Source organism: Salvia splendens, chromosome 4 (assembly GCF_004379255.2).
Source record: "Salvia splendens isolate huo1 chromosome 4, SspV2, whole genome shotgun sequence".
NCBI lineage: Eukaryota > Viridiplantae > Streptophyta > Magnoliopsida > Lamiales > Lamiaceae > Salvia > Salvia splendens.
In genome coordinates this window covers 33,036,960-33,109,048 of record NC_056035.1, presented here as the reverse complement: position 1 = coordinate 33,109,048, position 72,089 = coordinate 33,036,960, and the positions used below count along the sequence as shown (strand labels likewise).

Here is a 72,089-nt window from a genome sequence, read left to right as displayed (position 1 = left end):
ATCTCTCATACCCGGACATGGTAAGGCCCAGACTTTTATTTTTGTTTTTCATTGTTGCGAGTGTCTGTCTGTCCTGCCCAACTTTAAAAAAATCTGTGATATTGCTCATAGAGGACCATCTTTTGACCACTTAGGCGCTTCTCGGTATGATGGAATGGAATGATGAGGGTGGAATGGAATGAAGATAGGAATGAAATGACAAATTTTTTTTTTTGCATTTTCATTCCATTATCTCCTTCATTCTATTATACCAAGCCAATGAAAAGAATGGAAGTAGGAATCACATTCCATTTCATCATACCAAGAAGGGCCTTAAAAGTTGCAAGAAAATCGCATGATCACCAAAAAATAAAATTTACTACATGTACTCTAGTTTAGGCTGCAATAAATGCCATTAACTCCTATGGATTTTATGTTTTGCTTTCATGATTTTCTTGTACTCTGGATGACTTTAGGTTGTTCTGTATACATGACGACCAGTTATGCCTGAGCTGGTATGATTAATATTATGGTTGTATGAGATGGTTTGATTGCAAGTAGAAGCTGTTCAACATGTTCTAGTCAGTCATCTTCATTACAAATCTACAATCTGATTGAAGCCATTAGTTTAGAGAATTAGATGCTCTGGTTTGGTTTAGTAAAGTTATGAAGGAAATAAGTCTTCAGCAGTTCAGCATCCTCTTCATGCATTTGGTCTTAAATTAATATCGGCATCATTGAACACCATTTCATTTTTTCAGCAGAGCACACCATTCCTGTTGAAATCTCTATCCCGTCAACAGCTGTGTGCGTACATGTTGCTCATCTAACAGTCTGTTTCGTGTAAGCAGGAGGGATACTAGATAGAGTCGACAGCTACATTTTCACAGGAGCACTTGCTCACTCTTTCGTGAAAACATTCCTACCACTTTATGGAATTTGATCGACTGAACAATGGGAAGCCTGGTTAGCTTCAGATGTCAAATGTGCGCAACATCATAGTAACGGTAGCTCTGGAGCTATCAAAGCAGGAAATGGGACAAATTGACCAGTATGCAAGTTTAACTTCCTTCCAAATTATATTTAATTTCATCATAAATTGTAATTATTAGATCCCCCAAATCTAGAGTTTCTTTTGCTTGTTAAGGTAAGGCATTTGGTCAGTAGTTAGATAGTCAAGTGTACTATATTCCATTTGGAGTTTTAAATAAACTAGTCATTGTATACTGAAAATCTTGAGCTGTATTTAATAGATTAAGCTGAATTTGAGTTTTGTGAAAATCATTTTCAGTTCTTGAATTATTATTACTAGTAGTTGCTATTTGCTACAGTTGTTATTAATGTATAGCCAAAAACTTGTCAACTTATGCCTATCTAGAGTGAGAGTGGCCAAATTTGATGTCTGAAAACTTTTCTCAATTATTTGAGTAAATAAAATGCGACATTCATCAACTTGTTATCTATATCTAGTGAACAAATATGTCTCAAAAAAGAGCAGCAGACATGGCAGCTTCCAAACTAAAAACTTAGCCAAAATTGCCTCTTGCTTTGATGTGAATTTGTCTCTTCAACTACTCTAAAACCTTTAAATTTTACCCACAAATTGCTTGCTCTTTGTTTTAATCTGTTGAGCAGCTCATTTTAAAATCAAGTGATTAAGTTCAAGATTGTCGTTTAGACTTTCAAACCACATATTTCATACTCCCTTCTTCCACAAAAAATAATCTCATTTTGCCCCTTTCTTACTTTATCTATATTTTCTCTCATCTCTATTACTTTACCAATTTCTCATTAAAACTCATGTCATCGATGAGACTATTTTTTGTGTACGAATGGAGTATTTAAAAATGTAAGAACCATTGGAAATAAGTGATGATGTTAGGGCTAATTATATTTCCTTTGACGTAGTTACCTCAACTAGTATTATATAATTAGACAAGTTGGATGAAAAATGCCATCATCACAATAGACAATTAAATTATATTATTGGGCTGCAACATTTGCCAATTTTCTGGGCCTACAGATAAATCAAGACCCAACATTACTCAGTTGGGAGATAGAAACTGGTAAAGCAAAAACAGGCCACTATAATATGTTTGTCACATATACTAATATAATGCATGTTTTTGGATTTGACCTTGATGATACACATACTGAAAATGAGGGAGAGAGAAAAAAAAAAGTTATTGGGGTATATATATATAGGAAAACAAAATTAAACAGCATGCAAATGGAAGGAGAAATAAGATGTTGTCCATGCAAAGAAGGTGTAGAAAAATAAAGGTAGAAATGCAAAAGGAGAAAAAGACAGATGATAGAAATGTAGGATAGTTATCAAGGGGCCCACCACAAGTTCAACTTGCTTTTGTACAAACATGAGTGCTTACTTTTGGTTTTGGTATATAACCAAACAAAATATATGTGTGGGAAGGAAGGAATGCGTTGTTTTAAAGCAGACTATGGTGGAAAAGATTGATGAGAGAGAGAGAGAGTAAAAATGATGGAGAAGAGTTAAAGAGGAGATGTGGTGCCCAAAGCATATCATGAAATTGCCTTTAATTTTAGATTGATGAGAGAGATGAGGTTTGCTTGATGACAACCCTAACTTTTTCTTGAAAAAAAAAACACTATCTTTTTCTTGGCACACGCACACATATTATTACACACACATACATACATCCTCCTTTCATTTTCACTTTACCCTTTTCTTACTTTTCTCTCTTTTCCCCCTTTGCCTCGGATTCTCTTCTGCTTGATCTTGTTTTTTTTTTTTACTTTTATTAATCGGGTTTGTTGTTATATTTTTTTTGTATGTCCAAATTTGAAATTCACCAACACTTTATAACTATGGTTGCATTTTACCCTTTATAGGGTTTCAACAATCTTGTTTATACCGTTATTATTTTGTTAAGTCTTTTTCTTAAGTAAATTATATACTGTACCACAAGAAGATATGAACTCAATATTAAATGCATGGTTTGGTTAAGTTTTTGTCTCAATTTGATCTTGTCTTTCAAGAATATACTACTCTTATTTCACTATTATATGAAGTAGTAATAAATTAGATAAAACATTAAGATGGGACGCATTTTGTAGCCAAAATAAAAATCGATGTTGACTCATCAATGACATCCCATCAAAACTTGAATTGAAAAACTATTATCCGGATTTATCATCACTCATCAAATTAAAACATTAAACCATGTAAATAATTATATGGAGCACTAGTTTGTTTTATCTTGTTTGGAATTTTAAAAAGAATTGTTCGCATAAACGTGTGCAAATCAAATTAAAATATATCAAGTGGCGCATGAATTGACTAGTCATTTTTTTTATATTCTGGATTAAATAGATCACGAATATTATCGGCACAAAATATAGTATGACACTATAAAAGAATCACCAAAGAAGATTAACATTATACTACTACCAATTATTGAAAATTTGAAATGACCAAGAAATCAAATGATCTCATAAGCAAGACGTCACAAACGAACTATAATTATATAAAATACTACTATAGTAGTGCTATATGAAATCAAAGGGCTTTCTTTTGTTATCTCGTATACTTTTGCGAACACAAGATTTTGGCTTTTAAGTTTTAACTAATAGAAAAGCTGAATTTTGGATATTAGGGTTTTGATTAGTGACCCCATCAAATATGGCCCTGTGAAAGCATAGTGTAATAATTGATAAATTATATACATATATAGGATCTATTTTATGCATGAAGGACATTAAAAGCTGGCAAAGAAAATGTAATGTAATATGTGATGATGTCTGAATGTTCTTTCATAAAAATCAAAAAGCCCAAATCCCTCACTCCTAGGAGAGGCTTGTGAGTGACAAAAGTGGCCACTTCAAACTCCTAAATGAAAAGTTGCAAATCATTATACTTTTCATTAAAGTGTGTTTTTCTCTTCTCTTTTTCTATTATTATTATTATTATTATTATTATTATTATTATTATTATTATTATATCTTCCACTTTTTTTTCCCTGTAGAAGCTGCATCAAGAGAAAGTGTGAGCGATTTTATACATGTAATTAAGTTATGGTTGGTGAGCTTTCTCAGTTTTTATCGTGTTCCTTTAGAATCATTGCTTTCCTATGGCAACAAAAGGCATCCTGATGTTGTTTTGTGTATGTACCAAAGTCCTTTTTACCGCCCAACTCGGCTGTTTCGAAGACAAAATGGTGGGGGAGTACATCACTAAGAAGAACAAGTTGTTATAGTATCTTGCCAATTAAGAGACTAATGGTTCATGCCTGCGATTGCAATTTGTATTGGTGGTTATGCACAAATTAAAACATCAGTTTTAATTTTTACTTCGCAAATTATGGGGTCTAAAACATAATTAGTCTAGGGATCTAATATAAGTTTATAGTAAGACAAGATGATAAAAAACATCGATGTAATTATAAAATGCATGTTGGGTTGCAAACTCATCAACGTCATAGAATGAGGGAAGTTGGAAGCAATATTTGTACAATCTCAATTAGTTTAAGACCTTTTGGGAGTGACAAAAAAACTCAGATGGACTTGGCTCAGAGGGAACAATATCAAAATAAAATGCAGTCGAAGATCCTAACAAGTGGTATCAGAGCCCGGGTAGGTCGGGCCCTGGATGACCCATGTTCGAGTCAAGGCCAGGAAGAATCAACTTAGAGCAGGGCCCGAAATAACTCGATGTGTCGACTGCATTCCCGTAAAGGTCTCGGTTTGTGGAGAGGTTTGTTGAATTGCAAACTCATCCCTCATCGGGGAATGAGGGAAGATGGAAGTAATATATAAGTGGTGTCTAACCCTAATTAATTTGATGTTTTTTGGTAATAATAAAAAAATAAATTCGTACGAGCTTGATCCAAAATAGACAATATCAAACTAACTGTCACGGTCCTAATAAATGCCTAGACCAAGTATATACACAAGCAAATGTGTGTTATAAATTTCAGCAATTTATAATATGCGAAAATATACTGAAAATTATGGCATACCACATCTACTTCAAGAATGCAACATTCAAAATCAGGTGGGCAATATATATTGAATTTTGTGGATGCAAAGTTTTCTTTATCTCATGCAATAAATATTATTTAGATTTCGTTTCTATAAAGCTATTCTGATAGGGAGTATTAAGTTATAGGCAAATGCAAAATATGAGTAGTATTTAATTTTCGGGCATTTGTCCGCATAGTTTTCGGTGTACAAATAATTAGCTCAATTAATTTAATTATTACTCCATGAGGGGCCAAGTTTGAAAAGGTTTACAATCGCCATAATGTATCATTCTAAATGTCGATATCATCTTTATTTTTATTGTTGTCGAGATAAGTACATTGACCGTAACTCTTATTTAATTTTTATTTATTTTTCTTTAAATTCAATTTAAATCATATTCCTTTTTACTAAGACTCGTGGGATAATGAATTATGTTGAGAATCTATAACAATGACTTGCTGATTCTCGCAGTATTTTTCCGGCTATTATAGTTCTGGACATTATTCACTTGTCCAAGAGTCCTAATCAGCAACCTCATTAGGGTTTTTCAATAATATAATTTTATTTTAATTCATTATGTCATTTAATGTAGTTTAATTTTAATAGTTAAGTACGTTTAGGAGTTGTATTATGTTATTTTTTGTTTTAATTAAGATTTTAATTATATAATTTTTATTTTAATAAATACTAGTATTATTTTTAATTAAGTCGTTTATCAATTTAAATACAATTTAGATCAAATATGAATGAATTAAAAAATTAAAAAATGAACTGTAATTGTTCAGTGTTTCACTATTGTAAGTGTATTTACACAGACTGCTAGTTTTGATTGTTGAAGTCTTAGTTGGATCCATTCAACAGTTGTGAATATGCTTATAACGCTATAGTGTTGTGGTGCAAAATAAGTCAGGTTTCAAATCTTAAAAATAACCACTAAAATAAAACAGGGCTTCTCTAATGAATGCGTTACATGTCTTTAATGATTGAATGAAATGTCAATTACCATAAGTGGGTTATGTGTTAAATGAATAAATTGACATAAATGACTGCTGCAATCATTAAATATGATACTCACCTTTATATCTAGATAGATTAACCCCAGTCAAATAATTATGTAAGGGCACTCACTATAGGGGCACTGTCCCGCCGCCGTGTGAGCGGCGCCCCGAACGGTGTAATGCCGTGGGACGGCGGTTGACGGGCGTCGAGGACGGGATGACCGCTCGGCACAGGCACGACGCCTATTGCTCTACCGACCGACCTCCGAGCCAGCACCGAGTGCTATTTTCCTTTTTTTCAACTTTATATATACAACTCATTACACTTCATTTTATTCATATTTCTCGTTCTCCCGAGTATAAATTTTAGAGTGAACTACGCAAATGGTCCTTGAACTATACGTTTTGCACGCAAATGGTACCTAAACTTCAAAAATATCATCGGTAGTCCCTGAACTAAGTTGTAATCACATTTTTTATACTTTTTCACTATTCATCACTATTTTGCACCAAAAATGCCCCCAATGCATGAAGGACATTTATGGACTTTCATATTTAGGTAATGGATTTGATATTTTCTTTATCTCTCTCTTTATTACTTATGATATTTTCTTATAGTTTGTGGACCTAAAATGATATTATTCCCTTCACTTTTTCAATCACTTTATGTGGGATCTTCTTTCTCTCTCTTTCTAACACTTTTAGAAAGTGAAAAATTAATATAAAAAATACTACTATGAAATTCTTAAATATGGAATAAAATTTAAAATTATAAATTTAATTATCAAAATAACTTGTAGCTAAATTTAATTTGGATTCTGATTCAATTATTTTTTAATATTAAATATTAAAAATTAGGATTAATTAAAAATTAAAAATTTAGTTTTAATTAAAATAAATAAATTTTAATATTAAAAAAATAATCAAATCACAATCAAAATTAAATTTTGCTACAAATTATTTAATAATTAAATTTATAATTTTAATTTTTATAATTAATATATTTAAGATTTTCATACTATTTTTTATTTTAATTTTTTACTTCCTAAAAGTTTTAGAGAAAGAGAGAGAAAGAAGATTTGATATAGAGTGATTGAAAAAATGAAGTTAATAATATCATTTTAGGTACTAAAACTATAAAAAAATCTCATATTCAGTACTGGAGAGAGATAAAGAAAATATCATATTCAGTACTTAGATATGAAAGTCCAAAAATGTCCTTCATGCTTTGGGGACATTTTGGGTGTAAAATTGTGATGAATAGTGAAAAGGTACCATAAATGTGATTATACCTTAGTTCAGGGACTACCCACGATATTTTTAAAGTTTAGGTACCATTTACGTGCAAAACGCATAGTTTATGACCATTTGCGTAGTTCACTCTAAATTTTATTCACACCTCTAGATCTAATAAATCACGATAGAGATTCCTCGAACACCGGCGAACCACAATATCCCCGGGCGGGACACAGTTCTCCAGTGGCAGTTATGGGGAAACGTCGGCGGCGAGTACGCCATGTTGGGAGGGCTGGAGGAGGAGTGTAAGGTTGGCTGAGATGTGGCACGAGGAATGTTAAGGAATGTTGTTTGAGAGCTAATTCTATTGCGAGTGCTCTAAGAAAACTTTTTCGATGAGTAAAACATACTTTCTCCGTCCCAAAATAGTTGGGGCATTTCTTTTGTGTACGAGATTTAAGAAATTGATTTGTTAAAGGTTAAAGTAGAGAGATGAAAGTAAAAAAGAGAATAAAGTAAGAGAGATGAAGAGAGAGTAAAATAAAAAAGTGAATAAAGTTTTTATTATAAAATAAAATGACTCAACTATCTTGGAACAAATAAAAAAGAACATGACTCAATTATCTTGGGACGGAGAGATATTATTAATAGTACTCTATTTTGTGTTGGGACGGAAGGACTATTATTAATAGTACTCTATTTTGTCTTATTATAATAATGAAGAAAATATCAATGAGTGGAAAACAGTTGAGTGAGATGAGAGACAAAGACTAAAGATGACAGTGTATTGTGTGTCAGCAAAGAGTTGTTTAATCATATGCCTATATTTCTTTAACAAAGCTGTGCTCCTTCTTAATCATTATATTTCTTTAACAAAGCTGTTTTGGACTTTCACCATTAATGGGGATAAGCAAAATTGTTTGCATACCAAGACCTTTCTTGAATATTCAATATAGCTTTGTAAAATCAATACGAAAAGATTGCCTAATTTTCCACAATGTCAAATTTTAAGAACACAAAATCCACCGGTTAGTAGTGTTATCGTGGCATATTTGTGAATTGGTATTTGGTCAAAGTACTGGAAGTGAACAGACCTTTTTTTAGGAAAGTCTACTTGGATTTATTAACCTTGATTAAGTAATCTAGGAAATTAAGATTTGGCAAGATTTTGACTAGGAATTGGCATGTTATAAATAGTACTCACTAATCATTGATAATGACCAAAATTGTAGCCATTACGATTGGACAAGTTATGCAAATCATTTTTAGAACAGACAGCGCGCAAATAAACAAACAATTTTGTAAAGGAGATAAATTCAGATTAAAGAACATTAAGGAGTAGGACAGATAGCAGTTATCAGCAAAATTATTTAATATCGCCTTAAGCAAGATAATAGTGAAAACAAAACAATTAAAACAAAAGACGCATTAACTCCTAATGATCTCCCACAAATAATTAGATTACTCAGAATCACACCATCAAAACTCAACATTAACCACTTCAAAGTAGAGATGCGAACCAACAGTTAACCATGAGACCAGAATCGTCGGTTACGGTTTCGAACTAGAACCACGATATTAAAATGAAACTAAAACCGTGACATTTTATTTGAAACCATGAAAAATAAAAGAGCTCAAAACCATTCTTTAAATGAAAATCTCTCTCTCACACACACACACACACGCACAAGAGAGGGAGGGGAGGCAACATGGCCTTAAATCTTACTACCTCCGTAACTGAAAATTTATCCCATTTTTCCATTTTCATCATCCCCCAAAATTTGCTCATTTCACTTTTTACCATTTTTGGTAGTAGACCTCATATTCCACTACCAAAAGTAGGATCCACAATCCACTAACTTTCTCTACTTACTTTCCATTACCTTTTTTAAAACCCGTGCTGGGTCAAAGTGGGACAAATTTTTGGGGATGGAGGTAGTATAAAAATGAGGGTTAGGTTTAATAAAAGAAATGGGGAGATTAAAGAAAGAAGGATTAAAGTAAAGTAGAGAGGGTCCAATAGTACAAGTCCCATGTGAGTTGATTAGGACAGGGATTAAAAAAAGAGGGATTAGCCTTAACAGCAGCAAGTTCGATGGGGATTAAAATATGAAATGTTAGCATGCAAAGTAACGTGATGGACGACAAAGAGGGCAAAAAACCACAACTGAAACAATTAATTAACACCAAAATCAATACTATAATAACCTCATTATAATTGAAAGGGACATACCAATCATAGAGATGCATGTACTACATAGAATTTTCAGGCCAACATCCTATTTTTTTCAACACCCCAAATGTCCGCCTCCTCTCTTTCTCTCTCTCTAGAGAGATTCTTTCAAAGATTTGCATAAGTTTCTTACAACATCAAGCTTAATTAACAACATCTAGCACAGGAAAATATGTCTGGTTTCTTGCTAGTTTTCAAGTAGTTGTGATCAGTTTCATATCAGTAAAATGCAGCTTTAGATTATCCATCTAAATCACCTACAAAATCAGAAAAACCATGTAGCATGAAGATGCTTCTTCCATCCAAATGTAACCGAGAAATTCGCATTTTCCAGCAATTTAGTACGATCGACTCAACCGTATTCTTCATGCACAATAAAAGGGGAATAAAACACATCAAATTCTACACTACAGATCAACATGAACATCTATATGGCCAGACCTCAAATATCATCCAGCAAGAATTCCTCAAATATTCACAATTATGATTAAAGCTCATAACCACAATCGAAGAATTGAGTCAAAAAGGTTAAATTCTTTTGATTTTTTTCCTTCCCATTCCTGGTTTTGCAATACTGCCAGTGTATGGTTACAAACACAATAAATCAATCTTGGAGCGGAAAAGCAAAGCAGCACCAAGATCCACAATTAACATACGGCATCGAATAAGATTTAACTAGTATATTAGAACATCCAGTACTAAAATGTGCCTGGTTCATTCGAAAGTTGGAAACTCAGGCAAGATGAATATTCATAAAAATTTTAAGGCAGTAGTTGAGTTTGCGAAATTTCATGGCACCTTCGAGAAGAATTCCACGAGCTTCAGCATCTCCACGCCGTGGCAGAGATGAGTTCCTTCCTTTGCCAACATAAGACGAGAGAAGACTGCCTCTTCTCCACTTGAAAACCTCGAACAGGAGTCCTCTTTATCACACACTCCGCTTGTGATTCTGTGAAGTTGCTAAACGTTACAGGGGAGAACCCTGAAGACAAAAAGAGAGCCCTCCAATGCTGCGTCTTTTCAGGTGAGCGAAGACGGCCCATCACAATCTTCTCAATCCCCGGCTGGAGCAAGAACCTCTCAATCTTCTGCAGAGCATCCATATTCACATTGACAGCATCAAGAGACTCGAGCAGGTTTGAGTAAGACTGGAGGGCGTGAACTATGTGGTTGGCAAAGGGAAGATCAGTCCTATCACACCCTCTGTCGACAGAGACGACAATCCTCGGTGAGAGCTGCTTGACAAAGCGCATTATCAATGGCACGGAGAACTGGTGATTGGCAAGAGAGCCAACAGGGAGATTCACTGCAACTGCCTCGTTCTCTTGCACGTGGAAAGGGAGAGACCACGAAGCAGAATTCAAGGAATCAATACTTATAGCCTCAAACTCGAATGCAATGTTAATCTCAGCGGCAAACTGGATGAGATTCTCTCGTGTGAGGCCGAGCTCGAGCTGATCATGGGCGGAAGTAGAGGCGAGGGCAGTGATCTTGAAGGAGGGGGCGCCCCCGCCGCGCAGTGCAAGCTCCTGCATAAGAGAGGCCCACTGGCCGCCATAGCCAATATCGAAATCGACAATATGAATCTTGTCATAGCCCTGGAGAACCTCAAGAATGGCTTGGTTGCAGGTGAAATTGGCAAATTGGACAAGCGGGGAGATCTCAGAGAAAGATTTGTAAGCACCAATCTTGAAAACGAGGCTAAAAGGTGAGGAGTTGGAGTTGCTGAGCTCATTAGCATTAGCATTAGTGTGGAGGAGAAGTTGCAGAGCCTCCTTGCAATAAAAAGCAGCCCTGTTGAAAGCCTTACCAATGGGGGAGAGCTGGTGATTGAGCCGCGCCAATATCCCTTGCGCGAGAACTGGATTTCCCGTCTGGACCAGCTCTGCAGCCTTGAATAGCTGGTCGACTATGGCCTGCTGCTGCTGGTGACCTAATTCCTCCATTTTGGGCTTCTGCTGATGCAGGTAATGAGCAGTGATCTGCTCCTCGCCGGCGTTGTGCCGCTTCGCCTGAGGAGGCCCGAAGAGGTTCTGCTCTTGCTGCTGCGGAAAGAAGAAGGGTGGCTGCTGATTCATGACCAGCTGCGGGTTGAAAATTGGAGGCGGCTTCATTTCTGCGCCGAGATTGTTAGGAATTGGAGATGGATTCATCAAATTTGGGGAAAGTTTGAAATTAGGATTGGGAACCAAACCAGAGCTGGATCTGTAGTTTGAAATTGCCCCAAATTGGTCCCCGCCGAACCCCTGATCTACAACTCCGAAGCCGCTGCTGCCGAAATCGAACTCCGCCGCGCCTCCTCCGATTTGGACGGACTTACTGAGATGAGGATCCTCCACATCACCCATCACCCAACGGAGGAAGGCCTGCTCCTGGCTGGGGGAGACGGCGGCGGAATCGGACAGCACGCTCTCCCAGTCCTCCATGGCGAATTTCTCCGGGTTGGCGGTGGCTGCTGCTGTTCCGATCTCCAGATTCAGCGGCGGAACGGGGAGGAGGTCGGAGTGAGGTGGTCCGGCATTGGAGCTGGTGGCAGTGGTGGAGTCTTGGTGCCAGTTAGTGTCGGAAACAGCCGCCACACCGGCCGTGTCGCCGAGAGAGGAAGACAGGGTTGAAGAGGAAGTAGGCCTGCTCGGAATTCTTGCGGAGTCGAGGACGGATGTAGGCTCGCAGAAATCTGAGAGGAAATCTTTGTTCTTCACTGCAAAATCGAAGTCTAACGCCCCCTTCCCCTCAAAATCAAAGGGTAAGGGCATCCCCTTCATCTAAATCCCCAGATTCCGAGAAATGGAAAAGGAACAAAAATTCAAAGAGTAAACAGAAAAATGCAGGGAGTTAGATAATATTAACATATACATGCATGTGTGTGAATGAAGAATGAGAAAAGGTGAAGAAGGGGAAATGGTGGATTGGTGTGTGGGAGGAATTGGTTAATTTTGTATCGTGAAGTCGACCAAGGAGTAGTACTCTGTCTGCCTTGTGTTTTCTGCCATGGATGCGTGCAACATAAAAAAGTAGAAAAGTGCTTCCCCTTCATTCATCTCTCTCTTTCTTTTTTATTTTCTTCACCCATTTTTTATTTAATTTATGTGGCTTGTCTACTCTTTATTGCTTCGGTTTCTCTCCCTCCCCACTAACCCACGCGCGCAAACCTTGAGTCTTCTACACTTGCGCAATGCATCACTTCTTATTTACACTAGTACATTTCTTTCATGAAAGTGTTTTAACAAATTCCACCCTCCATTCCCAATATTTATCACCAATTTCTTTTTCTGCTGGTCCCAATTAATTAACCCCTTTACTTTTTTATATTTTTGGTAATAAATCTCTATGTTTCACTAAATTTTTTCTAACTTTACAATACATATTTTAAAATCGTGTCAATTAATGGAAGATGGAGGGAATATTACACGTGTGGAATGACATAAAATTTTATGAAGTTTTATTTTGTGTGTTAACTAAAGAGAGAAAATATATTCCCTATGTCCCATAAAAATATATGCACTTTCCATTTCTGTCCATCCCATAAAAATATGGACATTTTCATTTATAGAAAGTTGTCCTCAACTCATTGCTCATATTCATCAATTTATTTACTTACAACTATACTATTGTGGCTCATCATTACAACTCATTAAACACTAATAATAATATAAGTCATACTATCTACTAGACCACAACCACCACCACCACTACTACTACTTTAACTATCATTCTCCTTATGATTTTTACTTTGCAAATTGTATATTAATTCTTATGTCATTTCAAATACACATATTTTTATGGGACAGATGAAGTAATTTTATACTAAGGTATAAGAGAATTTTCTCCATAATAGCATCCACAGTGGGACGGATGTCCCAGCGAACATTCCGACGGACTTCCCAAAAATACCTCCTGCCACGTCATAAGGACATCCCACTGCACTGCCACGTCATAAGGACTTCCCACTGCACAATGGCGGACATCCCCAAGGACATCCCGACGGACTTCTCACAATAATAAAAATTCACAAATTCACCAAATTAAACAATTTACGGAATTAAACAATTTACGGAATTAAAATTTCGACACAAATACGGAGAAAATGCAACCACTTTATTTAAAACAAAAAACATACATAATTATTTAAAAAATACATAGTTAAAAAAAAGCAACCTACAGCTTCGACAAATGCGGCCCCCGTCTCACTCCCCGTCGTCCCCGCCGCCAGTCCCGTCGTAATTCTCGGGCAGGGGTGGCATCCCCAAATCGCGCCGCATACTGTCGATGACATCCTTCAGCATAATCTTGTATAAGGGATCAGTCGCTGAAAGCCACTTCTCCATGGTGATTAAAAGTAAATCATGTTGTTGTATGCGGGCGAGTGCGGGGAGTTCGGGATCGATCTGGAAGGAGCTGCGGAAGGAGCTGCCGATTGGACCTCAGGTCCGGACCCGTTGGCACTTCCCCTAGCCATCCGCATCGCGGACTTTTGCCCAACCGGGCGACGGATTGAAGGGTCAGGAACTCTGCCTCGGCTTCAGGGAGTTCGTGGGAACCGGCACTACTGCTGTACTCCCCGGAGGGGTTGATCTTCGTCCGCTTCGGCCAACCAGCTTCAACACACGAACTATACTTGGTGGAAGTCTGCACCACAAGATAGACCTCCCAATATTTGAAATCCCCGAAACCCAATTCACTGACAGGGTACTGCTGGTGAGACAGAAGCTTCACATCATCGGCGGACATGCCGCTGGTTGCCGTGCAGAGGTTGTTTTGGTAGATGCCGACAAATCGGCTGAGCTGCCTCCTTAGCCGCTCCCACTGTTTCCGGCATTGCTCTCCATCGTGAGGCTTCCCACATGGCGGTTTGAATTGGAGGTAGCTTCGGCTAATGCGCCACCACATTCTGTTGATATGCTGGTTAGCCCCGACGTAGGGATCCTCGACTACACTGATCCAGGCCTTCGCCAGGGCGACGCACTCCTCTATGCTCCAGATGGTTCTCTTTCTCCTGCCGGCTTCCTCCCCCTCCCCCTCGGCCCCTCCCCCACCCTCGTTCCCTGCACGCGCAGACGAGGTAGTGGCCTTGCCATTCCCTCTCCCTTGCCTCCGCGTCCTCCCTGCCGCCGATGGCATCTTAGTGGGAGAATCCCTGACCGGAGATAGCCCCAACTCCTCAAAAGAGAAAGTCTCGATGTCGGTGAACTGAGTCTCCAGAGGAGTACTTTGGGGGAATCACCAGACAATTGATCCATGCATGTAGGGGCAATAGACATTGTCCCCAGGTGATTGGGGGACCCCCTGCCTGCACCCCCCTGCAGCGGCAGGCAGGCCCTGCATCATCCCGGGCATCGCGGCACTCATCCCAGGCATTTGGGGCATGACGGGCATCATCCCCGTCATCGCGGCACTCATCTCGGGCATTTGGGGCATCATCCCACACCAAGGGGGTACATATTGTAGTACCCGGGCATCATCCCCGCCATTTGGGGTTGGGGCATCATCGACGCCATTCCGGGCATCACCCCGGACATCGTTGCACTTCCGCCAGTATTTTCCCCAAATCTAACTGGAAAAGTCGACGTTTGTGACTCGCTCGTGGCGGGGGAATTACTATCGAAGTGCTCCATTTATCTTCAAAACAAATGAAATTAGAAAGAGAGAAACTCGTTAAAACAAGTGGTGTGAATGAAATGAAGTTCAATGAGTCGTATATATAGAGTTTTTTTTAATGAAAAATCGGGACATCCGTCGGGCGTCGTGTCACCGCAATGGCGGACGTCAAGACGGACGTCCCCAGAATGCCGCGGAACTCCGGTGTCCGCATCGCACTTCCGCGTCCGCCTCCCTCCTACCTAATGGCGGACGTCCCGCGCGGACGTCCGACACGCCGGTCGGACGTCCCCCGGGACGGCCGCCGTTGTGGATGCTCTAAATAGAGTATAACATATTTAGTAGGACAAACTAAAAAGAAAAATAAGACATATTTTATAGGACAGAGAGAGTAATGTTTAAAGGTTAAATGGAAAGAGAATAAAGTACTCTCTCCATCTGCAAAAAATAAATTAATCCAAAACTAAAAACTTTCTCTTAAATTAAAACCCTTATATTTTTGTTTATTTACAACTTAGAGCATTCACAAACAGGGGACGTCTGAACCGTCGATCGATTGACGATTTGGCCGTCCCCATTGCAGAGGGAGCGCCGATCCACGAAAGATAATCGACACCTTACATCCCATCCACGCCGAATGAGATCGGTGGTACGATCGGCGGGCAATCGGTGACCATTGCAGGCGTGACCGCCGATCTCAGCGTTTTTTTAGTTTTTATTTATTTATTTATATATTTATTTATTTATTATTATTATTTTTTACTCTTCCCTCTACTATATGTACGGTGTACCCACTTTTTCACCACATTTTTTACCCCTCTCCCTTCCTTATTTCTTCCATTTTCTTTCTCTCTATTAAACAACGATATGCTATAATTTTTGTGTTTTCCTATATTTATGCTGCAATCTCATAGTAAAATTTAGTCTTATACTCCCTTTTTCCATAAAAAATGACACATTTTTCATTTTAATTTATCCCACCCAGATGACTCATTATTAAAAATAGAAATCATTTTATCAGTATTTTATTTCTATTGTCTTACTTTACATTTTCTATCCAACACACAAAATAAAACTGCATAAAATCTCGTATCTTTAAAAAAAAGTCAAAAAAGGGTCATTTTCCTTAATTGGAGTACTAAAAATTGAGCATTTGTGTTTTGGATATGCAGCTCATAAAATTTAGAAAAATACACATAAAACAAAGTAGCTTAGACAAGGTGACCAATGGTGCATTAATGCAGTTTATTCTTCAAACGTACGTACTTGATATGTACCATATATTAGCTTACTTTAAGCATAAGGGGTATAAATTATATCATCATAATCGATACTTTTGGTTAATTTTTCAATCCTCCCTCAATAATTTAAGCAGTATAGACTAACAATAAATGCACTAATTTGTCTTAATGGATTAGATGTTCTAGGTTCGTACTATCAATCATAGAACTTTAGCCAGAACTAGACTATTTACTTCTTGCTGTACATATTACTACTCATTAATTCAATACGTTAGTAGCCATGAATCATACTAGTACTATATGCAAATATTAGTAACAATTTTTAGTCTTTTGCAATTAGAAAATAGTTCGTGGAACATGCACTCGTGGAGAGCAAGGATGAGGTAGGGTTGGCAAATTATACAGATTGAGTTGTTATCAGGTCAACCCAATATCGACTCAAAAGTAGACTATAATCGCACGTCATGTTCTTAATGGGTAACTTCGTGCGTGCTCATGCGGATTATCGTGTCATTCAAAAATTATCATCCACTTACCGTTAATGGTATTAAGTTAATATACAAATTAGCTTGACACAACATGATAGCAATCAAATAAATGATATTACATAATAGAATATGAATTTACACATTTAAAACATGTTATATCATGATTAAAACTTTATTATGATTTAAATATAAAGAATAAAATTAAAATATGTATATTCTTTTAATAAAAATAATAATTTTATTTCTTATCAGATAACCCAAACCCAATCCGATCCAACCCGTAATCTTTGGGTTCTTATTGGGTCGACTAGATAAGGGCTCAAATCCAATAAGGCTTGACCAAAACCCATTAATTTCGTGTGGATTAATATCAAACTATCATGTCGTATAAAAAATTGTCACTCCTAGAAGGAGGGAAATTTGGTGTTTTCCTTGAGACCACCAAATGCGATAATTGTTGGGATTTTAGGATAGACTTTGAAAAGCACGCTTTCAAGATATTTCTCATGTGAGAAGAAGCATGGTTCACATAACATATGTTCTTATCCACGTTAAAAAAGTTTAGGAGAGTTCATTTCTAGTTGAGTTAGGGGGGGGGGGGGGGGGCATGCTTAAATAAAATTGAACTAGTGTTTTACAGTAGTGTGACAAATTTCATTAAATGAAATTGAAGATATCAAAATAGTGGAAGAAAATGAAATGGGACAGAAGTATAGAGCATAAAGCGGTTTGTTCAGTTGTCCAGACAAAATGTGTGAAGGAAGAGAGGACATGCTTTGGTTTCAAAACATTAATAATGTTGAATTAGCACAGCCATGATTTGGATTTTGGTGCAACAAAAACTGATGGTTGGGCGAATTTTTGATAGTAGTAAATGCATGTAATGAATATAGATCACGACACAAGGAATTACGTGGTTCGATTTACTGAGGTAAATCTACGTCCACGGGAAGAAAGGAGGGCAAGATTGTATTGCTTGATCTGGTTTTCCAGCTTACAAATACAGACTTGCTATATGATATTTGATGTCTAGAGAACTTGACCCCTGTCTATCTGATCTAAGTTCTATTTATACATTGAACTAAGATCGTGGCTTGCATCACCACTAATGATGGTTGTGGATGTCGTGGAGGTCATGGAGATCCTGCATGGGTCCACTATCTCTTTGTTTGGTCCACTATCCTGCATGAGATCCTGCATGAGTCCACTATCTCTCTGTTTGGTCCACTATCCTGCATGAGTTGACTATCTCCCAGTTCGGTCGAATACTGAGACCGAACTGCTGAACTATTGCCGAGCAGCTTTTGCCAATCTGAGAGTAGAGCTTGATTGGTCGGCTTTTACCGAGCTGTAGGCTGAGGCCGAACTCTTTGGTAATGCCGAACTGATACTCTTCCTTGGGCTTTGGGCTGATGGGCCGTCACTGCTATTGGGCTTGTTTAGTACGTATCCCATCACTACCCCCCCCGAAAAGCGAAGTGAATCACTTCGGCGAAGCGAGTCACTTCGGCATTCTGATAAATGAAATTTTTATTTCGCTTCTAACACTGCGTATTTACAGCTCGGCGAAAAAATTTCATCGTGCTCGTCCTCGGTCTTCTGAAGTAAACTTCTTTGACCGGACTCGTCCTTGGTCTTATGAAGTAAACTTCTTTGACCGGACTAAGCTTGTGTCCTAATTCGGCGAGTTTTATCGCGTGGATCGGACTTTCCCTTGTCCTAATTCGGCGAGTTTTATCGCGTGGATCGGACTTTCCCTTGTCCTAATTCGGCGAGTTTTATCGCGTGGATCGGACTTTCCCTTGTCCTAATTCGGCGAGTTTTATCGCGTGGATCGGACTTTCCCTTGTCCTAATTCGGCGAGTTTTATCGCGTGGATCGGACTTTCCCTTTGTTGCAGTTCGTTTCAGACGAACTGCTTGTTTCTTAAGCTGAATTGTGGTCTTGTATCCTCCTTAGAAGCTTGGACTCACAATCGTTGGCTTATATATGTTCTAAGAAGGGGATCAGCCTTTAAAGAACAAGATACCTCAGTAACATTTGTAAGAGACGACACGCACATAGACAGACAAAACGCACATAGACAAACCAAACGCACATAGACAAAAAAGGACGAACAAGCACAAAGAAAGCACATACCTCTAGGACCGAACTAGACACAAGACTGACTGACCGGACTGTCTCTTACAAATGGAACTTCTTGAGGTTGGAAATGTGCCATGTTCGGGGTACTTGTTCTCCTGACATGTGAGTCAATTTGTAAGACCCTTTGCCGAGGACTTCTGACACCCGATATGGACCTTCCCATGTGGGTTCGAGTTTGCCCAGCTTTTCTGCTCGGCTTACTTCGTTGTTTCTCAAGACGAGATCTCCCACTTGAAATTGCAGCTTTTTCACCCTTTGGTTATAATACCGGGCTACTTGCTCCTTGTACTTGGCTGCTTTTATGCAGGCCAATTCTCTTCTTTCTTCGGCCAGATCTAGTTCGGCTCTCAGTCCGTCATCATTCATTTCTGAGGAGAAATTTAGAGTTCGGGGACTGGGTACGCCGATCTCAACCGGAATCACGGCTTCAGTGCCGTACACCAGACTGTACGGAGTTTCACCGTTGGAGGCTTTGGGTGTAGTTCGGTAGGACCATAGGACTTGAGGGAGATTTTCTACCCATTGTCCTTTGGCTTGTTCTAACCGAGCTTTTAACCCTTTCACTAAGATACGGTTTGTTACCTCCGTTTGTCCGTTTGCTTGTGGGTGGGAGACCGAAGTGAACCGCTGTTGAATATTCAGCTCTTGGCACCAATTCTTGAATGTCTTGTCGGTGAACTGAGTCCCATTATCCGAAATGAGGATGTGGGGTATGCCAAATCGGCACACTATGTTCTTCCAGACGAAATCCAATGCCTTCGAGCTCGTTATCGTAGCTAATGGTTCAGCCTCTACCCACTTTGTAAAGTAATCCACGGCAACGATAAGGAATTTCATTTGCCGAGGAGCTTGTGGTAGTGGCCCTACTATGTCTATGCCCCATTGCATAAAAGGCCAAGGGCTTTGCATAGCGTATAGATCGGTCTGCGGCATCCTTGGGATATTTGCATGAATTTGGCACTTCGTACATGTTTTGACGAGCTGCACTGCTTCTTGTACCAAAGTTGGCCAATAATACCCCCATCTCAGAACTTTTGTAGCTAAAGCTCTAGCTCCGATGTGGCTACCGCAAGATCCTTCATGAACTTCTCTAAGGATGTAGTCCGTCTCTTCTGGCCCTACACATCGCAATAACGGCTGAAGGTAGGACTTTCTGTATAGGACTCCTCCATGAAGTTCGTACCGAAGTGCTCGGCATGTGATTTTCCGAGCTTCTCTCTTATCCTCGGGCAGTTGTCCTTGATCTAGATACTGTAAGATCGGCGTCATCCAGTTCGGCGAGCTGGCTACTGAATGTACCTCAGCTTCATCAATGCTTCGGTGCATCAATTCCTCCACCTTTGAACTTGGATATGAGGCTAACTTACTTAAAGTATCTGCTCGGCTGTTTTCCGCTCTGGGAATGCGGATTATCCGAAAATAAGAAAAACTTCGGCTAATGCTTTGCGCTTTGTCCAAGTATTTCCTCATCCTTTCATCACGGGCTTCACTTGTACCCAACATGTGATTCACTATGACTTGTGAATCACAATGGATTTTGAGAGACTTGATAAATAGACTTTGCGCTAGCTGGAGTCCGGCAAGGAGAGCTTCGTATTCGGCTTCGTTATTAGTGGTTGGGAATAAGAACCGAAGTGAATAAGTTACCTCGTGTCCGTCGGGAGCGATAAGTAGAATACCAGCTCCACTTCCCGTTTTATTCGAAGCTCCATCTACGAATCCGCTCCAGCAATCCGGTGGCTCTACTTCGGATTCCAGGGGCTGTGCTAGTTCGGCATTGGCAGAATTTTTCTGTTCGGCAATGACAGGGATTGCTTGATCGAACTTTGCCTCTGCAAGAAAATCTGCCAAGGCTTGTCCCTTGATGGCTTTCCGAGGTAGGTATTCGATTGAGTGTTCTCCCAACTCTATGGCCCATTTGGCGATTTTGCCTGATGCTTCTGGCTTGGTCAAAACTTGCCGAAGTGGAAGATCGGTTAAGACGCATACCTTGTGAGCATAGAAATATGGCCGCAGTCTCCTTGCTGCATTTACTAATGCCAGAGCAATTTTTTCCAGAGGTTGATACCTTGTTTCTGGACCTCTTAATGCTCGGCTTGTAAAGTAGATGGGAAGCTGCTTTAGGCCTTCTTCTCGTACAAGCACCGCGCTAATGGTCTGATCCGAAGCCGCTAAGTATAAGAATATCACTTCGGCATCTGTTGGAGCAGAGAGAATAGGAAGCTCGGCTAAATAACTTTTGAGCTCGTCAAAAGCCTTTTTCTGCTCGACTCCCCACTCAAACTTTGGTGCATTTTTCAACACATTGAAGAACGGCATTTGCTTTTCGGCTGCTTGGGAAAGGAATCTATTCAGTGCGGCTAGACATCCAGTTAGCCTTTGCACATCATGTATGGACTTCGGCATTGCCATGTTCTGAACAACTTGAACTTTTAGCGGATTTGCCCTGAGTCCTTCCTTTGAAACCCAACAACCTATAAACTTTCCCGAATCTACCAAAAAGGTACATTTTTGGGGGTTGAGTTTGAGGTTGGCTTTTCGGAGCACGTCGAGAGTGGACTTGAGATTGTCTTCGTACTCCGAAGTGCTTCTGCTTTTAACGACTATGTCGTCAACATACACTTCAACCTCTTTTCCGATCAAATGCCGAAAAAGCTTATCTACCATCCTTTGATATGTGGCTCCGGCATTCTTTAAACCGAACGTCATCTTTTTATAAGCAAAGATGCCGAAGTCAGTAATGAAAGCCGTTTTTGGAGCATCATTCTCATCCATTAAGACTTGGTGGTAGCCTTTGTATAAATCAAGAAAACAGAAAATTTCGAAGCCGATCAAAGCTTCTACTTTTTTATCTATGTTCGGAAGGGGATAGCAATCTTTAGGACAGTGCTTGTTTAGATCGGTAAAATCTATGCACATCCGCCATCCTCCTTCTTTTTTCTTGATCATCACAGGATTGGCCACCCAAGAGGGATATTTCACCTCGAATAATACATCCGCTTTCAGTAATTGGCGGACTTCGTCATGGATGACTTGATTTCTTTCTGCCGCAAAGAGTCTTTGTTTCTGTTTTATAGGCCGGACTGAAGGATCAATATTTAACCGATGAGTGATTACCTCAGGGGGCACTCCGGTCATATCCAACGGAGACCATGCAAAGACATCTTTGTACTCCTTGAGGAGCTGGATGGTCTTTTCCCGGAGTAGAGGCGTTCCCGCGAAACCGATCTTGACCGTTCTGGATGGATCATCTTCGTATAACTGAACGGTCATTGAGTTCGGCTCTGGTGTGACTTCGGTCATTTCGCTTGCCTCTGACTCCGGCTGCTGTGATTGCTATGCTTGATGATGCCGATCTGATTGCTCGGCACTTTTAAGCGCAATCTGCAGACACTCTTTTGCTCTCTTTTGATCACCTCGGATGACCGCTATCCCCCCTTTAGTGGGGATCTTGATGGTGAGGTGATAAGTAGAGCAAATGGCCCGAACTGCGTTGAGCCAGTCTCTTCCCAGGATGATGTTGTACGGGGACCGAGCTTTTACCACAAAGAATTCGATCATCGTACTGGAGCTTGTAGGCGCTTTTCCCACCGTGATCGGAAGGCTGATAATACCTTCAGGGCGGGTATCCTCCTGGGCGAAACTTTTCAGAGGAAGTGGAGCCGGACTGAGCCGAGCTGGATCCACTTCTAGTTTATCGAAACATTCTTTAAAAAGAATGCTGACTGACGCTCCTGTATCCACAAACACTCTGTGGATCAGTTTGTTTGCCACTCCGGCTTGGATGACAATAGCGTCTTGATGAGGAGAGATGGCCGGGACGGGATCTGCATCTGAAAATGTAATCACTTCGTCCTGCTTCAGTCTTTTATGCGTTGGCTCCTCTCGATTAAAGCCTCTGCGCTCTGACTTCAGGGACGATTTAGTCTTCCCGGCTGGGAGAGCGTCAATAGTCAGGATTACTCCATCATATTGCGGCTCGTCATCGTCTTCGGGATCCTGTTGCCTTTTCGGATCCTGAGGAGCGCAGTTCGCACCTCTCTGTTTCTTGTTCTTTTTCGGCTGCTTGCTTTGGTATTTTTTTAACGTCCCTGCTTTCACAAGAACATCAATACCTGCAGCCAAATGTCGGCACTCCTCGGTATCGTGACCGTGGTCTTGATGGAAGGAGCAATATTGATCCTGAGGTCGACGCGCGGCCGATTTCGTCATCCGCTTTGGTTTTTCGAACATATCGGAATGCAGTTCGAAAATTTCCGCTCTCGACTTGTTCAATGGTACGAACTGAGCGGGCGGCTTCTCAGGATTGAGACGTGGCCCCAATCGGTCTTGCACCGGAGTCCTTTGAATCCTTTCAAAAGGAGTTCGGCGAGGATGTCCCTGATCGCCAAAAGGAGTTCGGCGAGGATGTCCCTGATCGCTATGATCGGGCTTCCTCCTGTCTCCTCGGGATGAGCTGTCTAAAGACCGTTTGCGACGGTCTGCCTCATCGGCACGGGAGAACTGGTCCGCAATGTCCCACATCTCTTGAGCTGTTTGCGGACTGCATTCCACGAGCTTTCTGTAGAGAGCTCCGGGCAGGATTCCATTTTGGAATGCCGAAATGACAAGTAGATCATTGAGATCATCTACTTGTAGGCATTCCTTGTGGAATCTCGTCATAAAGTCGCTGATCTTTTCGTCGCGACCTTGACGTATAGAAAGCAGCTGAGCCGAAGTGATTCGGGCTTCCGCTTTCTGAAAGAACCTCCTGTGGAAAGCATCCATTAGATCTCGGTAAGATCTAATGCTGTCTTGGGGGAGGCTATCGAACCACCTTCTTGCGTTCCCGATAAGCAGCTCGGGGAACAGCTTGCACATATGGACCTCATTGAGACCCTGGTTCGCCATGTTATACTGATAGCGTCCCAGGAAGTCATGAGGATTCACTAACCCGTCATAAGTCATCGACGGAGTTCGGTAGTTCTGTGGCAAGGGAGTTCGGGTGATATCGTCCGAGAACGGGTGATATCGTCCGAGAACGGAGTCTTCAATGCTCCGTACATGGCGAACCCGACATCTCTTCGGTATGGAGGAGATGGAGTTCTCCTGTGATTCCGGTGCCGAGGAGGAACAGGAACATGTCGGGGTTGAGGATTCTTCTTCCTGGAAGACACGGCACTACTGCGGTAGTGACTTTCATGTCTGGATGAGGAGGGAGAATCCACTGTTTTCGTCTCCGGCTTTTGGCCTGTTTGCAGGAATGTTAAGAATTCATCCTGCTTCTCGGCCAAAAACAACTTGACAGCCTCGTTCAAATCGGGCTGCTGGGAAGACTCGGTGCGACGACTTCTGGAGTGGCTTGTTCCTTCACCGTGAGGACTGGAGACAGATTTCTCACGAGGCTGCTTTCCAGGCCTACGGGCTGCTGGACTAGCTTCCTCACATTCCTCACGGACGGAAGTATGGGTATTACGCGATCTGGTATGCATTTTTTTGGTGGAAGAGGATCAAAAACTCGCTTTTATCACAGTTTTGGTTCTCTGTTTCCCACAGACGGCGCCAGTGATGGTTGGGCGAATTTTTGATAGTAGTAAATGCAGGTAATGAATATAGATCACGACACAAGGAATTACGTGGTTCGATTTACTGAGGTAAATCTACGTCCACGGGAAGAAAGGAGGGCAAGATTGTATTGCTTGATCTGGTTTTCCAGCTTACAAATACAGACTTGCTATATGATATTTGATGTCTAGAGAACTTGACCCCTGTCTATCTGATCTAAGTTCTATTTATACATTGAACTAAGATCGTGGCTTGCATCACCACTAATGATGGTTGTGGATGTCGTGGAGGTCATGGAGATCCTGCATGGGTCCACTATCTCTTTGTTTGGTCCACTATCCTGCATGAGATCCTGCATGAGTCCACTATCTCTCTGTTTGGTCCACTATCCTGCATGAGTTGACTATCTCCCAGTTCGGTCGAATACTGAGACCGAACTGCTGAACTATTGCCGAGCAGCTTTTGCCAATCTGAGAGTAGAGCTTGATTGGTCGGCTTTTACCGAGCTGTAGGCTGAGGCCGAACTCTTTGGTAATGCCGAACTGATACTCTTCCTTGGGCTTTGGGCTGATGGGCCGTCACTGCTATTGGGCTTGTTTAGTACGTATCCCATCAAAAACCTTAATTTATTACATCCCCCATGTGAGGACTTACAACCTTCTTCCTTCAATGAAGTGGAAAGTGCAGCCAACTCTCTCTCTCTCTCTCTCTCTCACACACACACACACACACACACACACTTCTCTAATACTCACTTTTATGATTTTATCTAATGGATTTATAAGGGTGATTTCATGTTCTTACTCTCTTCTCAAGGAACCTACATATCAATCAAACACCAAGGAAGCCATCTTCTTGAACTTGGTAGCCATCTTCATGTCCAATAGTCTAAATCATTGACACACAACACATATATTATGATCTAATAGATATGATATGATGTCAATTTGTAAACTCCATTTTTCTTAGCTATGATTAGGAGACAAAATATTTCCAGCTAAAAGGTTGTTTTATTACAAGACCACCACCACTTCAGTCTTTGATTATAAAATTATAAGTAATACACCTTAACACAATTCATACATGCATGCACATATTTATGGACTACCAATAAATTTAAAGTCTGAAGGTCAATATATATTAGTAGTAAACTTATAGTACTATATCTAAATGAATAGAGTTGAATTAGTGGACAACTAGATATAGACAAAACAAAACAAATCTTGCAAACTGGGTGACCGCCGCATCCATTTAAGATCATAGAATCAATTAATAGTATAGTTACTACGAATTATTAGATAGCAAAATTTAAGGAACAAATTGTGGCAATGAACTTATAGCTAGATTAATTTCCGATATAATATATTCTACCAATATAGGCATTAAAATTTTCACATGCAATGTGTTATCTATACATTAAAATCAATGGGCGGTTCCATTTCTTGTTTTATTATTTGTTGATTCAGTTTGTTCTTTATATTACATGCATTTGATCCGGGATAATAATTGTCTGGAATTATATTATTCAAGTTCGTCTAAATCATGTCCGACTCAGGGAGTTAGTGCAATTATTTTCAAATCATCTACTCCGAGCAATATAAAATCTAGATAAAATAATACTAGTATAAATTAAACTCTCATTTGCTTTTTATGGATTGCTTAATTTTGATATTGTTTGCTCATCTTATTATACAAACAATTATTGTCTCTCTATATGATAGTACTATCTATTTAACATATCACAATAGTTTTACCTTTCCCATTGACTTTTTTCTCATGGAAAATTGTCATGAAGATACTTAGATACCTGAAGTTTAGTATCTTAGTACTCTTTTGGAATAAGGACGATTATTTTATGTATCTTTTTCATTAAAATGTACATAGATGTATACAATATTTAAATGTTTTTTTATTATTATTACACCATGGTATCTTCCGACGAATCCAATGATTATTCTCCATGTTGATTTATAGACAATTTGAAAGATGAGACAACTGACCTAAGAATTTAAGCCTGCTTCATATCAAAAGTTGAGATCGATTATTTGACCATTTGGTTAACAACATTTAAATATTTTTAGTAACAAATAATGTATGCGAAATTACAACCTGGGCCTTGTACCTAATAACAAGAGAGTCTAGGGCATGGGCCCTTAACAGTACAAATTCTCTTAGCCTAAAACATGAATACTATCACTTCTCAAATTTCAGAAAAATATCACTAATATTATAAAAGAGAATATTATTCTCATCCAAATAATTATGCATAATTATGTAAAACTGATTGCTATTGTTATTGTTAATATTCAACCAGGATAGCTAGGTGTATTCAAACAAATGGAATTGGGTTGCTAACATAAGACCCATCATGGCTGGTCAATGCAGGCCTTGTCCACACGCTGGCACGTCAAACCGCGATCTTAGAATAAATATACAAACTCTTTAATTTTATTTAAACTTCAAAGAGATAAAGTATGACAATAAGAATTCATGAACAGACGATTAAAAAGAATTCATACTTAAATTATAACTCATGGATGTAGTGTCATTATCATGAGCCAGAGGCCCAGAACACGATTCGTTAAGCTCAACCAATTTTCACAAATTTATTGTGTTATATAAAGCGACACGATAATAATGGGTATTATGTTAAATTATTAGTATAGATATGGTAATTGTTAAAAAAATTTAATTCTGTCTCATGTCGATTTGGTGAAGATCTCATCTAGTCTACTCACTCTGTCACAGGATAAGCGAGTCATATTATTTTTTTGGATATTCCATTATAAGTGAATTATTTTCTTTTTAGTAACAAATCATCTCTCTTACTTTATTCTCCATCTATTTCTCTATTTTTCTCTCTCTCATACTTTTCTATCTTTACTTAGCTCTTTAAATATCAATTTCTTAAATCCCATGTCTGAAAGAAGTGCTTCGTTATTTTGAGACGAAGGAGTATATAACTATATAAGTATAGATAACAGTAACACTTCCCTTTATGATGCCTTTTAAGGGAGATTTCGCCCACGTGCGAGAGCGTGTTAAAATCTCTTAAATTCTGAGAGATAAAAAGAGAACCATCATCGACGTGGGCCGAAATTAACATCGGACTTCCACTTGGGAAGTAAAGAGATAAAGAGATCTATCATTGACTTGACCCACTCTGATACCTTATTAGAAATTGACCAATTACCCCCTTAAAAGGTCTCATAAGGACTGAGTTATACACTTTTATATAAATAACATGAGATCTTCACAAAGTCGATATGAGACAAAAATTTAAGAGATTTTAGTAGTAAATGATACGAACATGACGAAATTGGCCATTAACTTGTTGATTTTGTATACGAGTAGTTATGTCACGTCAAAAAAATAAGCATCTGCATGAATCATTTAGCATGCGTATTCATGTACTCCCTCCGTCCCAAGGAAGATGACCCCTTCCTTGGCGGCACGAGATTTTATGCAATTTTATTTTGTGTGTTAAGTGGGAAGAGTAAATAAGATAGAGGGAATAAAATAGAGATAAAAGATGTTTCTATTTTTAGTAGTGAGTCATTTTGATTGGAACAAACCAAAAAGAAAAGTGATTCATGATCTTCAATGGGACAGAGTGAGTATTGATATATTCTCTTTGTCTAGAATCAATAGTCCGATTTTTCAAATTTGTAACGTATGATATTAAGTCACTTTCGTTTTTTGGTAAATTTTTCTCTATAATGATATAATATTATATTTTTCAAACCCACGACCATATTTAATTTTAATTATTATATTTTTTCTATATAAATACTCTTATTCTCCACCCCATTTTCATCTTCATATTCTACGATGGAAACAAACTTCCCTTACAAAATCCATCTATACAAAATTAACTTGGATGTATTGAAGTCGAATCTACCATCCTCATCTTTTAGATTTCAAATAGGTAATTAATATTTAAAACTATAGATAACAAACTATTGATAGATTAATAGGATATAATATTAGCTTTTGCTTTTGAATTTTGTGAGGAAGAATGAAAATAATAAATTAATTGAAATCAAAGTTTCCTTTCAGAATTGGAGGAAGAGAGTATGTAAAAGTATTTGAATATAAATTAAATATATTATTTTATTAATAAATATTAAAATAATTTTGTAAGACGCATAGGTTGATGTAATTTGAAATCCATAAAAAAGAAAAATTATAAGAAAAGTAATTAAATTCAAACAAACGTTATGTAAATTTGAATTTAATTTGACATGGAAACGTCCAAAATATAAATTGTTATCGTAATTTTTGATTATGGTAAAATGATGGGGCTATCTTAGATAAATGCGTCTCCCTCCAATTCCACGAATCGAACGAAGGATTTTGGAATTTTTAGGCGAGATCCCGAGTATTATTTAGTTAGTTAAATTATAGATTTGCGTATATTTTCCCGAGCATTATTTAGTTAGTTAAATTATAGATTTGCGTATCTTTTCCACATCTTTGTTTATTTGCGTATCTTTTCCATATCTTTGTTTTCTTATTAAGTAAGTAAGTTATTAGCATTATAAATAGGAGTTATTGTAATCATTTGAAAAATCAATCAAGAATATCAATATTATCGTTCATTCTCTTCTCCAAGTGAGAAAACCGTCGTGCTCGACGGGCACTCGCCCGCGACAAACATTTATCGATCGCCGATCTACGGACGCCGATCAGCCCGATAGGAGGTTTATCCTATCAAATTTGGTGCTTTCATTGAGAGCTGACCCTCCCACCATCTCGAATCAAAGCTCCACTGCTGCCCAACGGAAAACATTCCGCGCACATCACCTGCTTTGGTTGCCGAGTCCAGCCTGTCCGCCGAGCTCTAGCCGCCGGACAATCCTACTTCTGCAAAGCCCGACAGGAAGGATTCCTGCGTGCCGCGTTGAAGTCAGACCATTATCCATAACCCATACCTCACCACCCAAAAGAAAAGAGTGACCCTCTTCGTCCAATTCATCCAAAAAAAGGAAGAAAACCACCAAACAGAAGCTTCCCCCTTTCTTCGTAGAAAACATCCTATCTTCAGTCCGTCAACATGTCATATGACTATGCCGGCTATCACCGTTATCAACGCTTGTCCTATGATCAGCCACCACCCAGGTACAGGCGTGAACCTTACGGTTCGCTGCAACCTCACCGAATGGGGTCTGTCCAGACGCGCCGCCCCACTTGTTGGGATCCGCCCCGACAACGAACCGATAACTGTTATCCACCACCGTATCGTGATCCAGGTATGGTCCCAGATTCATACGTCGAGCCGCAAAACTCCTACGCCCGATATCGCCCATGGCAGCCTCAATATCACCCTCGTCCAGCCACCAAAGCGGAGGACCCGATTAACGCAAAGTTAAACCGCTTATTGGAAGCATTTCACAAGATAGAAACTTGGTTCGATGCCACAAATCGCCGGTTTAGCAAATTCCGAACGTTATCGCAGCCCGAGCCCGATCTTGATCAGCCCCATGTTTCTGCACCACTCCGAAAGATGGCATATCCTCCATCAAGAAATAATGAGGCTTCTTTTAGGCCTTCGCGTTTAGTCCCCAATGAATCAATGGCTCCACCATGCCACTGCACCAAATCCGATCAAACCCCAGCGCGTCAGCCTTCGTGTTGGGAACCCCCTCTAATGGCCATCCCCTGCTGTAGACCAAATCCACCAACCCTACCAGCCGCCACTACCCCTGCCGCGATCAAATCACCCGCCGCAGTCGAGTCCAGCACAGCCCTTGGAGCTGCCGCCCTACTCCACTCCAGGCCCTCTCCAGCCCTTGCAACCGCTTCCGGAGACAGCTCCATTGTTGCCCTCTAATCGTCTTCCGCAAGCTGCTGTCCCGAGCTCGAGGCCACAGGAGTGGCAAATGAATATGCAAAAGGCTGGTGAGTATGGTTTGATAAATAAAGTTGTGCCTTGTTCTCATGATGTTGTGGGAGAAAAGAACATTGTTGAAGATAAATGGAAAGAGAATGGGATGGGACCGAAGGGTTTAGTTGAGAGTAAAAATGATGAAGATAGTGACATACTTAAGATGATCGAAATGATCACCATGCGCGCATTCGATCCTGGTATATGTGTCAGTCTCTGCAATAAAAAAGGAGAAGTTATTGCTCTGCAGAAAGCAAAACCGGATCTACGTGATAGCAAGAAGGAGCTTCCGCATGAAGAAGTAATCAAGTGCTTGTTTGCCACGGGGACCTTTCGCATAGAGCTACCCATGCCTGCAAACCATGTTGTCTTCAATACTGCTCCGGAATTTAATGGGGATTTGAATGTCGCTGATATTACAAGCATGAATCCTCGATTACCATCGCTCAACGCCGATGCAAGGTTGATTCCTCCACGAAATAACAAGCCCTGTTTGATCATTCAGGGACGTGTGGCAGAGCTTTCCATTTTAGTATTGAATTTGGATGACCACATCAGTCTAACTTCGTTGATTTTTTATAGAGGTGATGAAGGGACATGCTCAGCTGCTCGGTGTGTGTTTGATCCAGGAGGCGACGCCTCGCCAACACTTTTGTTGTCAACTCTCGTCGTTGCTTCGTGGTTTCCACCTTGAGGACAAGGCGGATTTTAACCATGGGGGAGTTGATATGATCCTCTATATCTTAGGAAATCACAATTATTTAGTTATCTTTTATTCCCCCAAATCTTTTCCATATCTTTATTGTCTTATTCAATAAGTTAGGTTAGTAGTATTCTAATATTATAAATAGGAGAGCTTGTTATCATTTTATGCAATCAATGAATGAAATATTATTTTGCCGTCAAGATTGTGAAATATTCTCGTAACCCTAGTTTACTCGCTGCCCGACGGAGGAGTTCCACCACAGCAAGACACTAGAACCACCGCCGATCTCCTCTCGAGACGCTGGAAAAATCCCTTAATCGCCGAGCAGACTGCCGCCGATCTCCGTTAAGGAATTAAGTCCTTAACAACTGGTGCTATCGGGCTGATCGGCGTCCGTAGATCGGCGATCGATAAATGTTTGTCGAGGGCGAGTGCCCGTCAAGCGCGACAGTTTTCTCACTTGGAGAAGAGAATGAACGATAATATTGATATTCTTGATTGATTTTTCAAATGATTACAATAACTCCTATTTATAATGCTAATAACTAACTTACTTAACAAGAAAACAAAGATATAGAAAAGATACACAAATAAACAAAGATGTGGAAAAGATACGCAAATCTCTAATTTAACTAACTAAATAATGCTCGTATCAACTCCCCCACGGTTCAAATCCACCTTGTCCTCAATGTGTGAACTACGACACAATGAAGAGAGTCGAAAACATCAGAAACCAAATCTGGTGCTATGCGCGGAACATCTTCCGTCGGGCAGCGGCGCAACTTCGGTTTGAGATGGTGGGAAGGCATAACTAGTTGCTGTGCGCGGGTGGATTCCCGTCGGGCAGCGACGTAGCTATGATTTGATCGGTGTGGCTAGTTGCTGTGCGCGGTGGATTCCCGTCGGGCAGCGACATAGCTGTGATTCGATCGGCGTGTTGGAAGGTGAGATCACGATGAAAGCACCAAATTTGATAGGAGAAACCCCTATCGGGTTGATCGGCGTCCGTAGATCGGCGATCGATAAATGTTTGTCGCGGGTGAGTGCCCGTCGAGCACGACGGTTTTCTCACTTGGAGAAGAGAATGAACGATAATATTGATATTCTTGATTGATTTTTCAAATGATTACAATAACTCCTATTTATAATGCTAATAACTAACTTACTTAACAAGAAAACAAAGATATGAAAAAGATACGCAAATCTCTAATTTAACAAGTGTTACGAATAACACCAAAGGAGTTAGAGGAGAGGAAGGCTAAGGGGCTCTGTTTTTTGTGTCCGGAGAAGTTCGTGCCTGGCCATTCTTGTAATAGGAGACGTACCTTTGTGATGCAGTTGGTTGATGAGAGCTGTGGGGAGGATGGCTGTGAGGCAGAGGAAGGGTTGGAGGGGGGAAATTGAGTCTGGTGTTGATCTTCAATTGTCATTGAATGCAATGTGGGGAACTCAGGGTGCGCGAATCTTGCGTATTAGAGGGCGGTGTCAGGGGCGTAACTTGAGAGTGCTGATTGATACCGGAAGCATACATAATTTTGTGAATTCGCAAGTAGCGCAGAAACTCAAGTTCTCTCTCGTAAATGTTCCTACAACAACGGTCGAGGTGGCTAATTGTCAGATGTTACAGTGTCATCAAGTTTGCAAGGATTTTGAATGGGAGATGCAGGGGTCACGCTTTAGCACCATAGTTCATCTGATTCCCTTGGATACCTATGATTTAATACTAGGAGGGCAGTGGTTGTCAACCTTGGGAGATATCACATGGAATTTTGGTACATTGCGTATGAGTTTTTTACTCGATGGTTTGGTGTATGTGTTACAAGGTGAAGGGTGGGGGCCTAAAGTATCATCTCTCACTTGCTTGAAATTACTGTCCCAATATATTGAGGATGAGGGTGATACTCATTTCACTGATAGCATTCGGATTGGTGAGGTTATGACGGCCGTGGAAGGCCAACTTATGCGTTGTGCGTCGCTCCAGCAAGCTGAGCCTTGGCCAGAATTGCTTCACCTCTTATCGTCTTTTGCGGATATATTTGAGGAGCCTTGACCAGAATTGCTTCACCTCCTAGGCGTAGCCACGATCATCGTATCGTGCTGAAGGCAGGTTCCGAGCCTATTAACATTCGCCCTTATAAGTAAGCGGTGCAACAAAAAGATGCGATTGAGAGTATGATTAAGGAAATACTGGAAGCTGGTGTGATTCAGCATAGTCGGAGTTCTTATGCTAGTCCGATCGTATTGGTGAAGAAGAAGGACGGATCATGGCGGATGTGTGTGGATTATCGGTCCCTAAATGCCAACACGGTTAAGGATAAGTATCCGATTCCGGTGATAGAGGAACTTCTGGACGAGCTTGTTGGTGCAGGGTGGTTTTCGAAGATCGATCTTTGATCGGGCTATTGGCAGGTCCGAATGGATCCCTCGGATGTCTACAAAATTGCTTTTAAATCCCACGAGGGACACTACGAATTTTTAGTCATGCCTTTTGGCTTGACAAACGCCCCCGCGACATTTCAAAGCTTGATGAATACGGTGTTCAAGTCTCATCTTCGTCGGTTTATATTGGTGTTTTTTGATGACATCCTAATCTATAGCAAGACCCGGGACGAGCATGTTGAACATTTAGCTATCGTTTTTGAGCTGATGAGGGAGCACAGCTTGTTGGCCAAGCGTTCAAAATGTGACTTTGGTCAGAATGTTGCTTACTTGGGGTACGTCATATCTCAGCAAGGTGTAGCAACAGATACAACTAAGATTCAGGCAGTCCGAGAGTGGCCTACTCCTAGATCCGCAAAGAAAGTTCGCAACTTCTTAGGCCTCACCGGTTATTATAGAAGGTTTGTGCAAAATTATGGGTTGGTTGCTCGGCCTATGGTGGAGTTACTCAAGGATGACAAATTCAAATGGACGGATCAGGCTCAGGCAGCTTTCGATCAATTGAAGCTTGCTATGACAACCGCCCCTGTTCTTGCTCTTCCCGACTTCTCCAAGGAATTCGTTTTGGAAACTGATGCTTCTGGAGTCGGCATAGGGGCTGTGATGATGCAGGACGGTCACCCCATTGCGTTTATAAGCAAGGTTTTGGCTCCGAGACATCAGACACTGTCGGTATATGAAAATGAACTTTTTGCTATACTTATGGCAGTAAAGAAATGGTACCACTATCTGCAATGTCGGAAGTTTGTTATTCTTACCGATCATCAGAGTCTACGTTATCTCTTGGAGCAGAGGCTGACTACACCAACGCAGCAAGCATGGATGGCGAAATTTATGCACTTTGATTACGAGATTCGATACAAGAAGGGAGTGGAGAATTCTGTCGGTTTTTACACTCCCATCTTACATGTTTCCGTTGGAGCTTATGGCTAAGGTGAAGAGCTCCTGGTCAGCAGATGAAACGGTACAACAGCTGATTGCAGACAAGGAGAGAGATTTTGCTTCTCACCCGAAATACTCCTGGAAGAATGGTGAGCTACGGCGGCGGGGCAGATTGGTGGTTGGGCAGGATCTCGCGCTCAAGGCCCAACTCATGGCTACCTTCCACGAGTCGGCAATGGCAGGGCACTCGGGCGCCTTGGCTACTTACAAAAGGCTAGCAGCAGTGGTGTATTGGCCTAAGATGATGAAGGAGGTTCGGGAATTTGTTCGTGTCTGTGTTGTGTGTCAACGTTTCAAGGCAGACAATTCCCCTTCAGCCGGTCTATTACAACCTCTTCCTATACCACAATTTTTCTTCACTGATTTGACGATGGACTTTATTGAGGCTCTTCCCACTTCAAAAGGGAAGAATGCTATTCTAGTGGTTGTCGATCTCTTGAGCAAATATGCTCATTTTATGGCTTTATCACACCCGTTTTCGGCGAAAGAGGTTGCTACTGCTTTTTTGGATTATGTTTTCAAGTTACATGGAGTACCTGCTACTATTTCTTCAATATGTTGGGTGTGGAGCTCTTGTACTCGACTGCATACCACCCCCAGACGGATGGGCAATCCGAGGTGGTTAACCGATGTCTTCAATGTTATTTGAGATGCACTGTTGGGGAGCAACCTCACTCTTGGGCACAATGGTTGTCTATCACAGAGTATTGGTACAATACCAACTTCCATAACAGTATAAAAATGACGCCGTTTGAGGCTCTCTATGGTTTCCCTCCTCTACTCCATATGCCGTACTTTCCGGGTGATTCAAATGTGGAGGCGGTTGATCTGTTTTTACGAGATAGGAAAGAACAGGTTCAACACCTTAAGGCTAATCTTCAAAGAGCAACTGATCGTATGAAGAAGCAGGTGGATCAGCACCGTTCGGATAGGCTCTTTGCTGTGGGTGATTGGGTGTTAGTCAAGCTGCAAACCTACCAGCAACGTTCAGTGAAGGGTCGACATCACAAGTTTGAGCCAAAATTTTTTGGTCCCTATCAAGTTCTAGACAGGATTGGTCAGGTTGCCTATAAGCTGAACTTGCCTGCGTCGTCTCAGATACACAATGTGTTCCACGTCTCGCAGCTGCGGGCTTCTACACCGCCTACTGGTCCAGTCCCTGACCTCCCTTCGATTTCTCATATAGGCGATGCCTTTCCCTTGGCTATCTTGGAGAGAAGGATGGTGAAGCGTCAGAATCGGGCTGTCGCACAATGGTTGATTCACTGGACAGGAAGGTCCCCAGCTGATGCGTCATGGGAGTTTGCTGATGAAATTACTACATGGTTTCCTTCGTTCCTTGTGGACAAGGAACCTTAGGGGGGAGGTTATGTTGCATGCTCGATGAGCTCAGTCGCATGCAACATGTAGCGTGACTCATGCACCGGGAGCGCGTAGGATCAAGTAGTTAAGTAACAAGAATAAATGCCACGTGGACCACTCTAAGAAGGAAGAATTGGCTCGATGACTAGGAGAGAGAGAAGGAGCTAACAGAGTATAAATACTAGATTGTAGCTGATTGTTCATTGTCATTGTGTGTGTGCTTGGTTGGTTAGGATTTCTGTCACTACGGTGCAGAGTCTTTTCGTTATCATTCCTTTCCTTTTGCATTGTAATTCCGTTGCTGTGTTTATCAATAAGATCCGGTGCTTAAAACCCAAATATTGTGTGAGTTACGTGATCAGAGTGTGTGAGTTGAGTTACCACGTAACACAGTGACAACACCGCGAGAAATTGACGCCGGCGGCAACACCGTTTCCGCCTGAGAGGAAACGCGCTGGAGCTCGGCGTAGAGCGCAACAAGTGGGAGAAAACTCGAGAAAGAGAGAGGGGAAGAGAGGAGAGCCGTCGCGACACTCGCGACGGAGAATCGAAGGCGGTGCATGGCGGCAAACGGGGGTGGCGAATCGGCAAAGTTCACCGAAGAGCGGAGGCTATCGATTTTGGAGAAGAGAGGGATTAGGGATTTTAGAAATTAAATTGAGGAAAAGAGAAGAGGGAAAAAAAGGGAGAGCCAACGGATAGGGAGGATAGATTTGGGCATTTTTCATTTTTTTTTGTTATTGGGCTTAGGATTCCTTCATTTGGGCCAAGGAGTTCATAAAAAAAAGAGAGAAAAGAATTGGGCTCTTTTATTTAAATTATTTGGGCACACGTTTTTGGGCCTCTGCCCTCAATAAAATTTAGACCATAGAATTTAATTCAATTGGACCTCACCTATCCAATTACATTTTATACTTAATCCAAGAAAATTTAATTGAGAATGGACTAATGATCGATGGAATCATAGAATGGGCTGCTAATTAAAACACTACTATGACAAGAACATTGAATTTAATTTATAGACTCTCCTAATGTTTTGCCAAATTAAATGATGGATAGCCGTTAATTAATTCCACGACGATAAAGTTAAAATATTTGAAATTTAACTAATGCTCGAATAATTCGGCAAAGTCCCAAATAAATTAAATCTTTTGATTTAATTTATACTCAAGGTTTTTATGGATTTAGGAAGAAGAAAGTAAAAATAATCGCACACTTAGGAATGCATGCATGAAAAATAAATAGTTGCTCAAGTCTAATTTTAAAAAATATTTATTGTTTAAGGGGACGTCGTCGCACGTCAAGTGAAACCAAGTCGAGGAACGCTCGTTTGAGAGTTTAAGCAAACGAGGTGGGATTTTCTTTCAAAATGTGATTTTATGTGAAAACGTGAACATATTTTGAATGAGTTTAAGCAAACGAGGTGGGACTGGGTACTGGGAAGCAACACTAAGGATTGTTCGATATCTGAAAGGGACAGCGAACCATGTGATTCTATTCGAGAATCATGGACATTTAGAGATTCATGGATTCACGGATGCTGATTGGGCAGGGAACCCAAATGACAGAAAATCAGCTGCTGGATATTTTACCTTTGTGGGAGGAAATCTTGTCACGTGGAGAAGCAAAAAACAGAAAGTGGTAGCCTTGTCAAGTGCAGAAGCTGAATTTCGAGGGATTAAGAGTGGTTTGACTGAGATTCTGTGGCTGAGGAAATTGATGACTGAGTTGAACTTAAACTCACAGAAGTCATGTAAGTTGTTCTGTGATAATAAGGCGGCAATCAGTATATCTGAAAATTCAGTTCAGCATGATCGGACAAAACATGTCGAGGTGGATCGACATTTCATCAAGGACAATATAGAGGCCAAGACGGTAGAACTTCCTTTTGTGAGATCTGAAGATCAGTTGGCGGATATACTCACGAAAGCTGCCGATGCAAGAAGCTTCCATGAGGTATTGGGCAAGTTAAGTATCGGTAATCCCATTACTTAACTTGAGGGGGAGTGTTAGAAAGGAAAATATGTAAGTAAGGAAAATAGGTAAGCAAGGAAAAAAAATTAATTAGGGAATGAGTATTATGGCAAATCTTGCCAATTTTATGTAACCTTTGGCCTATTTAAAGGAGGCGTACCTATTGTAATTCTCTGAACAAGTTGAATGAATAATACTCATATCTTTCAACAGGCACTTCTGTTGATTGAATTATCAACTGCATCAATGAACGCCATTAAGGGATACAAACTCTGGTATTGCAAGAAAAGAGTAGAGGTTTACTCTAAAGAGCCTGTTTTTGTCTTTCCAAGAGATCAAAGGAGGATATGGATATCGAATCTGCAGCCTTGCATGGAATACTCGTTTCGGATCATATCTTATACAGAAGATGGTGATTCTGGACACTCCGAAATGAAGTTCTTTACAAAGAGTGTACAGCTTATTCACGAGAACCATTATTCTAGTGCTGAAAGACCAGGAGTGGATGCATCGCATGGAGGGAGCTCTAGTTCCACGAAAAACCACAGGACTGAAGAAATAGAACTAGACTCAGGATTCAAGGTTCAAGATCTAGGAAGAATATTGAAGCTCGCTTGGCTGCAGCATGAGTCATTTTATGGTTTACATGTGAATAGATGTGTTAATGATCATGCAGTAGTCAAGCTTGATGCTAAGCAAGCCAGGCAGCCTTCTGTTGCTCGTCAACTTGACTTGAATGTTGCTTCCGTACCTGATCAGAATGAGGAGTTCACGCCTGCTGTTGAGTCATATAGAGAAGAAGAAAACGGGTGCACTCTAGGGCAAGCAGTTAAGGCAGATGATGCTATTTCTCAAGGCATACACAGAAAATGTGGAGAAGTACCTGCTGATTTGAAGCTGGTTGGTTGCGATAAAAGACAACATAGCGGCAATTGGGAGAGACATGATTCGGATAGCACTCTGACAAACGGATCCCCGTTCCAAGTTCAGAACGATCTATGCTTGGATGAGAACTTTGAATATTGTATATGAAAGATTAATGGGCTAGATTAGATTAATAGGAAATAATTCTATTGTGCTTGGTCCAATGTTACAATTATTCTATTATATATATATGCTCTATTGTAGAGAACATAAGTGACAGAAAACCTAATTTTCTAGAGAGAAAAGCGGCGCTACGTTCACCAAGAGATTTCCTAGCTTTCTCTATAGAACGATTGTACCGAGGAATTGTTCTTGCATCGGATCAGAATACACGTGGACTACGATAGTAGTGGATTCAACTTGCAGGATACAATCGTAGAAGAAAACAACACAACAAGTAAGATTTAGTTCTGTTGTGTATTACGTGCTCAACTTACAATATAATTATGAATTTAGATCTGTTATTCTTGTCTGCAATTTCCGCTGTGCTCATTAGATGAGTACAAGAATTCCTAACAGTGGTATCAGAGCCCGGGGCTCGATTCATAATTTGTTTTGTAATTTGATTATATGTGGCGATTTCAGAAATCAAACCTTTATACTTGGTTTAACAGTCTCGACATAAACTGAAATTAGATTTCAAAGATTAGAAATTAGATTTCAAACTTCAATGTTTCGAGAATTGTTTGAAACATGGGAATCAGATTTCCACAATTTTGAAATTAAAGAAAGCCGAATTGCGATAAATTTTATTGAAGGAGATTCAAGGGGGTTTTTGATGGATTTATTACGACTGTGCAGTGGATTAATGATTCTGTGTTTGTTGACACCAAAACTAAGTATTATTTGTATAATCGTGTGAAGAAGCGGTGGCGTTGAAATCCATATCTTTGATCGACGCCATTGAGGATGAATTGATTAATTTAATTAACAATCAACCCAAACAAATCTAATATTTTGAGAATATCGCCTTAATCAGATCGTTGTGAATAGAGGGATTGTTGCAGTAATTTTGATTGTATACATTGATTCAGAATCAATTTAAGTATAAAGTATCCCTAATTAGTTTATTAATTGGATTAATAAATTTTATTAGAATAATTTTAAATTAATATAATTTTAAATCCACATTTAATTGGAGAATAAAATTTAACTTTATTTGTTGAGCATTATTTGATATCTTATGTGATAAGCATGTTATTTGATTTATGCTTGTTTATTTAACTATAGTAGTTAGAGACCGTGTTATATTATGTCTGGGTAGGCGGCGCCCAGTATGTGTAGTCCGTGTTATGCTATGTCTGGGTAGGCGGCGCCCAGTAATTGTTTAAGATTTTAATATTAGATATTAAATTGACAATTAGTATCACAAATATAAGTCTTGTTTTGAAACAAACGCGTCGTCCATCACAATTGTTTGATGCTCCTAGCCTTTTTGACCACGAGTTTTGCGCCCTCGTGTTTACTCTAAATCCACAAGGTTAAGGCTCATTCATAGATGCATAGTTGGCATCGTGTGATGTGGTTGACTTGCTTAAATTATTTTGAGTAGCCCTCGCAACCAAATGATTTATGGACGCATATTAATTAGATTAATAAACCAAGAATTGTAAAATTATTGTTACAATTGGCTTGGAGACCTACCTCGTGATATTATTGTAGTCATCAGCCCTCGCAGAGGCTGCAATAATATAGACTTGGATCTTGTACCACTAAAATTTATATTAGATATAAATTCGTATTTTATGTTTGGGGGACATAATATATGTTAAATTAGTGGGAGCTAATCAATACAATAAACCTTTTGTTTGATTAGTGGTACAAATGTGATTTTTATATGCTTTTCTGATTTGCTTTCATTTTATTTTCTGTTCAGATAAAATGTCAAACTTGGCTTACAAATGTTTGATGGAAACAAACAAGTTGACTGGGTCAAATTTCACGGATTGGCTCCGTTGTTTGCGCTTGGTGCTAAGGCATGACAAGGTTGGGTATGTCCTGGACAAACCAATCGGTGTCATCCCCGATAAGGAATCTCTTGAGTTTGCTACGTGATGGATCCGCGAGTTTCTGATGTTAGTAAATGCTGGTAGAGAATGAAGATTACGACACAAAGAATTTACGTGGTTCGATTTACTGAAGTAAATCTACATCCACGGGAAGAAGGGAGGGCAAGATTGTATTGCTTGATCTGGGATTACAGCTTACAACACAGACTTGCTATATGGTATTTTATCTCTAGAGAGCTTAACCCTGTCTATCTGATCTAAGTCCTATTTATACATTGAACTAGGATCGTGGTTTGCAGCCCCACTAACAAGATCGTGGGTGAGCAATAACTGCTCAATAACTGCTTCGTACCACTAAATAGATCGTGGGTATAGTGGAGGTCGTGGAGGCCTTTCATGAGTCCACTAACTCCTAGTTCGGTCGAATGCTGAGACCGAACTGCTGGACTTTACCGATCAGCTCTTGCCGATCTGAGAGGAGAGCTTGACTGGTCGGCTTTTACCGAGCTGTAGGCTGAGTCCGAACTCTTTGGTCATGCCGAACTCTTTGGTGCCGAACAGATACTCTTTCTTGGGCCCTGGGCTGATGGGCCGTCACTGTTATTGGGCTTGCCATTAGGGTTTAGTTCGTACCCCATCACTACCCCCCCCCGAAAAGCGAAGTGAATCACTTCGGCGAGGTGAGTCACTTCGGCATTCTGGATAACGGTAAGGGGGAGGCTGACGTCAGGGGACGTGCCTTGCGCGTGCCTGCATTAAATGCGACAGTAAAATCCGGCCGTTGAATCCTGAAAAGGTGGAATTCGAAGCAGCGCAACGATCTCGAAATCTTTCCCGAATCTGATAAATATGCTCTTTCTTCCTCATTTGAACACTTTTGCTGTTGCGTCTTCTATACTCTCTCTTTCTCGAGAAATTTTCTTCCGCTTTCAAGAGCTTCTTCAGACTTTCTTCACCTTCAAAAAGTAAGGAAAATGGCTTCTATTTCTTCTTCGGAGTCGGGTAGCAGTAGGAGAGGCGGTAAGGGGTCTTCTGGCCGGAAAGAGTCCGGGGAGAAGACCGTAGAGTATTTCCATAGTATTTTGAGTAAGGATACTGTGATATCCCTACCCGAAAAATACTTTTTTCCTGGGGGGAAGGCGGTGGTACCTGACGGTGCTCATAGGGCTGACTCCCCGCCGGAGGGTTACGCCACCGTGTACGAGGCCTGCTTAGAATGCGGGCTTCGTTTCCCCCTCCCTTCTGCCTTTATAGATTTACTAGATTTTTTTCAGCTTCCTTTAGGCCAGGTGACTCCGAACTCTTGGAGGCACTTGTCGGCCTTCGCTGCCGAACTCCGTAGGTTAGGAAGGGATTTGTCTTTGAAGGCGATCCTTAAATTCTTTCAATTTAAGAGGAAGGGGTCTTGGTTTTACTTGATCCCTGTACAGCCCTTTAGGGCCTTTTGTAAAACGAAGTGGCCGAAGTGGCAAAACCGCTTCTTCTACTATGATAGGACCGCGGCTCCTAGTTTTCCCTGGAGAGGGCCGAAGTCCGTTATCCGTCATCCTCGGCCTGAACCGTTGGACGAGCTCGATGGCGAGCTCAACAAGATTCCCATAGTTAGGAAACAATACCCGGAGTCTGAGCTCGTCAAGGGCGACGTCGTGTTCGACATCTCGTCTTCGGACGAAGAGGCCGAGGGTGAGGATTTCTCTTTATCTTTATGCTCTACTGCTTTAACGAAGAAAACTAACCTGGCTTTCTTGCTTTTTGGCAGTGTACATGTTGAATAAGGCTATCCGAAAGTCCTCCGAGCTTGTGGAGCCGGAGAGGCAGAGAGCCCCTCGCTCGGCGTCTGAAGCCGAGAAGAATCCGAAGAGGCAAAAAACCTCTTCTTCGGATCCGAAAGAGCCGGAGCAGTGTTCGGCTAAAGGGAAGGGGAAATTTCATGAGTCCCCAAGAGTGCCGGGGAAAGACCTGGTCATCTCCGAGGTGGTTGCAGACATCCCGGAACACGTCCCTGAGCCTTTTCAATGGCCGACGAATTTTGTGGAGGTAAGCTTTCTGACTTGGCTTCTTTTCCACATTTTTTGATGGCCATTGTGTTGAGTTTTTTCCTTGTTCATCTTCAGAGAGCCAAGCTCGTCTCCGTGGAGCTCTCCAAAGCATCCCACGACTACGAGGAGATGCAGAAGGAGTTGCATCTTGCTCGTAGTCTGGCCGAACAGGCTGAGGCCAAATTTGAGAGGGCCCGAGCTGCTAGGATCTCGGCTCAGGATGAAGCCCGGTCAGCCAAAAACCAGCTCATCATCCTGCAAGAGCAGACGAAGCACCGGGAGGCTCAGAAGGAGGCTGCCGCCGTGGCTGCCCAGGGGGAGGCTCTCCGTGTTTACACGGAGAAACTCTTTTTGAGCAGCCAGTTCTCGGCCTTTGTCGGTAGTCTGGTAAGGCTAATTACCGATAAGGGCGAGCAGGGGGCCGACGTCGTGTTGCCTCTGTACAGCCGTGAGATAGCAGCTCGGCTTCAGAATCTGCCGCTCCTTGAGGAGCTCGCTTCATCCTCGGTCCTGCTTTCTGCAGACCGAGTCCGGAGTTGTCGAGCTGATCGGGACGAGAACCTGGAGGCTATCTTTGCCTCCGTGGGACCCGTTTCACCCGCTTCGACTTACAACGGGGAGGGTGAGGCCGAGTCGCTGGAGCTGGAGGCCGAAGTCGAGCGGGCCGGGCATCCGGAGAAGGAAGCCGATCAGGAGGCGGAGGCGAGGCCGGCAGGATGCGAGGCCGAGGCTGAGGTAGCTCAGGAGAAAGAAGCTGAACCAGACCAAGGAGCCGGAGACGAAGCTGGCGGAGTATGATTTCGTCTCCCTTCTCTTAGTCTAGTTTCTTCCTTGTAAAATGGCCTTGAAGCCCTCCTAGTGTAAAAATTTTCCTTGTGAATGAAAAATTCTCCACACTTGTCTTCGTATAGCTTTTCGTACTCGCCTTTATTCCTGTTGTATTTTACTATCTGCTCGGTACAGCTGCCGAACTAATATAGCTGCTTTGTACTCAAGGAGATGGAGATACTTCACTGGAAACGGCTGTACTCTTCGGCTTTAGACGAAGCTGAGAAAAGAGCTATAGCCGATCAGACGAAGAATGACGAGCTTCTGGCTCGTTTAGTGAAGCTGGAGGCCGATAATAAGGACTTAGAGTCCGATAAGAAGGATCTGGAGGCCGAGCTGAATACGACCATTGCTGAGAGGACTGCGTACGAGGATTACATCCGTGTGCGCGGGGGAGTGACCATATCAGATGTTCAGAGTCGAGTTGACGAACTGTGGGAGGAATATCATGTACTCCGGAGGAACAATGCGCTGGAGAGCTCGGCTTGCCAACAAGTTGTGAAATCATTGCGGCGCTGGGCTTCTCGGTACAACATTGTTCTTTCTCGGCGCCCCTCCATAGAAAGATTCCTTCGGCATATCGTGGCAACAGATGCTCGCACTCCAGATCAAACCTCTGGTTCCCTTGTTCAAAATCCTACTCCCAGTCAACAACGAACTCCGGAACAGCCGGAAACGTCAAGACGAGAACGGGCTCAGGAGCACCCGGAATCGTCAAGACAGGGACGGACTGAAATTCGCCGAGGAGCTGTGACTATGAGCGAGCAAGATCAGCAGATGCTTATTGCAGAGACTCTTCATCGCCGAGGTGTTAGAACTTCTCGGGCTCGGGGAAGAGGCGTTGGGTCGAGGATAGCATCTCGTCGACCTGCTTATTCTTCATCTGCTCGGAACAACCGAACTCGGCTTCCAGAGGATTTTGCAGATAGGTGGCTTAACTTCAGCAACCCTGGACAGTAGAATAGTCCTTTGTAATAGCGTAACGCCATTTTGTAGGGTAGCGGAGTTGTATGCCGAACAAGATTTGAAAAATGAAATTTTGTTTTCGCTTCTAACACTGTATTTACAGCTTAGCGAAAAAATTTCATCGTACTTGTCCTCGGTCTTATGAAGTAAACTTCTTTGACCGGACTTGGTCCTTGGTCTTATGAAGTAAACTTCTTTGACCGGACTCGTCTTTGGTCTGATGAAATAAACATCTTTGACCGGACTCGTCTTTGGTCTGATGAAATAAACATCTTTGACCGGACTCGTCTTTGGTCTGATGAAATAAACATCTTTGACCGGACTCGTCTTTGGTCTGATGAAATAAACATCTTTGACCGGACTCGTCTTTGGTCTGATGAAATAAACATCTTTGACCGGACTCGTCTTTGGTCTGATGAAATAAACATCTTTGACCGGACTCGTCTTTGGTCTGATGAAATAAACATCTTTGACCGGACTCGTCTTTGGTCTGATGAAATAAACATCTTTGACCGGACTCGTCTTTGGTCTGATGAAATAAACATCTTTGACCGGACTTGGTTTGTGTTCTAATTTGGCGATTTTTGTCGCCGGGATCGAACTTTCCCTTGTCCTAATTCGGCGAGTTTTATCGCGTGGATCGGACTTTCCCAGTTAACCGAAGTGGTCTTATGCAGTAAACCTCTTTGACTAGACATGGTCGTCCCCGGTCTTATGAGGTAAACTTCTTTGACCGAACTTGGTCGTCCTAATTCGGCGAGGTTTATCGCGTGGATCGGACTTTCCCTTATTGCAGTTCGTTTCAGACGAAGTGCTTATTTCTTAAGCCGAATTGTGGTCTTGTATCTTCCTGAGAAGCTTGGACTCACAATCGTTGGCTTATTGCAGTTCGTTTCAGACGAAGTGCTTGTTAAGCTGAATTGCGGTCTTGTATCCTCCTTGGAAGCTTGGACTCACAATCGTTGGCTTATTGCAGTTCGTTTCAGACGGACTGCTTGTTAAGCTGAATTGTGGTCTTACATCCTCCTTAGAAGCTTGGACTCACAATAGTCTTTAATAATCGATCTAAAAAGGGGATCAGTCTTTAAAGAACGATATACCTTGGTACCATTTGTAAGAGACGACAAGCACATAGAGACAAAACACATAGAGAAAAAATGAAAAAGATGAAAGAAAAAAACTTTAAACTTTTTATAAAACGACAAGTAAAAGGTACAAGTAAAAAACAAACAAATAAAAACATGTACCCCTATGACCGAACTAGACACAAGACAGACTGACCGGACCTTGTCTCTTACAAGTGGAACTTCTTGAGGTTGGAGACGTGCCATGTTCGGGGTACTTGTTCTCCTGACATGTGAGTCAATTTATAAGACCCTTTGCCGAGGACTTCTGACACCCGATACGGACCCTCCCATGTGGGCTCGAGTTTGCCCAGCTTTTCTGCTCGGCTTACTTCGTTGTTTCTCAAGACGAGATCTCCCACTTGAAATTGAAGCTTTTTCACCCTTTGGTTATAATACCGGGCTACTTGCTCCTTATACTTGGCTGCTTTTATGCACGCCAATTCTCTTCTTTCTTCGGCGAGATCTAGTTCTGCTCTCAGTCCATCGTCATTCATTTCTGAGGAGAAATTTAGAGTTCGGGGACTGGGTACGCCGATCTCCACCGGAATTACGGCTTCAGTGCCGTACACCAGACTATACGGAGTTTCACCGTTGGAGGTTTTGGGTGTAGTTCGGTAGGACCATAGGACTTGAGGGAGATTTTCTACCCATTGTCCTTTGGCTTGTTCTAACCGAGCTTTTAACCCTTTCACCAGAATCCGGTTCGTTACTTCCGTTTGTCCGTTTGCTTGGGGATGGGAGACCGAAGTGAACCGCTGTTGAATGTTCAGCTCTTGGCACCAATTCTTGAACGTCTTGTCGGTGAACTGAGTCCCATTATCCGAGATGAGGATGTGGGGTATGCCAAATCGGCACACTATGTTCTTCCAGACGAAGTCCAATGCCTTTGAGCTCGTTATCGTAGCTAATGGTTCAGCCTCCACCCACTTCGTGAAGTAGTCCACGGCAACGATAAGGAATTTCATTTGCCGAGGAGCTTGAGGAAGTGGTCCCACTATGTCTATGCCCCATTGCATGAAAGGCCAAGGGCTTTGCATAGTGTATAGATCGGTCTGCGGCATCCTTGGGACATTTGCATGAATTTGGCACTTCGTACACTTCTTGACGAGCTGCACTGCCTCTTGTACCATGGTTGGCCAATAATATCCCCATCTCAGAACTTTTTTAGCTAAAGCTCTGGCTCCGATGTGGCTACCGCACGATCCTTCATGAACTTCTCTGAGGATGTAGTCCGTCTCTTCTGGTCCTACGCACCGCAATAACGGCTGGAGGTAAGACTTTCTAAAGAGGACTCCTTCATGAAGTTCGTACCGAAGTGCTCGGCACGTGATCTTCCGAGCTTCTCTCTTATCCTCGGGCAATTGTCCTTGATCCAGATACTGCAAGATCGGCGTCATCCAGTTCGGCGAGCTGGATACTGAATGTACCTCGGCTTCATCAATGCTTCGATGCATTAATTCTTCCGCCTTTGAGCTCGGATCTGAGGCCAACTTACTTAAGGTATCTGCTCGGCTATTTTCCGCTCTAGGAATGCGGATTATCCGAAAATAGGAGAAACTTCGGCTGATGCTTCGCGCTTTGTCCAAATACTTCTTCATTCTCTCGTCACGAGCTTCACTTGTACCCAACATGTGATTTACTATGACTTGTGAATCACAATGGACTTTGAGAGATTTGACGAGCAGACTTTGCGCTAACTGGAGTCCGGCCAGGAGGGCTTCGTACTCGGCTTCATTATTAGTAGTGGGGAATAGGAACCGAAGTGAGTAGGTTACCTCGTGTCCGTCGGGAGCGACAAGTAGAATACCAGCTCCACTTCCCATCTTGTTTGAAGCTCCATCTACGAATCCGCTCCAGCAGTCCGGCGGCTCTACTTCGGATTCCAAGGGCTGTGCTAGTTCGGCATTGGCAGAATTCTTCTGTTCGGCAATAACAGGAATTGCTTGATCGAACTTTGCTTCCGCAAGAAAATCTGCCAAGGCTTGTCCCTTGATGGCTTTCCGAGGTAGATATTCAATTGTGTGCTCTCCCAACTCTATAGCCCACTTGGCGATTCTGCCTGATGCTTCTGGTTTGGTCAACACTTGCCGAAGTGGCAGATCAGTTAAGACGCATACCTTGTGAGCATAGAAGTATGGCCGCAGTCTCCTTGCTGCATTTACTAATGCCAGAGCAATCTTTTCCAGTGGTTGATACCTGGTTTCTGGACCTCTTAATGCTCGGCTTGTAAAATAGATGGGAAGCTGCTTTAGGCCTTCTTCTCGTACAAGCACCGCGCTGATGGTTTGATCCGATGCCGCTAAGTATAAGAATATTACTTCGGCTTCGGTTGGAGCAGAGAGAATAGGAAGCTCGGCTAGATAACTTTTGAGCTCGTCAAAGGCCTTTTTCTGCTCGGCTCCCCACTCGAACTTTGGTGCCTTTTTCAACACCTTGAAGAACGGCAGTTGCTTTTCGGCTGCTTGGGAAAGGAATCGATTCAGTGCGGCTAGACATCCGGTTAGCCTTTGCACGTCATGTATGGACTTCGGCATTGCCATGTTCTGAACGATTTGAACTTTTGAGGGGTTTGCCTTGAGTCCGTCCTTTGAAACCCAACAACCCAGAAACTTTCCCGAATCTACCAAAAAGGTACACTTTTGGGGATTAAGTTTGAGGTTGGCTTTCTTGAGCACGTTGAGAGTGGACTTGAGGTTGTGCTCGTACTCCGAAGTGCTTTTGCTTTTGACGACTATATCGTCAACATACACTTCGACCTCCTTTCCAATCAGGTGCCGAAAAAGCTTGTCTACCATCCTTTGATAAGTGGCTCCGGCATTCTTTAAACCGAATGGCATCTTTTTATAAGCGAAAATGCCGAAATCAGTAATGAAGGCCGTTTTTGAAGCGTCAATCTCATCCATTAAAACTTGATGGTATCCTTTGTACAGATCAAGAAAACAAAAAATTTCAAAGCCTATCAAAGCTTCTACTTTTTTATCTATGTTCGGAAGGGGATAGCAATCTTTGGGACAGTGCTTATTTAGATCGGTGAAATCTATGCACATCCGCCATCCTCCTTCCTTTTTCTTGATCATGACAGGATTGGCCACCCACGAAGGATACTTCACTTCGAATAACACATCCGCCTTCAATAATTGACGGACTTCGTCATGGATGACTTGACTTCGTTCTGCCGCAAAGAGTCTTTGCTTCTGTTTTATCGGCCGGACTGAAGGATCAATATTTAACCGATGAGTGATTACCTCGGGGGGCACTCCGGTCATGTCCAACGGAGACCATGCAAAGACGTCTTTATACTCCTTGAGGAGCTGGATGGTTTTTTCCCGAAGTAGGGGCGTTCCCGCGAAGCCGATCTTAACCGTTCTGGATGGATCGTCTTCGTACAGCTGAACTGTCATCGAGTTCGGCTCCGGTATGACTTCGGTCATCGCCTCTGACTCCGGCTGCTGTGATTGCTATGCTTGGTGGTGCCGATCTGACTGCTCGGCACTTCTAAGCGCAATTTGCAGACATTCCTTTGCTCTCTTTTGGTCACCTCGGATGACCGCTATCCCTCCTTTAGTAGGGATCTTGATGGTGAGGTGATAGGTGGAGCAAACGGCCCGAACTGTGTTGAGCCAGTCTCTTCCCAGGATGACGTTGTACGGGGACCGAGCTTTCACCACGAAAAACTCAATCATCGTACTGGAGCTAGTAGGCGCTTTCCCCACCGTGATCGGAAGGCTGATAATACCTTCAGGGCAGGTGTCCTCCTGGGTGAAGCTCTTCAGGGGAAGCGGAGCCGGACTGAGCCGAGCTGGGTCCACTTCTAGTTTGTCGAAGCACTCTTTAAAAAGAATGCTAACCGACGCTCCTGTATCCACAAACACCCTGTGGATCAGTTTGTTTGCCACTCCGGCTTGGATGACAATGGCGTCTTGGTGAGGAGAGATGGCCGGGACGGGATCAGCAGCCGAGAACGTAATCACTTCGTCCTGCTTCAGCCTTTTATGCGTTGGCTCCTCTCGATTGGAGCCTCTGCGCTCTGACTTTAGGGACGACTTGGTCTTCCCGGCAGGGAGAGCGTCAATAGTCTGGATTACTCCATCATATTGCGGCTCGTCATCGTCTTCGGGATCCGGCTGCCTTTTCGGATCCTGAGGAGCGCAGTTCGCACCACTCTGCTTTTTATTCTTCTTTGGCTGCTTGCTTCGGTATTTTTTCAATGTCCCTGCCTTCACAAGAACATCGATACCTGCAGCCAAGTTTCTGCACTCCTCAGTATCGTGACCGTGGTCTTGATGGTAGGAGCAGTAGCTATCCTGTGGTCGGCGCGCGGCTGATTTCGTCATCCGCTTTGGCTTTTCGAATAGGTCAGCGTGCAGTTTGAAAATTTCCGCTCTCGGCTTGTTCAGCGGTACGAACTGAGCGGGCGGCTTCTCGGGATTGAGACGAGGTCCCAATCTGTCTTGCACCGGAGCCCTTTGAATTCTTTCAAATGGAGTCCGGCGAGGATGCCCCTGATCGCTATGATCGGGCTTCCTTCTGTCTCCTCGGGTCGATGAGCTGTCTAACGACCGTTTGCGACGGTCTGCCTCATCGGCCCGGGAGTACTGGTCCGCAATGTCCCACATTTCCTGAGCTGTCTGCGGACCGCACTCAACGAGCTTCCTGTAGAGAGCTCCGGGCAGGATTCCATTTTGGAATGCCGAGATGACAAGCAGATCGTTGAGATCGTCTACTTGCAGACATTCCTTGTGGAATCTTGTCATAAAGTCGCTGATTTTTTCGTCGCGACCTTGACGAATGGAAAGCAGCTGAGCCGAAGTGATTCGGGCTTCCGCTTTCTGAAAGAACCTCCTGTGGAAGGCATCCATTAGATCTCGGTAAGATCTGATGCTGCCCTGGGGGAGGCTATCGAACCACCTTCTCGCGTTCCCGATGAGCAGCTCGGGAAACAGCTTGCACATGTGGACCTCGTTGAGACCCTGGTTCGCCATGTTATATTGATAGCGCCCCAAGAAATCGTGAGGGTCCACGAGCCCGTCGTAAGTCATCGACGGAGTTCGGTAGTTCTGTGGTAGGGGAGTTCGGGTGATGTCGTCCGAGAACGGAGTCTTCAGTGCTCCGTACACGGCGAATCCGATATCTCGTCGGTATGGAGGAGATTGAGTTCTCCTGTGATTCCGGTACCGAGGAGGAACTGGAACATGTTGGGGACAGGGATTCTTTCTCCTGGGAGATGCGACACTACTGCGGTAGTGACTTTCTTTTGCGGAGGGAGAAGGAGAATCCGTCGTTTTCGTCTCCGGCTGCTTTTGGCTTTTTCGCAGGAAGGTTAAGAATTCCTCCTGCTTCGCCGCCAAAAACTGCTTGACAGCCTCATTCAAATCGGGCTGCTGGGAAGACTCAGTGGGACGATTTTTGGAGCGGCTTGTTCCTTCGCCATGAGAACTGGTGGTGGATTTATCCCTAGGCTGTTTTCCAGACCTATGGGATGGATTGGCTTCCTCCTGGTTCTCACGGGCAGGAATACGGGTACTCTGCGATCTGGTATGCATTTTTTGGGTGGAAAAAATGGATCAAAAATTCGCTTTATCACAAATTTTGTTCTCTGTTTCCCACAGACGGCGCCAGTGATGGATCCGCGAGTTTCTGATGTTAGTAAATGCTGGTAGAGAATGAAGATTACGACACAAAGAATTTACGTGGTTCGATTTACTGAAGTAAATCTACATCCACGGGAAGAAGGGAGGGCAAGATTGTATTGCTTGATCTGGGATTACAGCTTACAACACAGACTTGCTATATGGTATTTTATCTCTAGAGAGCTTAACCCTGTCTATCTGATCTAAGTCCTATTTATACATTGAACTAGGATCGTGGTTTGCAGCCCCACTAACAAGATCGTGGGTGAGCAATAACTGCTCAATAACTGCTTCGTACCACTAAATAGATCGTGGGTATAGTGGAGGTCGTGGAGGCCTTTCATGAGTCCACTAACTCCTAGTTCGGTCGAATGCTGAGACCGAACTGCTGGACTTTACCGATCAGCTCTTGCCGATCTGAGAGGAGAGCTTGACTGGTCGGCTTTTACCGAGCTGTAGGCTGAGTCCGAACTCTTTGGTCATGCCGAACTCTTTGGTGCCGAACAGATACTCTTTCTTGGGCCCTGGGCTGATGGGCCGTCACTGTTATTGGGCTTGCCATTAGGGTTTAGTTCGTACCCCATCACTACGTTTGACGTTGAAGCTCATTAGAAACACATTGATAATGCTTATGATGCTCAGTGTGTCATGTTGTCATCTATGAGTTTGGAACTGCAAAGACAACATGAACACATGTTACTATATGAAATGCTTAAGCACTTGGAGAGTTTGTATGCTTCACAAGCTCAAATTATGGAGTATGAGATACTTCGCGATCTCTTCAAGTGCAAGATTCATGATGGAAGCAAGGTTTCTGAGCATGTGCTGAAAATGATTGGTTTGATTAAGAGGTTAGCATCGATTGGAACGGTGTTCCCCGCAAATGTCTCAACAAATCTAATTTTGCAGTCTCTTCCTAGTAGTTTTGAGAATTTCATTGTGAATTTCAGCATGAACAACACGAAGGTTGGGCTGCCAGAGCTGCACAATAGGCTTAAGACTTATGAGTCTTCCACTGCTAAGGTAAAATCTGTGCTCATGGTGAGCTCTTCTACGAAGTCTTCGAAATGGAAGAATAAGCAGCAACAGAAGAAGAAAGCATCTAAGGATGCTGTTTTAAATCCTAAGAGTGGAGGGGCCAATAAGAAGTCGAAATTATCAAAGGATGAGTGTCTTTTCTGTCATGAAAAGGGACACTGGAAGAGAGACTACCCAAAATTCAAGGCACAAGATGTAGAAAGTGGGAGCTCACGTATGTTTGTCATTGAGATAAATATGTCTATGAATAATTCACAATCTTGGGTATTAGATACAACTTGTGGCTCACACATTTGTAGTAATGTGCAGGGGCTAAGTGACTGCAAGAAAGTGAGACCTGAGGAAGTTGATTTGCGTGTTGGAAATGGAACAAGAGTTGCTGCCGAAAGCGTGGGAACTTATGGATTAGATCTTCCCTCAGGACATAGACTAGATTTACATAATTGTTATTTTGTTCCAGTTATTTCAAAGAATATTATTTCCATTCCGATGTTAGACATTGAAGGTTTTTCCTTCCATTTTGCAAACAACAGATGCTCGTTTTCTTTTAATGGATTGTTTTATGGAAATGTCACTCTTGAAATTGGATTATATATGCTTGAATACAAACGAAATATTCTCAATGTGCAAAATAAAAGACCTAAGCTAAGTAATAAAAATAATGCAACTTATCTTTGGCATTGCAGACTTGGTCATATTAATGAGAAAAGAATAGCAAGATTGAGAAAGTTAGACTATCTCACTTCACTTGATTTAGAATCCTATAGAGGTTGTGAATTCTGTCTCAAAGGAAAATGACAAGTAAACCATTTTCTGGGAAAGGGGTACGTGCCAAAGATTTGCTAGAGTTGATTCACACAGATGTGTGTGGACCGTTTCCAACTCAAGCAAGAGGTGGTTATTCGTACTTCATATCTTTTACTGATGATTTATCAAGGTATGAATATGTGTATCTTATGAAAAATAAATCTACAAGGCTAGGTTAGTGGCAAAGGGTTATAGTCAGCGCGAAGGCATTGACTATGATGAAATCTTTTCGCCAGTTGCTAAGATCAAGTCAATTAGGATATTACTTGCAATTGCTGCATACTACAATTTTGACATTTGGCAAATGGATGTCAAAACCACATTTCTCAATGGAGAATTAGGAGGTGATGTCTATATGACACAGCCTGAAGGTTTTGTATCGAAAGAAAGGCCGAATGCAGTGTGCAAGCTAAAGAAGTCCATCTATGGACTTAAGCAAGCTTCGAGGAGTTGGAATATTTGTTTTGACAGAACAATCAAATCGATTGGTTTTGTCAGAAGTAAAGAGGACCCATGTGTTTATAGTAAACGAGAGAATGGTAACGTTGTCTTCCTTATCATATATGTTGATGACATCCTGATTATGGGAAGTGATCGTTCCATGATGCAATCCGTGAAAGAGTGGTTGTCTAGTTCTTTTATGATGAAGGATCTAGGTGATGCTTCCTATATCCTTGGAATTATGATCTATCGAGATAGACCAAATAGGATGTTAGGATTATCACAATCCACTTACATAGACAAGTTGCTAAGACACTTCTCAATGGAGAATTCTAAGAAAGGTTTTCTTCCTATGGGACATGGCATTGTGTTGTCAAAGAAGGATTGTCCTTCTAATGATAAAGAAAGAGACAACATGAAAAGGATCCCGTATGCTTCGGCTATAGGATCTATTATGTACGCCATGATTTCTACTAGGTCAGATGTGGCCTATGCGCTTAGCATGACAGGCAGATTTCAGCAAAATCCCGGTGAGGAACATTGAAAAACTGTTAAGACTATTCTTAAGTACCTTAGAAGGACTAAAGAATATTTCTTAGTCTATGGTGGACAACCAGAGTTATCAGTTACTAGGTACACTGATGCTAGTTTCCAAACAGACCATGACGACTATAAGTCTCAGTCTGGATATGTTTTTGTCCTCAATGGTGGAGCAGTGAGTTGGAATAGTTCCAAACAAGGTACAACTTCCCATTCCACCACCGAAGCCGAGTATATTGCTGCTTCTGAAGCTGCCAAAGAAGTTGTTGCTTTGTTAGAGTTCGTTAAAGAAGTGTGTGTCATCCCAAGTGTCAATAGTGCAATACCTTTGTATTGTGACAACACTGGTGCTGTTGCGCAAGCAAAAGAACCCAGAGCTACGAACAGGAACAAACATGTTCCCAGAAGATATCATCTGATCAGAGAAATAACTGAAAGATGCGACATAAAATTAGAAAGAGTACCCACTGATGATAATTTGGCTGATCCTTTCACCAAACTGTTATGTATAGCAAAACACAACAAGCACTTTGAGAGCTTAGGTGTTAAGCATGTTGGTAGATGGCTTTGAATCAGTGGGAGTTACAGTGTTATATGTCTTAGAAACATTTTGGGTTGAGACAATATTACTTGATCACATTATATGAAAATTTTATTTCCTATGGGTTTTGTGCACTTATTGAAATAATTATTTGAAATGTTTGTATTTATTCTAAATATTTGTTCCCTTGAATTATGATTGTCGTTAATGGTGTGAGACATTAATGATATAGTATAATTCTAAAATAGTCATAACCAATGATCATCAAGAATGGGATATTGATGATATGTTATAGCTTAGCATGTGGTTTGCATCACATTCTTCGAGAATGTAGTTGTTCTCACAACTATGAGATATTAGATACTCGTGATGGACACATGGTATACTTAGGAGAGTATTAGTATACCCTACTATTAAACTGTTTTGTTAAGTGCCTACAGTTTATTAGTACATGAAGTATGTAATAGTCCTTGGATCTGAGGTCATTACACATTTTGTTTGTTGAGTGATGTGCTTTGATCTTGTCCAACGCTTTGCCTCCCAAAGGAGGATTGAGACACGGACTTGTATTGGGTATATCATAAGATAAATGGAAATGGTAGTTGAGACAAGAATGAGATTCATTCCTTGATTAGAATTTCGAGAGAACACTCAAATTCTCTATATTACTTTACCATTAAGTCATTGGCCAATGCAAAGATATATTCAATTAAAGTAATTAAATATGATCGAATGAGTCATTTAATAAAGATGAGATAAATTGATTGAGCTATTTGGATGACGCATGACAAATCTTAGGCTCAATCGGGTGGTTCGTGAATGAAAGGATATTACTATAAACTTTGTGTAAAGGTTTGTTTATCGAATTCACGTAAACGTCCTTCGTATATCGAGCTACGTTGCCAACACATTCTAGGAGTTTTGTGCAGACTTCGATTAGATCGTCGTCGATAATAAGGGCCTAAAGGGTCACACTATATGTGTATTTTGATCCGCTCAAGGGCACAATGTTAGAGCTGTGTATTATATCTAATGCTAGTCCAAGTAGGAGATTGAAAGATTAATGGGCTAGATTAGATTAATAGGAAATAATTCTATTGGGCTTGGTCCAATGTTACAATTATTCTATTATGTATATATTAGACGAAAGGTTGGGTAATCGATATCATTCTTATTCAATGTAATTAGATGATAGGGATTACATATTATATAGACTACACAATATTTATAAATAAGGAAAACCTAATTTACATTGATTGCTTCCTCTATTTTAGGCTAAATATACTCTCGTATCTTCTCTTGATTTCCCGTGATATTCTCCGATATCTTTCAATATCTTCTAACATTAGTTGTTCTTATGTAGGTTTTTGTCACTTCACTAAAGCTAACAAAATCATCTTTTTCGGGTGTCATGGTATCAGTTGCTCCACAGTCAAAAATCCAACCCTTCGATTTTCTATCAGATACATGGTGAACATGGAATGCAGCGGAAATTAAGGGGGCAAACTGATTTTTAGACACAAAATTTGGGGTGTTTTCGGAAATTAGGGAAGTTCTGGACTTAATTTCAAATTTATCATAGTCTGGGGGCCAACATGAAATAAGGCGGGGTCTTTTCTGATATTTTTGTTTTTCAGGGGGGACAAACTGATATTTAGCAAAACATGAGTTAGGGTTTGGTTTTAATCCAAACCCTTTACCTCCACCCTCGGCGCCGCTCCTCGATTCCGTCCGTTCCGCGAAATTCCCGGCACCTCGAACGTTGCCGCCGGCTGATTGACCCTCCAATCGGACTCCGGCACCCTGTCCAGTGTTTTCCCCTTCTCTTTTTTGTGGGATTCCTTCACCGCCTATTCCGACGGCCATTTTCGCCTGGGCCGTCGTCGCTCTCGCATTTTGCCGTTCCTCCCACCACTCTGGATATCCCAATCGCTTGAAGCATGTCTCCCATGTGTGTTTCTGCTTTCCACAGTGTGAACACCATAATTTCGAGGTGTCCGGTCGGTTGGAGCGGTTGGGAGCGACGGTGCGCGGCGGTGGAGGCCCGTTCCGGTTCGTGGGACGCTGACTTTGGGCGGCGAGCCCTTGTCCGATCCCCCCCCTAAATGATGAATCGGCCAATCCAGGTGCTCCTCCGGTTGGTGGAGAGGACGTCGGTGGCATGATGTTTAATCGAGCCGCCTCCTTCTTCACCATGCCGTAGGCAGCCTCGACTGATGGAGTAGGGTCTTCCTTCAGGATCTCTCGCCTAATGGAGTCGTACTCCTGATTCAGTCCCGTTAGGAACTTGATTAACCGTTTCTCGGTTGAATGCACTCGGAATTGGTCGATTCCTTTATCGCAGCAACTGATCGGCTGTTTCTGGCATCGATCGATGTTAATCCATAGTCCGTGGATTTTCCGGTAGTATGTCTCCAGGTCCATGTTGCCTTGTTTGATGTATATTGCTTGTTCTTCCAGGTTGTAGATGAGATATCGATCTGCTTTGTTCTCGAATGTCACCGCAAGGCTGTCCCACAGCGCTTTGGATGTTTGGTGGTGTGCGAAATCGGGGATGATATCGTCTTCGATATTGTCAATGATCCACGAGAACACTACCAAGTCGTTCTCCTCCCATTCGTCGAACCCTTTACTCCCTGGGTTCGGCGGCTCGTTCCGGATGTATGAGTAGGCTCCTCGGCCTCCAATTTTCACCTTGATCAATCATGACCAAAGGGGGTAATTTCTTCCATTCAATTTGAATGCAACAGTAATGCCTTTGCTATTCCTTAGGCTTGTAATCTGTTCGGTCGGTTTTGTGTCTTCTGCCTCTGACATTTTGATGCAGGATTATGGTTTCTCGGTTGGTTTTTGGCTGGAAATAGGTCGGGAAAGGTATATTTTGGCTATGATGAATCGTTTCTGAGCCAAGGATAGATCTGCTCTGAGGCCATATTAGACGAAAGGTTGGGTAATCGATATCATTCTTATTCAATGTAATTAGATGATAGGGATTACATATTATATAGACTACACAATATTTACAAAAAAGGAAAACCTAATTTACATTGATTGTTTCCTCTATTTTAGGCTAAATATACTCCCGTATCTTCTCTTGATTTCCCGTGATATTCTCCGATATCTTTCAATATCTTCTAACATTATATATGCTCTATTGTAGAGAACATAAGAGACAGAAAACCTAATTTTCTAAGAGAGAAAAGCGGCGCTACGTTCACTAAGAGATTTCCTAGCTTTCTCTATAGAACGATTGTACCGAGGAATTGTTCCTGCATCGGATCAGAATACACGTGGACCACGATAGTAGTGGATTCAACTTGCAGATATAATCGTAGAAGAAAACAACACAACAAGTAAGATTTAGTTCCGTTATGTATTACGTGCTCAACTTACAATATAATTATGAGTCTAGATCTGTTATTCTTGTCTGCAATTTCCGATGCGCTCATTAGATGAATACAAGAATTTCTAACAGTATAAAGATCATCCGTTGGCTGGAATGCGAGGGCCATATTACGAAGGATTTCGGACAGAAGTTGCTGACGTGGTTCAGTCTAAGATCCAGTGAGCAGGAACGCAGAGTGTTATACATACTTTAATTGATGATCCGAGTAGTTTGGCAGAACAGTTGGTTGACTCATTTTCAGGTTTATCTGACAAAAGGCCACAAAATGGCTCGGGTAGTGTGTTTTGGCGTTAAACTTTTTGGGCTATATACATTTGTGATTATCATTCTTGTGATGTCTTAAAGTTGACCATGATTTGGCTTTTGTTTACAGGTGTTTTTTTTGCTGAATGAACTCGGAGAATGCTTGTCCGTATCAATGGTCTATTAATAAGCTGGCACAGATAAGAAGTAAGAACATCATCCCTGATTCCTTTACTGACTGCCTATTGTTTGAGAAAGTTGTGGGACAAATTTTCAATAGCTAAGCCTCCTGATTGCTCATTGATAAGTGAATGTAGATTCCATTAATACTAGGCATGATTGTTGTTGTAGACATATGCTTATTTATCTGGTCTTTCAAAATTCTATTTAAATTTAAAATGTAGGATCATCTGATGTGACTGCTGTATTCCCCTCCAATTATTAATTTTATCAATATAACTGAATGGCTTGCGAAGCCGTTATTAGCGGTTTGGGACACTCATGTTCATGTAAGCAATGTATAAATCTTGTCTTACTGTAATTGAGTCGTTTGTTTAGTGTGATAATTTCATCTTCTGACAAAACTTAACAATTTTTCTTTCTCATTGTACTTTTTTTTTAATAATATTAACACCGCTCTTTTAATTCTTGTATCCAAAAGAAACGCCTCACATGTCGTGGAATGGAGGGAGTAGTAAATTGATCTCATTAGCCATGGGGCACCGAGCGGCATCTTAGTTGTATAAGGGTGCCCAAATCTTACAACAAAAATGAAAGATTTTAAAGGTTAAAAAAAAAGTGGTGGTGTTTTTGTGCACATGCCTTTCTCACAACAAAGACAAGGAAATAATAAGTCTTTCTCAGCTCCATCATATTAGTCAGGCTCTTGCTTCATTGTTTCTCCTTGTTCTTTACAACTTGTGCATATTTCTATGCTTCACGCCTTCACCTATGTTTTTTTTTATTATCTTAGTTCATAATGAAAATGGAAGAACTCTTGACCCTAGGAAAACAAGGTGATAATTGAGGGAAGATAAAAAAGTATCGAGAAATTAATACTAATATTGATTATATTGGTAGCATTTAGTACTACTATAAATAGATGTGTATTATATTAAGAAAATTGATGCAATAAACACATAAATTTATTACCTTCTTTTCCATTTTATTTTGCGCAAAGTCTAAATATGAATACTTTTTTAACCGTACGTAGAATAGTGGCATATATTTTTTTACCTCATTTTTGTGGCTGATTTTTTGGGCATGGAGTTCAATTTAGTTTCATCCAATGGTTTGCCTTGGATTGAATCAATGGAAAATATTGCATGCGAAGATTTAGGCTTTCTTGTTAGTTTCTTACCTTTTCATTACCTAGTTTCTTATCAATTCAATATAATTTTTTCTTGACAAATCCGACGCTAGACAGCATTATAAAAAACCAAAAATAGATAAAAAAAAAAGTTGGGATCAGAAAATATGGGATTAATAGGGAAGGGTTTCACAATGATGTTAGGGGTGATCGGAGGAATATACATTGCACAGACATACAGATTACCCAATATTACGAAAAATGGAGAAAGCATGTTTGTGAAGGGGAGAGTGATAGACCGGAACACCAATATCAAGGCCAAAGATAAGGGTCAAGATCATCTCTGATCCAATTTCTTACTACATGTTTTTCTTTTGTTTTCTTATTTTAGAAGTTGTGTGATATCTTTCGAATGGCATTGCCATATTTTCGGAGCAATTATGCAACGAGTTGACACAACTTTGATTAGCGGTTAATAAATAGTACTCCTAGATTCTTTTTGTGTTTGATGTATATATTTATACTAGGGGCGGACGCAGAAATAAATATTAGTAGGGACTATATTTTCAAAATATTGTTTGAAAATTATATTTTATGTGATTTTGATTACTAATAATGGCTTTAATATAATTATATGAATAAATTATAAATTTTATTAAAGATAAATTTTAAAATTAAATTCATTAGGGGCTAAAGCCCTCCCTCTCTCCACATGTGTCCGCACTTGTTAATATCACAGAGCTGACAAATTTTGATATGGCACAAAAATCCTACACAAACACACACTAAATTAAATGGGTTTGGGTCAAACCTTGTTGGATTTGTGTCCTTACCAGGTAGACATGTTACGAACCCGATATTTTCAAGTTGAGTTCGGATATATTTATTACTATTTTAAAAATTTTATATTTTAATTTTATGGAATGCGTTATATTGCTAACTCCTCCTTAAATTGCTAACTACAACTCATTGAAAGGCATTGAATCATTAAATCAAGGCACAAGATCATTCAGTCACGAATATCAATATAGTCTAAAAATGTCAAATAACAAAAATTAGTTATAACTAACTTTTAAAAAATTTCTCAAAATTTTAAATGATTATAACTATCGCAATTTAAATTATTTTTTCAAACAACACATCAAATTAATGATAATTTTATAAGGATTCTAACGAGATCTCACTTGCATATGTTCCAATGTCAAAATTTGAAAAAAAAATGAATTTTCGTATTTTTGTTGTAACAGGTTAATGTCAACATACATACGATAATATGTTAATACAATACATATACAATGTCAATGCTAAATTGTTTTGACATATTCAATTAATCGTATTGATATGTTTAATACACTATATTGACATTTTGATCTAAAACCCTAATTTAATAGTTTTCTTATATTTTAAAATTTAAATAATAATAAAACGAAATTACACATGACAATTTATAGACCACTTGATCTCTACAAATCTTATAGTTTTAAATTAGTTGTAGTTAACAATTAAAGGTTGAGTTAACAATTGATCACACTCCTACTTTCATTCTTTATATTTGTGCAAATCAGGTTTAAATCATGTAAATTATATTTTTATTGTGTAAATTAGGTTTAATAGTATAAAATCAAGTTTTAATCAAGTAAATCAGGTTGAATCGTTTGATGTCAGTTTTAATCATGTAAATCAGGTTTGTATCGTTTCCTTGTCATGTCAACGTGTAATATATCGTGTCTTTAACATGTTCGTGTCGGTTACAGGTCATGTCCAGGTTAATAATTTCTTTTAACAAGTCAGGTTCGGTCTATTAGGTTTGGGTTGGGTCATTATCAGGCTGACCCGATAACGACTCAACTCTTAACAGGTCGGGAATGGATTAAACCATATTGATTTGGATTGTTATCAGGTGGACCCGATAACGATCTTATTTAGGGCTGGGTAAATATATCGAAAAAATGGTATATCGATCGTATCGTACCGAAAAATATCGAATTTTTGGTATACCCAAATTTTCGGTACGATACAATACCGTATCGTAAATTTTCGATACGATAACGATATGAATTTTCTTATACCGCAGTATACCGTTTTATATCGAATATTTGATATATATCGGTATTATCGGTATACCGAAATATATTGAATATCAATACGTATTGAATTATCGATACATACCGTTTATACTGATTATAATAATAATACAATTTACTTTTTAAAGATTAAAAGTTTAAAATCATAAATAGATATCTATTTAACTTATTTATATATTCAAAAAAAAATTATTGGAAACCTTAAAATTATAAATGGATATACATTTAATTTCGATATACCGTTCTGAACGGTATACCGAAGTTCAGTACGATAGGCCGAAATTTCGATACGGTAACGGTATAGATATTATCCATACCGAAATTTCGGTATACCGAAACTTTCAATACGGTAACGATATATGAAGTTTTTTCATATCGATATTTTTTTACACAATAGCAATACAATTTAACACCCGTGATATATCAAATGTTGAAGCCGATCAACTAATAATGTAACTCCATAAAGAACGCACACGTTCTTACTCTGTATTTGGATCATGGTATTTCAATTGCCCATGGCCAACCACATCCAACTCCATCCATGTCTGCCCAATATCTCACTCTGTTATTTTTGAAGTAATGTTTGAATTTCTCCGTCATTTATATTTTCATCTTTGTAATCAAGTGTTTTATGTCTTCAAATTACTCTGTTTCAACGTTTTAAATGTACTTATTTGTGTTTTTTTTTCAAGTCATACAAAAAATATTATGAAATTTATGAGGTACAAATTAAAATCCCAACTTGTTCCAACTCGTATAGAAAACTTGATTAATAAGCTGCAAAATTTTTAAAAACTGAAATTACACATTTAATCAATATTCACAACAATTTTGAGAAGCTACAGCATTTCTGCACAAGAAGATAGGGGGGAGAAACTGACCTTAAAAAGGCAAATCATATCGCCTTCACCTATTCCATTAAGGTGAGGTTAATGATAATGAACTAAGACATTTTGTATGTCCATGTTTCTGAAAGAATCATATTCCAAAATTTCCTACAATCTCCCGCGAAGAAGGAAAAAAAAATAATAATAATAATAATATAACCTAAAGTCTCTACTAGGGACGACTGAACAAGATTCTGATGAGTAAAGTTATGACATCTGAACACAGACCGGATGTTACTGCAACGTAGGCACTTCTATCCTGAGAAAGTATCCGATCAATATTCCGAGGACTAGGCCAACTAAAAGCACAAAAATGGATCCAATACGCGCTTGTCCAGTTTGTTTCCTCATGGATTCCTGCGCAGCAAATGCAACGAAGCATGTAAACATAGAAACAGGTGCATATATGAAAAGCTAACTACATGTAATGCATGGAATAGGCCGAGGCAGATAAAAGCTACAGCAATCATTCATCAAGAGGGCAGTCAATGACAAGAGGATAGAAGAGTCGTCTCAATTCTTGAATTCAGATCCAGTTTAGTACTCCCTCTGTCCTAGATGTCACACACTTGGGTGATGGTGATGGTGATGGTGATGGTGATGGCATGGGATTTTAGGAAATTTTATTTAGTGTTAAGTGAAGTGAGAAAATATATTTTTATGTATTAATGTAGAGAATTTTTTACAAAAAAGCAAATATGACGTCTTTTGTGGGACAAACTAAAAAGGAAAATGTGACATCTACCTTGGGACATAGGGAGTATGTTTTAGCATAAGATAGAGGTTTTTGATGATATGCCGTTTGCAAGATTAATTAACTAGATCCAGAGTCGCAAAACAAACAGAAACAAGTTAGCAAAGAACCACATGTTAAAGAAGCACATATTACATTTTTCGTAATAATACCAAACCTAACAGATTTCGCCAGATTGAGGAACACAAAAACTAGCTTAAAATGTTGGAAATATGTCTAGAAATAAACGTTATGGATGTGGTTTTAAATACATTAGTCTTTCTCGAGACTCTCGGAAACAGACAAGGGCATAAGGCTCTTAACAAACTTTCTTATCTTTTAATTTGACTTCAAGTGATTCTATAATCATTTTAAGATCCCATAGTAAAATATCCTTGCAGATGATCAACAACTCCAACATTGACAAGAGTTATATATGTCTAGCATTACAGTCAAATGTGATCCTTAAATTCAAATAATTCTAACTAAGTGTTTGCAGAAACAATAACCATCTGCTCAGGTCAGGCCTATACATGTACCTACTGGTGTTTTTAAATACAGCAACCACTATCCTTCAAGAACAATTAGGGTGTCCTTTCAGTGGAGCTAACAGTTTTGCACTTCATTAAGAATTAAGATTAACAGATATAGATTGATGTTTGTTAAAAATAACAAGATCTTTTCAATGTGTCACATAAAAAAAGAGCTCAGATGAGGTTTCTGTATTATACAGTGAAAATAGACTGTAGACAAGCATAAGATGCATAGCTACATAATGTGTTCAAATAATATGTATACAACCTCACATGTCCAGATATAATTCATCAGCTGGCAGTAGCCTATGAAAGTGCTATTCGAATACTCTTAATATGAGATAGACAGGAATACCACATATGCAGTGCACATAGACCAAAGCATACCAATTCTTCGATGAGCTTATCATTTTGTATATTGACAAAATCTTTCTCATCTTTCAACTTCAAGACAGCAGACTGTTCCTGAAGATACAAATTACATTTCAAATAGAACTCCAGTAGTAACATGGAAAGAAACAAGTAGACACATTTTGATAACAAACTATACTTTATCTTTGATTCGTAAAAGAAAGCAGCTACAAAAATCATGACAACAAACGAAATGACTGTAAGGAATTGCTCACCTAAAAAGGTCCAGATAAACAAAGCAAGTTGAACTTAAAGCTCATATGCAGGCCCAAGTTCCAAATTAAGCACAATAATGTCCTTGATCATAGCCTTCGAACATTTGGCACTTCAACATAATTTGAAAATATAGACACATGTTCCATAGTTCCATTAGTATGTATTTGCATATTAGTTATTTAGAAAAACATGAAGGCTGAGGCAGTGACAAAGTTCAAGCTTTCACGAAGACATGGAGGAAAAGCATGATTTCCAACAACTGAATCTCTCACTAATGATGTTCAGCTAGTAAAATAGTTCAAGGTGATTAACTGGTTACGCTAAAACTGATTGTATATATATTTTGAACCACACCTTTGCTCTAGGAGAGAAACATAAAAACTGCAGAGGGGAACTTGATTATGCAGTATCAATTTTAAATTATAAATCACGTTTTGGAAAGCATTTCTTGACCTGATAATGCATTTGTGGTCCTAAAAGAAAACGGACTTCTTTAGTTATCATAAACTTCAGAGTTCATAATTTTAGATCATTAAATATTAGGTTTTTTTTTAAATGCCTGACAGGGGAAAAGTGATCACAAAAAATATGTCTTTCTCATTGATTGCTTTAACAATCTGGCTAAGAAAAGCAAACAAAACAGATTAATGGCTGACTACACTCACAGGTTCAGAAAGTGAAGATTTCTTAATTTCTTCCAAAGCTGAAGATGTTCCAGGCGAACTCCCTTCTTCTTCTTCTTCTTCTTCAGGTACTGGGGATGGAGGGTTTGCGGGAATGTAAATGACCCTTAATTTGAACTCATCCACAAACTTCTCATTCTCCCTGTTGAACTATGGAAAAGATTGACAGAAGTAATGCAGACATTAGCTCAAAATTCTTTTACTATGATATCACTATAGAGTTTGCAAACTTCACCCACCATTTCCTGGCTTATATCCTTATTCGTTGTGCCATATGGAACAATAACGCTCTGAACCAGAAACTTATCCCTACATTGCATATCAGCGGGAACCTCCTTGTGTGCTTGCATAGTGACTACAAATGGCCGCACATAAATATCCCAAACAAGAAATCAATTACACCCAAAAAAATAGTGCTTTTCACCTGTGATATTGCACATTGAATAGGGCAAAACAACGCCAACATTCGGCCGAACACAATACCTCTTTGGATTGGTTGTCTTAACCTATTTCCATTAGAATTGCATCAAAACAAAGAAACTTCCAAGTTTTAATTATATACAACTCATCAAACAAGCAGACAAACTAACTCAATCAACTATAATTATTGTGGAACTTATTACCTTAAACGCCACATACTGATCTGTCTTATTAGCCAACTGCATAGCACATGAACTCTGCTTCCTCACTTCAACTGAATCCACAGATCAGAAATCACATACAAAAATCAACTAATCACGTTCAATATTTACTAATAAACAAATTCTGAGATTCATGTGAAAACGAAAAAAGGTTGAAGAGTCAAATAAACGAATTTCAAAATTGAATAAAACCTAAAAACATTAATTAGTGCAAAAAAGCATCTTTAAAGAGTTAACATAAAAAAAAGGATTTATCTTTTTCTGTTTATCCATTCATCGTCGGATATTGAACAAAAAGGTAGGACTATAAAATAAAAATATTCGAAATTCGCTTACATGGGAATTTGAGCTCTGAAGGCTGAATGCGGAGAAGCTCTCCCATTGTCATCTTTTCCGAATTTTTTATTTGAATCCGGAATCCGTAATTTCGGTGTAATTCGCAATCGGAAAAAGGGAAGAAATCCAGAAATACAAAAAGAAAAACGAGAAATTTCCTTCTGGTTACAAGATCAAGAACGAGGGGAACGCCCTTTTTCTTTTTTCTTTTTCTTTTTCTTTTTCTTTTTCTATTTCTATTTCTATTTCTATTTCTATTTCTATTTCTATTTTCCTATTTACTTATTGTGGTTAACAAAATACGAATTCAAGTTATAGTCACACTATATTCATAAATATTTGTTTGTAGATAGTCTTGATATTAAATAATGCCCGTTTTCAAGTTTAATATAGAAGATATCATCACAAAATCCGTTAGAATCATGGTAAACATTAATAAAATATTAAAAAAACAAAGTGATTGATTGAATTAAGTATTGCTGATAAAATATCTCTAAAATTTTCTCATAAATATCGTTTTTATTGCCTTGCATAAATATAATTAAATTCATAACAGAAGTATATCTATAAACATTAGCGGATATAGTGGGTGGGAGGAGATGACCGTATCTTTTGCGCGACTAATTTCCTTTCATCTGGACGTAAAATTGCCATGACTATTCCATCAGTTTGCCCCGACGTCGCCTCAAAGATCGAAAAGAATAGTTATCTCCACTCTAAACCGAGCTAGTAATATATATTCTGCCACCTCCCAAATCTGTCAGTGTCCATAAATATGTGTGACTCTTTAAATTACTACATCCTGACTAATAAGCATGCCTTATTAGAAATATAGTACGAATTCTATATCTAGATGAATTATTCTATCCTACCAAACTTATAATCTAATGAGCATCATTAGTACGTGGCAATCTCCAAATTATTTTTAGTACAGTATGAAAGAGACTGGAAATTAAAAAGCAAAAATATTCAAAAAATTGCAAAATCATTGTTCAGTGGTGCATTAGGTTTGCATGGCCCAAACTAAACATGCCCACCGGTTCCGGTTCCGGCGGTTAACCGCCGAACCGGAACCGGCGGTTCCGGTTCCGAACCGGAACCGTGGCCTTTTTCCCGAACCGGAACCGTCGGAATTCGGGTTGCGGTCCGGTTCCGGTTCAAGATATTTCGAACCGGAACCGTGACCGAACCGGCGGTTCCGGACGGTTCGGAACCGGCGGTTAACCGGCCGAACCGCCGGTTCGGGCGCTAATTTCAAGGCATGTGGATGGGGCAACCGGCGGCAGCTTTTCAGCTGAAAAACCGGCCGGTTTCGGCGGTTTTTGGGCGGTTAACCGCCGGTTCAGGGGTTCCGGATGCGGCGCGAGAAACGAGGCGACATGACGCAGCTTTTGCAGACGGTTTCGTTGACCGAACCGGCGGTTTTGGCCGGAAAACCGGCGGTTCCGGCGGTTTTCCGCCAAAACCGCCGGTTTTTGCGAAAATTCAAATTTTTTTTTTTTCAAATTCGAATTCTTCCATTTTCCCCCCCATTTTTATCTATAAATACCCCCCTATATCCTCATTTACATTCACCCCACTCTTGTGTTAATAAGAGTTTCTCTCTTCAATCTCCCAATTCTCTCTCTTTGTCTCCAATTTCTCATTTGTGCTATTGTGCTTCCATTTAATTACGCAAGTGCTACTCTTATTACGCATTGTTATACACTTATACTTGTTCCCGTAGTTCTATAAGTTGTCTTCCTTTCTCAATTGCTAAAACAAAAAAAATATTATTCCATATTTCTACATTTCTACATAGCAATATGTCTTCATCCCGAGAAGGTCGTGTTGATAAGGGAAAGGGAAAGGCCAAGAGGCAATCTCGGAGATCCGTTATTGATGAAATTTCTCAAATGAACATGGATGAGTGGCAGGTTAATATTTATTATCTACTAATTTAATTAATTTTGAATTACATTACATTATTGTTCATAATTTTATTTTGTATTTACAATACAAATATTATTTTGTAGGCTCGAGAAGAGCAAGATGTGGCACATGCTATTGCTCTCTCTCGCTCTCAATACCAAGGCGATGCTTATGTTGGTACCGGTAGTGGTGCTCCCGGTCGCGGTGCCTATTCCCAACAAAGTCCAACCCCTGTGAATGTTGATGAAGACGATGATGATGATGACGACGAGGAGGAGGGGGAGGAGGTAGAAGAGGTTCAAGAAATGCCACCCCCACCACCACCAAGGAGTCGGCGTGGTCGTGGACAACCTCCTCAACCTCCTAGACCAGCTGAAAGGTCTTTAACCTCCAACATCATGGTGAAACATTTCAAGAAGGTACAAGATAGTAACGATCCTAACACTTATAATGTGTATTGCAACTATTGCGAAAACGTATACACATTCCGAAGGGGTGGAGGATACGGTACATTTACCCGTCACATGGAGAAAGCGCATCCGGTCGAGTTTGGTATCGCTCCAACCCAAACTCAACTCAACTTTCAACATGGAGTCGGGACCGGGAGTGGGACGGGTTCATCCCAAACATCAGGTACGTGTAGCAATACTCTTTTGAAATATGATCACAAAAATGCTCTTAATGTGATGTCTAGATTTGCCGTTATGAAACATTTTCCATTCAATGCTTTTGATAACGATGCTTTTGAGTCGAGTATGCGGCAAGTTTATAATGCCGCTGCAAGAAAATTGAGTCGAACTTCAATGACTCGGGCCGTTGTTCGACAATGCATGGAAAAGAAGGCGCAATTAGGTACGTTTATTATTAACTTAGGGCATAAAGTTTCTATTTGTTCTGATGTGTGGACTGATTGTTTTTGTAAAAATTCGTATATGGGCATCACTGTGCATTTCGTTGATCACAGTTGGACTTTAAACAAACGTTTGATTGCATTTCGGGAATTTCCCGCACCACACACTGCACAAGCAATTGCTCAATTGATCATTCAAGTTTTGAATGAATTTCAATTGATCAATAAAATTTTTTCTATTGGTTTTGACAATGCTAGCGCTAACACTGCTAGCATAGATGAACTAATCAGTGCATGTTCTCCTGTTATTGATGGTAAATATTTTCATGTGCGATGTATTGCCCATATTTTGAATTTGTGTGTTCAAGATGCGATCGATTTGTGGCAAAAGTATGTTGATCCTATTAGAACTGCTGTGAAGTTGATTCATAACAAAGCTCCTATTGGTAGAGCTTGGAAGAGATACTGTCATGGTAAGCAATGCAGGTACACCAACTTTCGTTTGGATGTTTCAACTCGTTGGAACTCGACATATGATATGTTGGAGTCGACTTTGAACCACATTGAGTATTTATGCGATTTTTTTAGAAGTTGTCCTCATGTTCCTTCTGATTTGATTTTGATACCCGCTTGTTGGGACCACAGCATGGATTTATTTCGATTATTCCGCGCTTTCAAAAATGCCACTGTTGAGTTATCTGGTGTTTATTATCCTACTTCTGTGCGCGTTTTGGAGCATTGCATGTATGTGGCAATTGGTTTTAAAACTTGTGTGAAAAATACTCAATTCATTGAGTTGAAGGCTATTTTGTTTTACATGGTTGAAAAATGGTTAAAATATTTTTCACGTATTCCAAATGTGTTTTTGATTGCAAAATGCTTGGATCCAAAGTGGAAGTTGCATGGTGTTTATAAAATTTTAGACATGTACTATGGTTGTATGCACGCTTTGGATTTTTCCCAACTCCGCGAAATGGGCTTGACAAGAGGAGAATGCTTCGAACTAAGTATTCCGGATGTTGATGAAATCAAACTAAGGTTAGATAGTGCACTTCGTTCTCTCTACGCGGAATATGAAATGCGGTATAACACCGCTCACCAGGTACGTGCTCCTCCTAGTCCGTCTACATTTGATTTTGGTGGAGGGGATTTTACGAATATCATGATTGATCCCGACGTAGTATCACAATTGCAAGATCTATACGGTACTACAACCAATAAGACGAGAGCGACTAGTGAATTAGATATATATTTGGAATCGCGCTCTATTTTTCAAGATGCAGGTCCTCCTACTCAACAAATTGACGTCCTTAATTGGTGGGGAACACATGACAAAGAGTTTCCGATACTCTCCATCATGGCTAAGGAGATATTCGCCGTTCCCGCTTCCACCGTCGCCGTTGAACAAGCTTTTAGTGTCGGCGGTTGTGTCCTAGACGACAGAAGGAGCAATCTCTCCGCCAAGAACATGGAAGCCACTATGTTACTTGACGATTGGGCAAAGGCGGACATGAGAGCACAAGAGCCGGATTTCGACTTCCGTGTAGAGAGTGATGGTGAAGAATTTTCTTCCGATGGCGATGACGAGGTCAGAAGCGAGAGCACTCAACATTAGCAATGAGTCGACGGGGGGCGGTGAACGGCGAGCACAGCCGACCAAAAAGGTAAGTAAGGTAAGAGAACTACATGGGCTTTGATTCCTCAATAAAATTGTGGATACGTAGGCACCTCAACTTAAATTTGAAAAGTTTAACTTCGAAAGTTTAAGTTGAGCTCAAGCCCTTTTCAATTATTTTTTTCCCCCCCATCATGTTTTTTTATTTGTAATTGTAATGTATCGTTGTTGCTGCTAAGTTGTACTTGAAGATCATTAAAATATATTCCCCATTTGATAAGTATCTTATTGGTGAAAAAGTGGATATCTTTGGGGCAAATGGTACTGGAACACAAATTTATATATGATCTTGAAGTATCATCCAGATTCCATATATAAATTTGTGTTCCAGTACCATCTGCCTCAAAGATACCCACTTTTTCACCAATCAATAAGATATTTATCAAATGGGGAATATATTTTAATGATCTTCAAGTACAATTCTTCTCGGAATCAACCATTTTTTCTTGCAAAATGTTGCCCATTTTCTAAGCAAACACGTATCAGCACGCCATATACACATTGCTGCATTTCTAATAGGGGCAATTTGATCTTCCAAAGCAATCAATGCATCTCGAACACACATGGTCAGAACATTATTTAAGCATCTATCATGGAAAAAATCAGAACAAACTATCTATTAGTGCTAATTTTTTCCATGCTTGAATAATATTCTGACTATGTGTGTTCGAGATGCATTGATTGCTTTGGAAGATCAAATTGCCCCTATTAGAAATGCAGCAATGTGTATATGGCGTGCTGATATGTGTTTGCTTAGAAAATGGGCAACATTTTGCAAGAAAAAATGGTTGATCCTAAGGTAAGAGAACTACGTGGGCTTTGATTCCTCAATAAAATTGTGGATACGTAGGCAACTCAACTTAAATTTGAAAAGTTTAACTTTGAAAGTTTAAGTTGATCCCAAGCCCTTTTCAATTTTTCCTTTCCCCCCCCCCATTTCATGTTTTTTTTATTTACCTTCCGAGTCCCACGAGGCGACGACACTTGTAAATTATATTATATTGTTGTATGTTGTTGTATTGTATTGTATACTTATGTATTGTAAATTGTAATGTATCGTTGTCCGTTACAACTCAAAATCAATAAAATTTATTTCATTTCCTTCTTATTCGTCTTATTTGTGCTTGAATTATGCATTGTCTTGTTCCAATTTATTGTATAAAGCCAAATTTCAAATTAAAAAAAAATAATAATTGAACCGCCGGTTTCGCCGGTTCGAAAACCGGAACCGCCAAAACCGCCGGAAAACCGGCGGTTCCGAACCGGAACCGGAACCGCCGGTTTTCGAACCGGAACCGGAACCGGAACCGGAACCGGAACCGTGAAATAGCCTCACGGTTCGGTTCCGGTTCCGAAGACGACCGAACCGGAACCGGCGGTTCCGAACCGGAACCGCCGGTTCGTGAACCGTGGGCATGTTTAGCCCAAACCCCATTGTCCGCTCAACCATGCACTTTCTTGCACAGTTTTTTATAAAATATCATAAGAGCATCCACGTCCATGCTCTT

General features: G+C 40.5%; 3 protein-coding genes and 1 pseudogene across 4 annotated transcripts in view; 2 read left to right on the top strand and 2 right to left on the bottom strand.

The window, feature by feature from the left end:
- The window catches only part of LOC121799520 (phosphatidate cytidylyltransferase 4, chloroplastic-like), a 4,541-nt gene extending 3,281 nt beyond the window's left edge, over positions 1 to 1,260 (top strand). Inside the window, exons 6-7 of the mRNA XM_042198916.1 lie at positions 1 to 20; positions 831 to 1,260. The exon at positions 1 to 20 is cut by the window's left edge and continues 96 nt beyond it. Coding sequence (XP_042054850.1) covers positions 1 to 20; positions 831 to 922 — 112 coding nt within the window. The 3' untranslated portion in view covers positions 923 to 1,260. The remainder of the gene's footprint in view (positions 21 to 830) is intronic.
- Positions 1,261 to 9,961: 8,701 nt separating this feature from the next.
- LOC121799519 (scarecrow-like protein 6) lies at positions 9,962 to 12,528 on the bottom strand. Its single transcript, XM_042198915.1, has 2 exons — positions 11,642 to 12,528; positions 9,962 to 11,563 (listed from the first exon to the last, which is right to left on the bottom strand). Exons 1-2 carry the CDS (start codon positions 12,210 to 12,212, stop codon positions 10,269 to 10,271), a joined length of 1,866 nt encoding a protein of 621 aa, XP_042054849.1. The 5' UTR covers positions 12,213 to 12,528; the 3' UTR covers positions 9,962 to 10,268.
- Positions 12,529 to 37,959: 25,431 nt separating this feature from the next.
- Positions 37,960 to 58,462, top strand: LOC121801005 (annotated as a pseudogene).
- A 4,028-nt stretch (positions 58,463 to 62,490) lies between these two features.
- LOC121799517 (vesicle-associated protein 1-3-like) lies at positions 62,491 to 66,823 on the bottom strand. Of its 2 annotated transcripts, none has more exons than XM_042198914.1 (7): positions 66,146 to 66,823; positions 65,792 to 65,862; positions 65,593 to 65,674; positions 65,408 to 65,523; positions 65,151 to 65,318; positions 64,214 to 64,323; positions 62,491 to 62,949 (listed from the first exon to the last, which is right to left on the bottom strand). In XM_042198914.1, the coding sequence occupies exons 1-7, from the start codon at positions 66,195 to 66,197 to the stop codon at positions 62,940 to 62,942; spliced, it is 609 nt and encodes a 202-aa protein (XP_042054848.1). In that variant the 5' UTR covers positions 66,198 to 66,823; the 3' UTR covers positions 62,491 to 62,939. The 2 variants fall into 2 exon arrangements, with proteins under 2 accessions (XP_042054848.1, XP_042054847.1); XM_042198913.1 differs by having other exon boundaries at positions 64,246 to 64,323; positions 66,146 to 66,814.
- Between the last annotated feature and the right edge of the window lie 5,266 nt (positions 66,824 to 72,089).

What these genes read in the sequence shown, in the direction of transcription:
- LOC121799519 (XM_042198915.1), bottom strand. Translation starts at nt 12,212, where the DNA reads ATGAAGGGGATGCCCTTACCCTTTGATTTTGAGGGGAAGGGGGCGTTA. An exon ending in AAACTACAGATCCAGCTCTG is followed by an intron (nt 11,564 to 11,641) that starts GTTTGGTTCCCA and finishes ATCTCGGCGCAG; the next exon opens with AAATGAAGCCGCCTCCAATT.
- LOC121799517 (XM_042198913.1), bottom strand. Translation starts at nt 66,197, where the DNA reads ATGACAATGGGAGAGCTTCTCCGCATTCAGCCTTCAGAGCTCAAATTC. An exon ending in TTCAGAGCTCAAATTCCCAT is followed by an intron (nt 65,863 to 66,145) that starts GTAAGCGAATTT and finishes CTGTGGATTCAG; the next exon opens with TTGAAGTGAGGAAGCAGAGT. An exon ending in ATAAGCTCATCGAAGAATTG is followed by an intron (nt 62,950 to 64,245) that starts GTATGCTTTGGT and finishes TTTGCTGCGCAG; the next exon opens with GAATCCATGAGGAAACAAAC.